The 72,089-nt window shown below is 38.3% G+C and overlaps 3 protein-coding genes across 17 annotated transcripts; 1 reads left to right on the forward strand and 2 right to left on the reverse strand.

Moving 5' to 3' along the window:
* The first annotated feature begins 14,145 nt into the window (after nucleotides 1–14,145).
* LOC112785386 (uncharacterized) lies at nucleotides 14,146–15,465 on the forward strand. The gene is made up of 2 exons (XM_025828859.1): nucleotides 14,146–14,876; nucleotides 14,991–15,465. The coding sequence occupies exons 1-2, from the start codon at nucleotides 14,146–14,148 to the stop codon at nucleotides 15,463–15,465; spliced, it is 1,206 nt and encodes a 401-aa protein (XP_025684644.1).
* Nucleotides 15,466–16,115: 650 nt separating this feature from the next.
* LOC112784397 (protein MAIN-LIKE 2-like) lies at nucleotides 16,116–21,106 on the reverse strand. 2 transcript variants are annotated; one of them, XR_011879149.1, is made up of 4 exons: nucleotides 20,971–21,106; nucleotides 17,733–18,475; nucleotides 17,563–17,650; nucleotides 16,116–17,461 (listed from the first exon to the last, which is right to left on the reverse strand). XR_011879149.1 is itself a non-coding variant. In XM_072230622.1 (4 exons), exons 1-2 carry the CDS (start codon nucleotides 19,125–19,127, stop codon nucleotides 18,146–18,148), a joined length of 399 nt encoding a protein of 132 aa, XP_072086723.1. In that variant the 5' UTR covers nucleotides 19,128–19,258; the 3' UTR covers nucleotides 16,116–17,461; nucleotides 17,563–17,650; nucleotides 17,733–18,145. The 2 variants fall into 2 exon arrangements, 1 of the variants encoding a protein (XP_072086723.1); XM_072230622.1 differs by lacking the exon at nucleotides 20,971–21,106 and adding an exon at nucleotides 19,059–19,258.
* LOC112784240 (uncharacterized) lies at nucleotides 20,971–55,654 on the reverse strand. 14 transcript variants are annotated; one of them, XR_011879145.1, is made up of 7 exons: nucleotides 55,515–55,654; nucleotides 55,214–55,362; nucleotides 54,306–54,364; nucleotides 54,025–54,134; nucleotides 28,193–28,457; nucleotides 24,687–27,513; nucleotides 20,971–24,294 (listed from the first exon to the last, which is right to left on the reverse strand). XR_011879145.1 is itself a non-coding variant. In XM_072230620.1 (6 exons), the coding sequence occupies exons 1-5, from the start codon at nucleotides 55,520–55,522 to the stop codon at nucleotides 49,258–49,260; spliced, it is 441 nt and encodes a 146-aa protein (XP_072086721.1). In that variant the 5' UTR covers nucleotides 55,523–55,654; the 3' UTR covers nucleotides 28,325–28,457; nucleotides 49,240–49,257. The 14 variants fall into 14 exon arrangements, 5 of the variants coding, with proteins under 5 accessions (XP_072086721.1, XP_072086719.1, XP_072086718.1 ...); XR_011879146.1 differs by having other exon boundaries at nucleotides 24,687–24,802; nucleotides 25,708–28,457; XR_011879142.1 differs by lacking the exons at nucleotides 20,971–24,294; nucleotides 24,687–27,513 and adding exons at nucleotides 49,090–49,143; nucleotides 49,240–49,372 and having other exon boundaries at nucleotides 28,323–28,457.
* Nucleotides 55,655–72,089: the final 16,435 nt, after the last annotated feature.

The following is a 72,089-nucleotide window of genomic DNA, read 5'->3' on the forward strand; positions in this document are numbered from 1 at the left end:
GATGAAGCGATGGCGGCGGTTTTAGTGCGAGAAGAAGGGAAGATCCAACAACCAATTTACTTTGTGAGCAAAGCATTTCAAGGAGCAGAATTGAGGTACAACAAATTAGAGAAGTTGGCACTCGCATTCCTGACCTCTTCCCGTAGATTGCGACAGTACTTCCAAGGTCATCAAGTGGTCGTAAGGACAGACCAGGGAATCCACCAGGTACTCCAGAAACTCGACTTAGCGGGAAGAATGATGACTTGGGCTATCGAGCTATCCCAGTACGACCTGCAGTATGAACCCAGGCATGCGATTAAGGTGCAAGCCATGGCCGATTTCTTGGTAGAAGTAACAGGGGACCCAACTGAGACAACGAGCATACAGTGGAAGCTCGACGTAGACGGGGCCTCCAACCAAACGTTTGGAGGTGCCGGGATCATCCTGGAAAGCCCAGCCGGGGTCATATACGAACAGTCGATCAAGTTTGAGTTCCCAGTGTCAAGCAATCAAGCGGAGTACGAGGCCCTTCTGGGCGGCTTAATCCTGGCTAGGGAAGTCGGAGCCACAAGGCTAGAAGTGTGCAGTGACTCGCAGGTCGTTACTTCTCAGGTCATGGGACCTACCAAGCCAGAGACTCACTGTTACAGAAGTATCTAGAGAGGGTCAAAGAGTTGAGCAAACAATTCGAGGAGGTCACGATCCAACACGTTCCGAGAGAAAGGAACGCACGGGCAGACCTCCTGTCCATGCTAGCGAGCACAAAATCAAGGGCCGAAAACTGGTCTCTCATTTAGGGTTTGATAAAAGAACCAGCAGTCACTCTCCAATTGACAGAGGTAGATCTCTCTTGGATGGACCCAATCACTAACTTCTTGGAAAGCGGCAAGCTCCCTGATGACGAGAAGTCGACCAAAGCGTTGAGAAGGGAGGCAGCCAAATACGCGATCATACAAGGTCAGTTGTTTAAGAAGGGACTCAGCCAACCCTTGTTGAAATGCCTGCATCCCGACCAAATGGACTATGTGCTCAGAGAAGTCCATGAGGGGTGCTGCGGTCATCACATCGGGGGAAAAGCCCTAGCAAGAAAGCTCATCAGAGCTGGTTATTACTGGCCATCGATAATGAAGGACTCCAAAGAATTCGTAAGGAAATGCGTCAAGTGCCAGGAGAACGCCAATTTTCACAGGGCGCCGGCAACCGAGCTAAGTCTATTGACGTCTTCCCGACCTTTCTCACATTGGGGAGTCGACCTCCTGGGACCCTTCCCGGTCGGCCCAGGACAAGTCAAGTACCTTATAATCGCTATCGACTACTACACCAAGTGGATAGAGGCTGAGCCACTGGCCAACATATCCTCATCTAATTGTCGAAAGTTTATGTGGAGACAAGTGGTAACTCGATTCGGCATCCCTGAGGTCGTTATCTCTGATAACGGGACGCAGTTCACGAATAAGAAGTTCGTAGAGTTCCTCTTCGGTTTGCGTATAAAGCAAAAGTTCTCATCCGTGGAACACCCACAGACAAACGGCCAAGTTGAGGCCGCAAATAAGGTCATCTTGCTAGGCCTTAAAAAGCGGCTTGATAAGAAAAGGGAGCATGGGCTGACGAACTCACCTCAGTCCTCTGGTCCTACCGCACAACCTAGCAATCGTCCACGGGAGAAACCCCATTCCGCCTGACATACGGTGTGGATGCTATGATACCTGTAGAGGTCGGCAAGCCGAGCCCACGGTTACTTCTGGGAGGAGTGGAGGAAGCCGTAGAAAAAGACCTAATAGACGAGGCTAGAAAAATGGCCCATTTGACAGAAGCAGCGCTGAAGCAAAGAATGGCCCTGCGCTACAATGCCAAAGTAATCAGGAGAGAATTCGAACAAAATGACATGGTCCTGTGGCACAACGACATCGGGCTGCCGACTCAGGGGGAAGGTAAGCTGAAGGCTAACTGGGAAGGTCCTTACATGGTCAAAGAGGTGATTGGTAAGGGTGCCTACAGTTTAGAAAGACTTGACGGAAAGGAAGTCCCGAGAACATGGAATGCGGGTAACTTAAGAAGATTTTATTCTTAGTCCGAGCATGCTGAATAGGCGACCTGACCACCTCAGTAAGACCCGGTTTTCGCTTTATCATTAAATAATTTACTTCTGTCAAATACTCATCACTGCCATAGATTTGTTCAACTGCCGATTAATGTTCACTTGTGTTTAAATTTACTTTTTCCCTTTTATACATCCCATGACAACGAATTTCTTGCGACACATGCTAAACGAGGCAACGATACGGTATCCCGGGACTGATCACCCTGGAAACCAACCAAATTAACACCATAACAAACAGTTATAGCGTCAAATTACCAACGCAACGGTAAACAAAGACAAGCTACAAGCCAATACCAACAAAACGGTAATAAAATAGAACGAAAATGCACTAACGAGTAAGTGGGGAAGAAAAGTAATTATAAGTTGACCAAGCGACTACTAAAGAAGTTTAAAGTTACAAGATCCAACATGCACAACAATAAAGTTCATCAAATTACGCGACAAGGTCCACAAAACAAAAAACTACAGAGATCACTTCTTCGGCATATCGACAATCTTGCCATCCTTGATGGTTTTAAAGACCCCGATTGTCGACGTGTCGAAGTCAGGGACCACGATCTTCACCTGGGTTTTAAGGGCCTCTTCAGTCATCAGTATGGCGCTCTTCCTCTGTTTCACGGTCTCTTTGTACTTCTTCTTATACTCTTCAGCTTTGGTTTGAGCAGTCTTAGCCGACGAGGCGGCCTCGTCGCGTTCTTTCTCCAAAGCAGCTACCCGACCCTGAGCAGCATTAAGCTGCCTCTCCAAAGTCAGCTCCCGCTCGGTTAGCCAGGAAACGGCCACGTCAGAAATCCCTAATTTCTCCTCAGCGACAGTGGCCTTCTCCTCGGCAGCTTTGAGTTTCTCATCAGCGTTGGACAGCCACTCCCGAAGTGTTTCCACTTCGACCTTGAATTTATTATTAGCTTGAATAGAAGCCTCGAGTTTCCTCTACACTGACTGCATTTCCAACAGGGCAAACTCGACCTTCCTTGCTATGGCGGCACCGTGAAGGAGAGAACGGTACATCCACCTCACCTGCCCAGGGAGGTCGAAGCCATGGAAATATTCCTCCGTGCCAGGAAGCAATTGGGAGTCTATAAAGTTCCCGGCATCGAAGTTCCTCTCCATTATAGTGAGGGCTCCTTCAGGGCTGGAGGACGACCTCTTCCTCTTCGGGTTGCTTATGACCTTTACATCATCCTCCTCAAATTGTGGACTGGAGGTCGAGTCCCCGCCAGTGCCGACCGCCTCGTCTCGGACGAGAGAGATACGCGCCCCGTCAGCGTTTTGGGCCGACACCTCGGCGGCATTTGGGGGAGGCACCACCGGACTCTCGTTGTTTTCAGGTGGAGCTTCCTGGTTCTCGTTGGCCTGCTACTTGTCGATGTCACCAGCAAGGAAGGTATTGAATAAATTTTCAAGGCCGGTCACTTCGGCGGACATCCCCACTGCAACAAAATAGTGAAACACGTTAGTCGTGAAATCAGCATAACAGATCAAAGCAACAATAACGCAAGAAATGCAAGATTAAAGCTACTCACAAATATAATTCCTAGCGACCTCCCGATCACCAATAAGGAGGTGGGAATTCACATGGTTTTTCCTAAGCACAGCCAACAACACGTTGGCAATTCTTTTGTCCATGGAGGACGTCCCTTTGTATGTTACCTTAGTGAAGGCATTGGATCCCGCCCCGAAATGACAACCAGAATGGATGACGACCTTTGGCTGGGCGTACCTTGAAGTACTTGTCCTTGAACCCATGGTAGGAGTCCTCAAACAAGCCAAAAATCCTCCGACCCTGGCCAGATCGGAAGGACATAAACCCATTTCTCGCCTTCCCTTCTTTAGAAGGATTCGTAAGGGTAAAGAGGTAAAGAAACACGTCGACGGACACCGGCAGCTCTAAATATTCTCACACCATCTCGAAGCAGCGGATGGAAGCCCAGCTGTTCGGATGCAACTGCGATGGCGCCACGGAACACCGGTTAAGGACCGCCATCTGGAAAGAAGAGAAAGGGAAGCGAACCCCCAATTGGGTAAACATTGCCTTGTAGAACCAGATCCAGTCGGAAATTCGGGGGGAGTGCAGGTTGAGTTCGTATATCCGTTCATGAGGGGCGGGGATGAAAACATCATAGTTAGATTCCTCGTCAGTTCCGCCGCACAAGTACTCGGCTTGACGGAACTCGGTCAGCTCCTCCACACCCATTTGGTTAGGAGAATCCTTTATGTCGGAAGTGACCCAAGCATACCGATCGTAAGCCGCGCTTGAGGCGGAAGCCCGTGCAACATGACGGGGGGCCATACCTACAGTGGGAGCACCACTCAGTTAGTCTAAGTGACCGGGAGATCGGAGCTAGCCCAGAAACTACACCTCGCCTACTCTATGACTACAATCAAACAAGGAACGCATCTATGGCTAAAACAACTCCTAAAAGGCATCAAAATGGAATGGTAACCTCCCTAGCACGCCTACCTAACACTAGCAAGTTCGACATGGAAAACAACATGCATACAAATACGAAGCAACAAAACTAATGGCATAAGCAGTAAAGCAAATCAATGAAAATTGGAACTGGTAAATCAAACTCACCGAAGGTTTCTTGTTGATCTGGGAAGACAGAAAAGGCAAACGTAAGCAACTAGAAATTCGCAAACAGGAAGTGGGAGAGTGGAGAAAACAGATGCAGAGAAAGTGGGGAATGAAGGCGAAACTGAATGGAAAATGTAGAAACCAACTCAAGAAGCGCGAAAGACAGGGGCATAGCAGTCTTTTCACACGGGGTTTTGAATTACGCATAATGAGCATTAAATGCTTAGTACGAGAAACGAGGCGAGAAGCAACACACCCCTGCAACGAAGGAACCCACGCGCCCAAGAGATGCGTCACTGTCACGACAAACCAACCAACCAGCACCTCATATAACGAGAAGAAAAACGCGCCACCTACGACGCTCGTGGCCCCAGCTGGCGTGTTGGGGGCACTGTTGCGGCCCAGCCCAGTTGGGCTAATAACCGACCCGGCCGGTACGCACCTGTACCGGGTCTAGACGACCACCCCGCGGAGCACCACGCTCCCGGTCACTGACCCGAGCACTTTTCCTCCTGGGTGCCAGCTCACCTAGCAACAGCTAGCAAAGGAAGCTTCGCAGAAGATGGGTCTGCCCATGCGGGGCCCACCTCTGACACAGTATATATGGGGAGGGTTCTACCTCTCCCCCCAGGTACGTCACCCTTCTCCAAATTCTCACATCACCTATACACTCTATTGACTTGGGCGTCTGAGTGTCATTGCAGGTGACACCCCCTCACTTCGTCAAGAGCTCGTCAGATCGACATCCCACGAGAACCGTTTCCAGCACCTAGACCGAGAAAGAGACCCATCTTCACACACATCCTACCACCCGAATCGTCCGGTAACCCGAGGTACCGATTTCTTAATAATGAGAAATACACAATGTAAATAAAAAAAATACAGTGAAATAAAATCCAATATAAATAAAATAGAAAAATTAAAAGTGTACATGAATGATGTGAAGCGTATTTAATTATTGAAGTAAAATAAAAATTAAAAAGGATGAAGTAAAAAAAAGGATGAAAAATAAACATATATTATGTCATGTTGTTTCCTTTATCTACCTTTTAAGTTAAATTCGTAAAAAAATACAACAATATAATTAAAAATATTATCAAAATTAAAAAATAACATAGCTTGAAATGATTTAATGAAGTATTTTTTGAATGAATTATTTAGGCTTTTTAAAAATAATGCTAAATATTTTTTATACAATTTTTTATATATAAATTAATAAAATAAATATTGTGTTATCAATATGTTTAATTTAAGAAGTATTTATATTTTTTTTAGAATTTTACATATTTTATTTATAGTTCAAATGAAATAAGTATACACAAAATTTGAATTATTAATTTTATTCCTACAAAAGATGGGTGGTTAGTTAGAAAAAAATGATTAATTAAAAATTTTAAAATTATAAAAATTTATATTTAAATTGAATTTTTATGAGTACAATTAAATGGGCAAGCATTGTTGCTGCTATCTATATGATAGTAGTTAGAGGAAAGGTTAATTACAATTGTGAACCTATGGTTTAGATGAAAAATGTTTTTGATCTCCAATTTTTTGTTGCATATAAAATCGTATCTGACGTTGAACATAGTTTTATAATGGAAAATGTTATGTGTCTTTTAAAATTCGGCCTTTTAATTCAAATAATATTATTTAATTAAATTTTAATTAAAACATATTTCTAATTTGTAGTTAAACATGTTGGTAATTAAAATTAATTTAAATTTTAAATATTAGAATTTATTTAACTTCCTACCCACTCCATAAAGTAGTTACTTTATCATTTTTTCATTCTCTTTGTAAGTTCCTATCTCCCTCTCTCGTACCTTCTTGTCTTTCTCTCTCTCACGTTCTTCACAATAATTTTCATAGAAGAGTGCTACTCCTCTGCAGTAAAAGATACCAAAACCAATTAGATATTTAACGTCAATTCCTTAACTTTGTGATATATGAAACAATTTTAGAGTTTATTATAGCAGTGGCCGTAATTTTTTTTCAATTGTAACACATCTAAAATTATGAAGTTATACAAAAAAATATTTTTGAAACACATTCAAAATCATAAATCAGAAATTTAAATTTAAATATTTAAAAACAATTGTAACACATCTAAAATTATGAAGTGATACACAAAATATTTCTAAAACACATCCAAAATTATAAATCAGAAATTTAAACCATTGCAGTGACCGTAATTGCAGATATCACAGTGTTGATAATTTGAGGATTGTGATTCTTTAAGTTGTTCTTCTACCTAAACCATTCTCCAATGTAAATTAGGATGTACATGGCATGCAAAATCAATGTGATTGAATAACTAAACAGATATATACAGTTTACTATGAATCGCTTTCTCTTAAACACATCCAAAATACCTGAGGTCTACTTCCGACGCAGAAAGATAGGATTGGCGAAGCTGAGGAGAAAGGCGGCGGCAAGGAGGAAGGAAGCATGGACGAAGAATCATACGGACGGCGTGCAGCTCTCTGAGGATGACGCGGCAGTTCCGAGAAGTGGCGACGAGGAGGAGGAAGGCGACGGGGACAAAGAATTCCACGTATGGCGTGCAGCTCTCTGAGGATGACGGCTGGATTGGGAGTTTTATGATCTCTTTTAGGGGTTTTATGCAGTGTGAATTAATTAAAATCCTTAAAATTTACTTTTTGAATTTTAAAATTAAAATCTTTAATTTTATTGAATTTATATTTCTGAATGTGTATTTAAATGATAATCTGTTAATAATTAAAAATGGTAAAACTGAAACAAAAATTTTAAATTTTAAATTTTATATTTTATATTTCAGTTTTATTTAGTTTGTATTTTGGATGTGTATTTAATTTTGAAAAGACACTAAATCTATTTAGATGTATTTGTTTACATTTTTTTAAGTTATTGTAATAAAAGGCTGAATAAAGGATCACTTTTAAAGGATACCTAGTCGTACTATTTTATAATCATGTTTTGGACAATTATACCATCACTCAAATATTATTATCTCCGTCACCGTCGCCCTCGGCCGCGCCTCGCAGCACGTCGCACTCGCGACGGATTGCGCCGTAGCCTTGTCGCGAGTCGCCGTCTTCTCGCAGCGGTCGACGCGCCAGGCCTATTGAACTCGGGTTCATGGTCGTTGTTGGTGGGGGGTGGTGGTGGTGGTCGTGTTCCTCGCGTCCTTTAGCAATGTCTCTTTCTCGGACAATATATTCAAAACAAACCACGAGATAGTAGCATAACCTTCCAAGAACGTCAACTATAAACAAAAATTGGAAAAAACTGCATGTTTGTTTCTTCCTCTTGACTCGTGTGCGAAATCTGCAATAAGGGTTTTTAGAGGGATCAAAACCTTCAGCTCAATCGAAGGGCAGTCACAAGCAATTCATCTAAGTTTTGTTCAATGTTCTTAGTAATTAGGATTACGAATTTTTGGTCTCTTGCAATTGAAGAAGAATTTGGGAATTATTGGTTATTGTAATTGGATATGAGTTTTGCTAACGGAAGAAGAAGAATTTTACTGCTAAGCTATGCTGATGGTTCTGAATTTTGACAATGATGATGATTTTTTTATTTTTTGTTAGGGACAATGGTTTTGGTGATGAATTGTTGTTTTATTGTTGATCTGTGTGTAACTGTTTATGTAGGTTGAATTTTTTTGTCTGATATGAGAACAGATGGTGATGAGGTGAATAGGTGATAGTCGATGGGATGATGCAGATGGTCATGGAATGAGGTGGGGTGGTGGGGTTTAGGTGAGAAGAAAGAGAGGGGCATTTTTGTCACTTAAGGTATTAATCTTTTGAAAAAGGACGATTTTAAAACTACCTTGAATCTTAGGGACAATTTTGTATGTGAAAAAAAGGTTGGAGTTGAAAAATAATAAAAGTTGACATAAACATTATATAAGAGATTAATATCAAATATAATAAAAATTGGGGATGAAAAATAATAAAAGTTGGTATTAAAATAATATCAAACATATTATATCTTCTTAAAAGATTAATATTATATAGATACTACTATTTTAGTTACTATAAACATAAACTATTAACTTATAAAAAAGTTGACATTGTTAAGTAACTCTTCTACTTTTTAACACTACTTGTAATAATTCTTAATCTTTCTTTGGATCAACATATGAACTTCTATTTTTTCAAATAATAAAATTTTTATGAGTTTTTAAAGTTTCGATTAATTTTTTATGGATTTAGGATTTAGAATTTTTTTAACATCTTTAAGAAATTAATTTGTTTATTTTTAAGCTATAAATTTGAGTTTAAAAATTTAAAATAATTAAATTTAAACTAATTTAAGTATAATACTAAAATTATTACGTTATTATTATATATAACAATTATGGTAAAAATTTATAAATATTTGTAATTTTATTTATTTTTTAATTTTATTTAATTTGAAACAAATATAAAAATTTATATTTGAAATAATTTTTTGTCGCATAATTTTAATGGCTAAAATTTTTTTTATTATTTTCTACTCCAAAACAAATAACATTTTTCTGTCTTTGGACAATTAATTCCAATTTTTTACAATTAAAAAGTCCATAAATATTCGATCCAAACAAAATATCCACCTAGCCATACTATCTTAACGAATAGTAATAACACTAATTGACTCTACAAGCTAATGCTCTTACTAAATCGAGTGAGGTGCTCCTTTAAAAAGACAGTTATACACGTGTCATTTTAAAATAAATTAAAAAAAATATCTATATAGATTTACATCTTTATTATAGAGCGACCCAAGATTTTATGGTGCCAACAAAAAGCTAAGTGAACCAACTCTTCTAAGATGCTTTATCAGAAATGGTGAAGCTCTAGTTGCAGTAGCAAGCTTGTCCTTCGTTAAACTAATGTACTGGACTTAGTTGATGAGATTTGTATGTATTATTGATTCATATACCAGCCTCATTTTTGTCCAAATAGCAACAACAAAAACAATTTCTTTTTATTGGACTGCTCAAATTAATATAGGCCTACACTATAAACACTCACATCAAACAATTCTTTCGAAATCTCAATCTAACTAAATATATGTTTGTAATCACCAAAATAAACTTTATATTGTTTTTTAAACCCAACATTTATGTTCAGTTTTAATTTTGTCCATAAAATTTGATTTAATTTTATTGTAATCGTTTTAATAAAATTTGACAAATATATCATTTTAGTTCAAACAATCACATCACTCGTACATAAATTTATAAAAGTGATCAATTCTTATTAATATTAGCTAACAATTTTAGTCAACACATTTCTACTAGTATATTTGAGCCCTTTTTTTTGTTTTAATCAATAAAAATAAGCTAATAGCTAAATGTTCTGAAAAAAAAAAAAGATTGTACTAAGTTCGTAATATGAAAGATGTTAAAAAATTAATAAAATTTATTATTTTTAGTTAAAAATTATTAATTAATAATATATAAAAATATATATTAAAAATATATTATTAAATTATTAAATTAAAATATTAAATTAATAATTAAAAATAATAAATTCTAGTACTCTTCAAAGTTCAAAGCAATAATGCTGATGTTTAATTTTGATTCTGAACCATTGCTTTGATGTCTCCAAAGTCGTCTTAGTAGGGAAACGTAAGGATCAAATGTAGGTAAAGTTAGGCACAACAATCAAGAAATCAAACATTCAAATAAATCTCATTCTAACAACACTCAAGAACATGAATAATCCAATTTAAGCATCTACATTCTACACATATGAACCCATGGTTTACAAATACCCCCTCAAAAAAGAAGTATATATAGCTCATCGTCATTAGAATCCTTCTGCCAATGCCGGAAATTATTTTTAATATGAAAATAAAAATAATATTTTATTTAAATATTAATATTTAAAATATATTATAGTATTGTAAATATATAAAAAAAAGTATTTAATATATATTTTATGTGTTATCTAAAATATTAATACGTATCTAACATATATTTTATATTATCAAAATAATAACATGTGTCCAACATATATTTTACATGTTACAACACACATTCATATATTTTGCATATTAATTTTTTATCTACAAAATTCATCCATAATTATATTAAATAATTTTATTTTTTAACAAAAATATCAATATTTTTTTCATATAAAAGAAATTAGCCTGTCAATGACTTGAAATAATTTCTAACCACGATGATATCGAAACCATGCTTTAAATATATTTCAATTATACTTTATATAAGAGTTAATATTGTTAACAAAAATTACTAATATAAGTATATATCACAATACAAGATGACATGGTAATAACATATGAAAATTTAAACTGACGTGATAGTGACACGTGAACTTATAATTGTCATGTCACAAGATATTAATAATAATCAAGGGATATATTCGATAAATATTAAAATATTAGGAATGAATTTAAAAATCAAATAGTAGTATAAAAATAAAACTGAAACTAAATATAAATATTGAGAATAAAATACATTATTATTATTTAGAAAGTTTTTGTAAATAAAAATATATTAAAAATACTTTTAAAACAACCTTTTTTCTATTAAGATTTATTAATAAAATAACATTTTTATTAAAAATAATAGAAGATTTTGGTAAACATCACGTATTATATATATAAAAATATCTCATCCCATATCTTTAAAAAAAATTATTTAATTTAATTACTAAAAAAATGTTTGATATATATAAGTCTAGTGTATCAATAAGAAAATATTCTCCTTAAATTAGATTTGAGTTATTAGGTGATGAATATATTTATTAAGTCACTAGTATTGAAAGATATTATAGATGTTTTTGGAGAATATTGCTGGAATAATGGTTTTCAACTTTGAGATGAATATAATGTTGGATTGATAGTCCATAATATGAAAAATGTCAAGTTAACACACAGTAGATTGAAAAATGTCAAGTCTTTTATTTTAATGAGAAATATTAGAAAATCATCAAAATTTATTATTTTTATTTATCATTACTTAATCATTAATTCAATTCTTTTAATCTAAAAATTTAATAACATATTTTATTCCATACTTTTAAATATTAAAGACTAACTAATGACCAAAACAAAAATTTCTAATAGCCTTTTTAGTATTCCTCTATTTTAAGTTTTATTATAAATTGTCGACGGTGTCTAAGATCTAAATTAGTTAATCTCTTTTCTAATCTTTAAGAATTTTTTATAAACACCGTTATACCACAAAAAATACAAAATATACTTAATTAAACTAATAATTTCAACACATTCTTAATTACTTTGATTTAGGCTTCATCTTACGTAGTTCATCCATTAAAACCTCCAAACAATGCATAAAAGTGAGATATCTTGGTTGCTACCAACCTCAAGCCCCTATTCCTTCAATTTGTAACGATTCTTCAAAATCTGGACATACTTCAAAACAAAATGCTATTAGTTTATTTGTATTTCTTTTGTCTTCTTAGATCTCATCCATATTATTGGACTTTTAAAATTTTGTAATTCTTTCTTGTTATATTGGATGGATTTGTTTCCTTCCAAAATCTCATCAGTTAGAGTGGAATAAATTCGTTTGTTTTGATATTTAAGTTGATAATTCATCAATAATATTTTTCGCAAAGTCTATTCTTTATGTTGGAGGGGTCGGAGATAAAAAAAAATCAATAATTACCCAAATCAATTCTCAAGAATTTTAAAATGGAATATTTTAGTTTTCAAGAAAAATTAATACACAGATCAATTCCCAAAGTTTTATTCTGGAAGACAAATCAGTTTTCAGTTCATTTTTCGACAAAATAATTATCCAAATCAGTTCCCAAAGATTTTTAAAATAAACATTTTAGTCCCAAAAAAAAATTAACGTACAAATCAATCCCTAACGTTTCTCTCTATTAGACATAACAGTCCTCCATCCAAAAATAAAATAAAATAAAATAATTATTATTATTATTAATTGTACAATAATACTGTACTATATTTTTTGTATTTTTTGGACAAAAAGAATGATAAATTTATTCATTATATATATATATATAGTCATTCAATAATAATAATAATAACAATAATAATAATAAAATTATTAGAGATTATTCTACAAAAAATTTAAGGTTAAAATCATTTGATATTTTTGTATTTAATATAATTAAAAGATGTGCTATGTAAAAAAAATATGTTTATATTAAAAAGTATGTATTAAAAGAAAATATTTTAATTTAGATTTATATTAAATACATGTTTTTTAATACAAACATATTTTTTAAAATAGTACATCTTTTTATTATATTAAATACAAAAATATCAAATAGTTTTAACCTTAAATTTCTTGTAAAATAATCTCTATTATTATTATTATTATTATTATTATTATTATTATTATTATTATTATTATTATTATTATTATTATTAGTAGGACAATTCACCTAAATAAATTGTTTGACTCTCAAAATTACCCAAATGCATTGTTTCCAAAACGAAGATGCAAATGCATTGTTTCACCTATCTATGGAAACCGCTACTGGCAGTAGCGGTTTAAAGAAACACAGAATCCGCTGATGCTAGCCGCAGATTACGTTGAATTATGGTAGCATGGAAACCGTTGTTATCTGCCGCGGTTTATGCATGATTTTGGTTGGTCATAAACCGCTATTGCCAGTAGTGGTTTATGTGCATTGGGCCTCGTGAGTAAACCGCTAGAGGCTATAACGGTTTACGTTCAGAATGTGTGTGAAAAGGGCTGCCTATATAAACCGTGGAGGGGCCAAATATGGAGGAAGAGTGTTATTCACAAATGGAGGGGGAGAAAAATTTTGTGGCTCTGGTCCACTGCTCTGGAAAAATTCAAAAGAGCAAAAGGCATGGTGTGAAATTCACGGATAGAGAACCGCTTAGTATTTTTATCCGATCTTCGAGTACGTTGGTAGAGATTAAGCTCAGCATATTACGGAAGCTCGGTGCGTGTGGGACGAAGTGGGTAAAAAAGTTGTTTTACAAGATTTCCATTGCCATTGTATCAGCTGGTGTGAGATATAAGACCTTTGTGATAGGGTCGGATAAAGACCTGCAGGTCTTGTTTCACTGCAGGTGTAGTTTTCCGAAGGTGAGGATACCTGAGCTGCTTGCGAAGTTGGAAGATGGTGTCGACAGCTCTGGGGCATCGACACCGAATCCTCAGTCGACGACGGTCGGTGGTGCCTCAACATCGATGCCTGTGGTAGCAACGGCAGTTCTGGTTCCTGAGCCCGAACGTGCTGGGGCTGTTCATGCTAGTGTGCCTCCTGTTGTGCCTAATTTTGAATTTGAGGCCGGACCGGATCGAGTTGAGAATCCGATGCGTGACGATGATTCGGATGAGGAGCCGGTCGATATTGGTGGGGACAGTGATGATGATATTCCAAGGGGTACACCAACATCCCATGGAGGTTCCGGTTCTAGAACACAACAGTACCCTCCGCACCTGTCATCGTTGAACTTGGAAGCCATTGGCCAACACTAGAATGTAGAGGCAACCTTCGTGGGGAAGGGTATGCATGATGCGAATCCTTTGACGAAATTCCAGATTGGCCAATCGTTCCAGAGTAAGGAGGAAGTTGTGCTGAGTGTAAAAGATTACAGTATTCGGCGTGGAGTTGAGTATAGAGTAATACAGTCCGACAATCTGAAATACCAAGGGATATGTAAGGAGTTAGGTAACGGGTGCACGTGGTTGATTTGTATAGTCATGCGAAAAAGGAAGAGCACATGGAAAGTTAGGCGGTACAACGGGCCACACACGTGTATGGCCACATCGATATTAAGCGACCACAGGCAGCTTGATTATCATGTCATATGTGCGACAATCTTTCCATTAGTTAGAGCTTATGCGTCGGTGTCGATTAAGGTGCTGCAAGAGGCAACGGAGGCGACATATGGTTTCAGGCCTAGTTATAGGAAGATGTGGATGGCGAAGCAGAAGGCAGTAGCACAGATCTTTGGCGACTGGGAGGAGTCATATGGTGATCTGCCCCGCTGGATCCTTGGGGTCACATCCACCATGGACGGATGCGTTGCTCTGCTGAAGACCTCCCCGGTTAGAGTGGGTGATCAGGTTGATGAAGATAGAGTCTACTTTCATCGCATGTTCTGGACATTCCCTCCATGTATTGAGGCATTTCAACACTATAAGCCGCTTGTCAGTATCGACGGAACACACCTGTATGGCAAGTATGGAGGGACGTTGTTGTTGGCGATTGCTCAAGATGGAAACTCGAATATACTGTCTGTTGCATTTGCACTCGTGGAGGGGGAAAATGCAGAGTCTTGGTCATACTTTCTATCCAACCTTAGAAGACATGTTACTCCACAGTAAGGTATTCTGGTGATTTCTGATAGACACAACAGCATCAAGGCTGCACTAGAGGCACCAGATAGTGGTTGGCGACCTCACCATGCTTATCGGGCATTCTGTATTTGGCATGTTGCTGCAAATTTTGCCCTTACTTTCAAGGGGCAGGATGCAAGGAGGTGGCTTGTAAATGCCACTTGTGCAAAGACGGAAGCAAAATTTGACTATTGGTTTGATATAATGAGGACAGAGAACCCGGCCATGTGTGATTGGGCAAACAGGATAGAGTATGAGAGGTGGACACAGCATAAAAATGGGGGGAGACGATATGGTCACATGACGACCATCATTTCCGAGTGCGTGAACTCTGTTTTGAAGGGCACAAGAAATCTACCGGTCACATCCTTGGTGAAGTCAACCTATCTTCGGCTGGCTGAGTTGTTTGTTATCCGGGGTCAGACGGTAGAGGCACAGTTAGGTTCCGGGCATCGGTATTCCCAGCCACTTGTTAAGGCCATTTAGCGGAACTTGAGGGATTCGAGGTGCTTCACCGTGACCGTGTTCGACAGGCATCAACTTGACTATACAGAGACTACCCCCACAGGCAAATTCTCGTTGGGTAGCTACCGGGTTTCCCTAAGGGATCGCACCTGCGATTGTGGATACTTCCAGGCGCTGCACTACCCCTGTTGCCATGCCATCGCATGCTGTGTGCAGTCACGACTAGATTGGGCCACTTACGTCGATGAAGTCTATAGCATGTCTGAGGTATTCAGGTTACACCCGAAGGGGTTGCCCTCAGCGAGGTTCTACCAACGTCATATAGGTTTATCATGGTTTAGTGACTTTGTATTAGGGTATGTGTCAGTTTACTAGTTATAAGTTTATTGTTTGTCCTTATGACTTTGCTACTTTGTGTTAAGATTGTCCTTTATCATGGTTTAGTGACTTTGTATTAGGGTATGTGTCAGTTTACTAGTTATAAGTTTATTGTTTGTCCTTATGACTTTGCTACTTTGTGTTAAGATTGTCCTATAATTGTTATCAGATTATTAGTTACCTTTAACTGAATTTGTTGATTATCACTTTGCTACTTTGTATTAACATACTCGAAACTAAATCAATTCGACAAAATCAATGAAAAGTCGACTTCCTTTATACAAATGAGCATATAGTCATGAATATAAATATATCATAAGCCATATAGTAGTAAATGAATATCCCAAATAACAGTCGTCCATAATAACTAAACATAAAGTCACTAACAAAGGTCTAAATCACATACCCAAAATAAAAATACAACACAACAGACTAATCATCGCGATCATCCTGGGCGGCAGCATCAAAAGGCCCAAGCAGATGAGATCCTGTCCCACAGTGAGTGGGACGCCTGACTCTAGCTGGGCGGGCCGCCTCCTGTGCAGTGTCATCAACCGGAGGGTCTAACCCAAACGCAGACTGGGGGTCCCTCCCATGGTGAACCAAGTATCCAACGGGCTACCTGCAGGCTCGTTAAGATCCACCACATACTGTCCCTGGTAGTCAGGTGCATAGGACTGCATCTCTGTCTTATATGGGTGGTAAGCTGTGGTATCGAACTGCACATCCGGCATCTGCAGGTGGTAAGGTGGGGCATCGAACTGACCATGGGACGGGCCAGCATCATCCCCAATCATCGCAGCAAACTCTGCATAAAACTATGAGCAACCCATCTGATCATCTAAATCCACAGTCATCGTCGCCGTACCGAGATCAGCAAACATCTGCTAACTCGGCTCAGGCATCGGAGAGTAGGATCTACCGATGTGTGTCCCGCCTCCAGCCTGAGTCGCTGTGTCCCCACTAACTCCATCGCGGAACTGGGTGCCACCTCCAGTGCCCCTATGTCTGGACCTCACCTGACGAACACGGTGATTGCCCCCAACTCTGGCATCCCTGCCTGCATCATCCTCCTGCATCATATCATCTAACCATCGCCACTCTCGACCGGTGTCCCGGGTACCAGCACAGCGGCGTCTCTCAATACGCCGATTGTCCGGCATATCAGGTAGCTGTGATCTGCATGGGACCTGAGATGATCCTCTCTGAAAGGCCTCTGGCGGTATCTCGGTGCCCCTAGGATCTGTAAATGCTGCCCCTGGGCTAAGGAACCTATGTGCCGCTCGGTACCACCAATCTAAATAATCAGAGGAGGGACCAGGATCTGCCACTCAATCGATCAAAATGACTGCATCAAGTCTGTTCCCCCAGTGTAAATGCCAGGCCTGATAGTAATGGGGGAACCACCTATCTCCTCCCCTCCCGTCCTTAGCATGCAGCCAGTCTATGTTCAAAGCCCCCTCGGGGATATGCTACACTCCACCAAGCTATGGGACAACCTGTCAACCTGATGCCACTCGATGACCGCAAAGTATATCAAAGTAGTGACCGCTCGCCATATGCGACAATGCTCCTCCATAAGTATCTCCAGATGGACCACAATAAGTACATCAAGCGCGGAGTAGGGCTCCCATACAATCTGAAAATGTAAAACCCATCAAACATTACCACATCAAGTATATATTTAGTCACGACCTGAAAGCATAACACAAATGAAAACCTAACAATTATCATACTTACATCGCGAACGGTCAACCGATCCAACGCAAGACGATAATTTATGACCCTCTATTCCTTGCCATCGTTCGGAGGTAAGTAAGCAGACCACCTTAAAGGAAAAACATATGAGACACAAACTTATAATACCACGCCACATGACATTTTTAAACTTTCAAAAACATAACCAATACCTGGATGCCAGCGGAAAGGAGAAAACCTCAAACCCAGGCGGCCTAAGCGACGGAAACCGCCAGAATATCCAACTCTGTAGCAAATAGAGAGGACCCGCAAGGTTGGTCACGTTTCTGTTCGCAACCCGACACATGCATCGGTACAACCACGCCAAAGCGGCCGACCCCCAGCTACACCTCCCCATATCATCAAGGTTCGCCACAAATGACAACTACCATATATATACCTGGTTCGCACTCTTGTCCCCAAATAACTGAGTGGATAACAGCATTATGATGTAGGTACGTGCGTAAATGCGGACAGTGTCCTCGGTCGCATCTACTGATAACACCCTAAACCTCTCGTGGAACCATATAAAGTGGACCGTCATCTGCTTGACCTTATTCGGTGGTGGTAGCTCACTGAATAGATCCTAAAACCACTCCCAAGATGGTCGGCCACCCTCCATGAATTTCTCAAACTCCCCAAGGCAACCACTCACGGCCCACCCATCGACAGGCAACCCTAGCTGAAACGCCACATCTTGCAATGTCACTGTGCACTCTCCGAAAGGCATGTGAAATGTGTGCGTCTCAGGATGCCACCTCTCAACGAACACACTGACCAAGAGTTCATCCAACCAGAACCAGTGGCTGTTTAGCCTAGCCAAATGATACAATCCAGCCCTCTCTAAATACAGGATGATCCTTTCATGCATGGGCATATTTTGTTGCCGTCTCACACTGTATATACACCTAGTTGGCTGCACACAACATGAAAGATATACAGGAAATAATTAAATTCTACTATCCACAACAAATCCCCCTATTTGATGATAACAAATATCTTAAAAACATAATACAATAGTAAATATAACATAACACTATAGAATAAATAACAGCCACAATATAAAAATAGAATAATAGCGAATACAACACTTCATATCATAAAAACATAATAACCCAAAATAAAATAAATAACAAGCACAACTATAAAACTTTGTCAAGTTAAAACAGAAAAATGTTCCACAAAATAATTGTAAAAAATAAAAAACGGACAAATCATAAAAAAAAAGCACTCATATGACCCTAAACAATAAGAATTCCATAAAATAAACCAACAACACATATGATATTATTCATTGGTGGAAACTAAATTCATTTAATTAATCATATTTGGAAATTAACAAAAAATTAAAACGCTAGCCAAATCGACTAAACTAACATCCTAACATGAAAAGCCAAATTTCAAACTATAGGGATTAATCTATAAATTCTAGTTCCTCTACCTTACATACCATTTTTCTAATTAACAAATGCTAACACTAAAAAAAACATAAAACTTACCTCGTCACCAACGGCACCGGCAATATGCGCAACACCGTTTAGTCGGTACAAGCTCCTTTCGTCTCCCATGGTATCCCACCGGAGGTCGGCACTCAGATACCTCGGACCCGCTCTCAAGTTGCTCTGACCTCTCTCTAGAATTTCCCCTCTCTAACCAACCTAAAAAACACTCCAAATGAGTAATCCGTGGCTGCCTTCCATGGTTTATATAGGCAACCACTATGAACGTAAATCGCTATAGCCTCTAGCGGTTTACTCACGAGGCCTAATGCACATAAACTGCTGACCAACCAAAATCATGCATAAACCACAGCAGGTAACAGTGGTTTCCATCCTGCCACAACTTAACGTAATCCGCGGCTGGCAGCAGCGGATTCTGTGTTTCTGTAAACCGCTACTGCCAGTAGCGATTTTCATAGATAAGTGAAACAATGTATTTGCGTCTTCGTTTTGGAAACAATGCATTTGGGTAATTTTGAGGGAGAAACAATTTATTTAGGTGAATTGCCCCTATTATTATTGAGTGATTATATATTGATGGTTTTTAGTGGCTAAGAGAAGGGGGAGGGGTTGAATCTTAGCCCCTTTTTTACTTAATAACACTTGCTGGTCTTTGAAACAACTTCTGGAGACTTTTTGATTTTTGTCTCGTACCCAGCCACGAGACTTTTTCTTTTGTCTCGTACCCGACATGAGATATTTTTCAGTTTTATCTCTTGGGCAGCAGAAACAGAAATGGAGTAGAGTAGAGAGAAAATTACACCAAGATATATCCTGGTTCAGCTGCTAAGTGCAAGGCAGCCTACATCCAGTCTCCATCACAACCATGATGGAATTTCACTATAATCATTCTTGATTACAAACACCAATTCTTCCTAGGAACTACCATTCTTATTCGGGACAAGTCCAGAATCTAATCCCCAATCCTGAACTTGACTTGGTCACTGCCAAGCTTTCAACTACAAAGTGCTAACCCAATTTGCAAGGGAATTCCCACAGAATTATGAAACACAACACAGATGTACAAAGGACCTCTAAGGACATCTATGGCTTTCCTTTTAATTTTGTGCACTCTGCCTTTTTTCGCTCTATGGCTTTTTCATACAAACCTCACTGTTTGCCTTTTTCCATGAGACTCAAGACAGACAAAATTAAACAGAAAAATTACAAAATAAAGAATATTAAAGGAGAAGAACTTCTGTTAGCTTAGATAGCTATGAGAACTCTGTGCCTTGCACTCTCACTCCTTGCCTCAAGCCCTGGCTGTTCTCCCTTATATATAGGGGGAAGCCTCCACGGTTGAAACCAAATAAACCAAGCTAAACTTTTTCTTCTTCATGTAATCCGGTTCGGCCAGAGTGAGAGGAGAGATAACCAAATGCAAAATCTAACATGCAATTACCTCTAGTCCTTCATTGGTCACCAATCTTCATCAATCCGAGCCCTCCATCTTGCCTTGTTCTCCAAGACGGATTCCTATCCCTTGATGAGTTATGATGATGATAGCTTCTTCTGCTCCAAGTTCTGCCTCCTCCATCACGTAGCCACTGTAGCTACCTCCTGTGGTGGTTGAGCAGAATCAGAGACAAGCCATCCCTCCAAGGATCTTCTTCTACTGATTGAAATCTTCTTCATCCATTTTTGGTATGGAGAAGCTGAAATCTCTTCACCAAATCTTACCTTTCTTGGTTGAAGATCTTAGCCACAACATACTTTATTTTATTTTCTTTTTCTTGCCATCATTGTGATGGTCTTGTAGCTTGCTTCTCCTTCTTTTCGATGGCTAGGCTTAGTTTCCATTTTTTTTCTATGAGGTGACCGAAAATGGAGAAGAGAGATGAGAGAGAAAAGAGATTTGAAAGAAAGCAATTAAATGAAATTGAACAAATTAAAATGAATTACTTTTACTTACCCCTTTGCTGAGTAGCCTGTAGCATTAAGCCCATCAATCAAATCAATGACAATTTCTCTCTCATTGTTCTAAGGTCTACATTAACTCTCCTTAATAAAATTTTGAATTCCATCACATGATAAACAAAGTAGATCCGTTGGAAGTATGAAGCAAAATATTTGCTTTCTCTCAATATTGGTTTCGGACCAACTTTAATGGTCTTGGAGCAAGAATTTCAATTGAGCTTGTATCACAAATTCTGGCCCAAATAACATAACACCAATTCAGCCACAAAGATAAAAATAATTTTGTATCACTGCTGAATGTATTTTTAATACAATTGGGCTTGCAGTATTTTTTCTTTTCTGTTCAGCCCAATAGCAAAATCTGCACCAACAAAATTATTAATTAAGCAAGTATGAATTGAGATTACATTAATAATTTTGCAATTAATCACATTAATAATATTCATTTATCACTAATTTAAAATAGAGTTTTCCAAACTCATCAATCTCCCCATTGATGACAAACATTATTAAAAATTGAAATGGAAAGAAATAAAAAAGTTAGAGTACTCCCTTTGTGAATACTTGGATTCCTTCCTTTTCAATTGTTGCATGGCTCCCCTTAAAGTATGCTATTTTACCAAGGGAAGCTTTATACCTGTAACTTTAGAAATCAAGCTTAAGGAAACTATGTTATTCAACATATTAATTTTTGAAATGTTGAATGCTTGATTTATGAGCAGAATTTGTTTGATAAGCAAAACTGATTTGTTTATCATAAATTGATTTTCTGCTCAAACACACACAATGCAATTGAGTACATATCAACCGAAAATATTTTTGGTGTTTCAAGAAATTGCTGTTCAAGCTATTCGAAGATATTTTCCTAAACAGTATATCAGAGCAAAATAATCAGAGCAAGGAAAATATTTCTAATCAAGCATGATTATCTCAAATCATAGCAACTATCAAAATTTATTTTCATACCACAGCTTAAAGGAACTGCCAAAAATAAAGTATTCAGCAAGCATATTTACCAAGGTAAATCAAATGTATATTCCTAATCCATAGCAACAAACATATTCACCAATGTAAATCAATTGCATCCTCAAAATAAATCAAATGCATATTTCTAATCCAAAACTCAGCAGGCATATCTATGAAACAAATGCATCACAAGCATCAAGCAGCAGCAAACATTTTTACCAAGATAAAACAGATGCATTAACATCAAGTAGATCACCACAACAAAAGATTAAAACAAGGGTGATCATGAATCCAAAACCACATAGGATTTCATCTCCTGTTTTCTTAGTTTTAATTTTTTTAGCCATTTCTCCCTCTTTTGGCATCAAGGGGCACCTGCAAAAAAAATGACATTGGAAGCAAAATATAATCAAAATACCAAGAGTTTATCACAATGTCATAGGTCTAAAGTATCCAAGCAGACTACTACAGTATCAAATTGAGCCTGAACAAGCCAATATCAAATATAAGAAGAAAACAGTGATCAATCATCTGATAAGTTGAACTCAGAGCCATCTGCCTCCTCTTCACTAGCAGCACCTATCTCCTCCTCAAAACTCTGCAACATTAGACCTACCCTATCTTTTCACCTCATCCACACCCTCTCATTTTCATAGGCTTGCTTGCGGGCTGCCTTATAGGATTGTACCATTAGCTCCGACATGTTGGAGAATTCAGTGAGGATTTCTTTGATCGATTCTGTTGTCTTGGAAGACTCAGGCCGACTCTCAAACTCACTGTTCGAGGGTACTGACTTCTTCCCTTTGGTTCCCTTCATAGCTCCTCCTCCTTTAATCATTGATACCTTATTTTCTACAGCTTCATTGGTTAAATCAACTTTAAAATATTCAAAAATACTGGTGAAAAATATGTCATAAGGCAGATTTACCTTTTTGGTACTCTTAACAGATTCCCACATGTGCCTTATCATAAGGTATCCAAATGAGATAGGAGTAGAAGTAACAAGAGCAAAAAGTACAAGAGAGTCAGAAATAGTTACTCTGTTATGTGAACCACTTTGAGGAGTCAGAATATAGGTGATGATTCGGTGCAGAAGAGAGTTTGTTGGTCTGAGGGCCTTATGAGTAGGAATGGTGCCATCCAATCCAGACAAGTTCTCACAGATTTGAAGGGATTGCTTGTATGTGACCCCGACCTGAGAGTCCCATTTTTCAGTCATGTACGCTCTTGGTCCCTCATCTGTTTAGCCTATGGCAGCGCTGATGGTCTCAGAATTCAGAGTCATGTATACCTTCTTTACGTAAGAGTGGATGGTACCATCGATCAGTCTCATATTAGTATAAAATTCTCGTACCAATCCAGGGTAAACATGTTTCTGAATATGGAGCAGAGAAGTCCATTTCATATTTTCAAACAGAGGAGAGACGTTAATTCCTTTTGCTGTGAGTGAGTCCAGATTCACTAGGTAGGTGGCACAGAGGTGGCGCTTCTCCAACACTTCCTTGTGGAATTCATAAGAAGCACACGAATTGAACCTGGCTGGGTCATAGTGTGAGTGAGGTTTGTTGAACTTATTTTTGAAGTCCAATGATTCCAAGTTTGCTGGTTCCCTGGTGTTGTGCAACACAAATCTGTTGGTTTTCTGTGAATTGCGTCCAGGGGTGGTCTTTTTCGGTGGTGATGGCGGAGGTGATGGAGGAGGTGAGGTGTGGGATTCTTCTTCTTCAGCCACGGGTACCTTCTCTTTCTTTTTCCTAGAAGAAGTCTTCGTTGCTATCACTTTTCTCCTTATGGTGTCCGTGTGCTTGGATGGTGGTGAGGGAGAAGATGAAGAGGTAGAATGAATGTGTATATGAGTGTGGGTTTGAGAAGTGGTAGGTTTTTGGGAGAGAAGGACTCGTTCACTTTTCCTTGGGGTAGTTTTCTTTTTCATGATAATGAAAATGGAGAAGTGGGAGGGGGAAGATGAAGAGAGAACCGAATTGAGTGGAGAGAAGAGAGAGGTTAAGGACGCATTAAATGTTGAGTGGAGAGAGAATTGGAGGGAGTTAATACTCATTAATGGGCGGTTATTAACCAATGGAGGTTTCCTTTTATTTGAAATTAAAACAAAAAAGTTGTTTCCTATAATCAAGGGATAAGAAGAGGGAAAAGATTTAATTTGACAATAACCTCTTCCAACAAGATTTGATGAGGAAACAAAAAGGAATTGTAATTTACACAAAGAGGAACTAACAAAATGGTCAGAGTGGGGTCAAAGAAGTTTGGTGGGGCCCAAAAGAATTAATGTCTGCGCAGTCTCTCCCTTGATCATAGCCCTTTCAACACATCCTGATTTTTATCTCCTGCTTTCCTACAAGACAAAACTGAACAGAATCAAGAATTTCACAAGTTATCAATAGAGCTTAAATCTATCATTCCCAAACTTTTTCTCAAAGTGCAGAATCTGTCTTAACAGAGGGATTTTGTAAAAATGTCAGCGAATTGGTCTTCAGATTTTACAAATTGAATATCAATAGTACCCTTTTGCACATGTTCTCTAATAAAATGATATTTGATTTCAATGTGCTTGGTTCTTAAGTGCAGAACTAGATTTTTTGAGATGTTTATAGCACTCATATTATCACAAAATAAGGGTATACTATTGATCTTTAATTTGTAATCTTCCAACTGCGTTTTTAACCAAATTAGTTGTGAACAACATGCAGATGTAGAAATATATTCAGCTTCAGTTGTGGATAGAACCACTATGGCTTATTTTTTGCTTGACCACATGTTGAGTGAGCTTCCAAGGAAACAACACATGCCGGATGTGCTCCTTCTATCCACCCTATCTCTCGCATAATCTGCATCACAAAACCCTACCGCACAAAAATCATCAGATTTTGGATACCACAAGCCATAATCACTAGTTCCCTTAATGTATCTAATGATGCGCTTAATGGCTGAAAGATGGGATTCTTTTGGGTGAGATTAAAATCTTGAACACACACCCACACTTTGAACAATATCCGGTCTAGAGGAGGTAAGGTACATGAGTGATCCTATCATTCCTCTATACCGGGTTTCATCCACATCTTTGCCATCATCATCTTTTTCAAGTTTAGTGTTTGGATGCATTGGTGTTCCCATTGGTTTGGAACTTTCTAAGCCAAATTTTTTGATAAGTTCCTTTGCATACTTTTCTTGGTGAATAAAGATATCACTAGGAGTTTGTTTAATTTGGAGGCTAAGAAAGAAAGTTAACTCTCCCATTAAACTCATTTCAAACTCACTAGTCATGAGTTTTCCAAACTCTTCACACAAGGACTCATTGGCCGATCCAAACACAATGTCATCCACATAAACTTGAACTAGGAGAATATCATCATTAGATGCTTTAATAAATAAAGTAGTATCGGTGGTTCCCCTTTGAAATTGATTTTTCAACAAGAAGGCACTAAGCCTTTCATACCAAGCTCTTGGAGCTTGTCTAAGGCCATAAAGAGCCTTAGAGAGTTTAAAAACATGGTTTGGAAATTCTTTATCTTCAAAACCAGGGGTTGTGCCACAAACACTTCTCTATCAATAAAGCCATTAAGAAAAGCACATTTTACATCCATTTGAAACATTTTAAAACCCTTATGGGCAGCATAGGCAAGAAGCAACCTAATTGCTTCCATTCTTGCTACCGGAAAAAAAGACTCATCAAAATCTATACCCTCTTCTTGATCGTAATCTTGGGCCACTAGTCTAGCCTTGTTACGAACAACTTTTCCATCCTCACCTAATTTATTTTTGAACACCCACTTAGTACCCGTAACTTTCTTATCATCTGGATGAGGTACTAGTATCCAAACCTCATTCTTGTCGAATTGAACAAGCTCTTCTTGCATGGCTTTGACCCATGATGGATCTTTAAGAGCTTGTTTTACATTGTTGGGCTCCATTTCTGACAAGAGAGCAAAATTGCTTGGTTCAGATTGCCTTTTGGTTGAGGATCATGTTGTTACACCTTGAGAGGGATCACCAATGATAAAGTCATGAGGATAACCCCTCATGGACTTCTATTCTCTTGGCTTCCGAAGTGATGTTGAGCTTTGATGAGCTTCAGTGGGTCTTACTGTTTCAGATTCTCTTGCTGGCTCAGGAGACAAAATAGAAATATCTCCTCCATTCTGACGAGACAAAACTGGATTGACAGATTCTTCATTTTGGATAGACTTGGGATTTTTTTCACTGGTTTCCTTGTTGACAATATCTTCAAAATCTGTATCATCTTCAATTACAGCACTGGAAATTGAATTAGAATCACAAAAAGAGACATGTATGGATTCCTCTATGGTCCTATGTTCTTTGAGATAAATTCTATAGGCCTTGCTAGTAGTAGAGTATCCAACAAACATCCCCTCATAGAATTTTGGATCAAATTTACCAAGATTTTCTTTATTATTAAGTATAAAGCATTTGCATCCAAAAACATGGAAATACTTAAGATTTGGAGGGGTTCCTTTCCATAGCTCATAAGGAGTTTTCTTCAACCCTTTTCTAATAATGGTCCTATTCAAAATGTAACAAGCTGTATTTACTGCTTCAGCCCATAGAAATTTTAGAATCTCATTCTCACAAAGCATGGCCCTAGTCATCTCTTGAAGGCTTCTATTCCTTCTCTCAACCACCCCATTTTGTTGAGGGGTTCTAGGGCATGAAAAGTTATGAGCAATTCCAAAATCATTATAGAATTTTTCAAAGTCTTGGTTTTCAAATTTTCTTCCGTGATCACTTCTCAAATGGGCAATTTTTAAATCTTTTTCATTCTGAATTTTTTTGCAAAGGGTTGAGAAAGCATGTAAAGCATCATTTTTATGAGCAAGAAAAAGTACCCAACCAAATCTAGAGTAATCATCCACCACCACTAGACCATAGTTTTACCTCCTAAACTTTGAGTTCTTGTTGGACCAAAAAGATCAATGTGTAACATCTCTAATGGCCTTTTGGTTGAAATTCCATCTTTTGGCTTAAAAGAGGATTTTACTTGTTTGCCCAATTGGCAAGCATCACAAGTAAGATCCTTATCAAATTTGATATTTGGAATTCCTCTAACCAAATTTTTCTTGACTAGCTTAGAAATTTGGTACATGCTAGCATGACCCAACTTTCTATGCCATAGCCATTTTTCAGATTCAAGAGAAGTGAAACATGTTACATTTTGTTCTTTCAAGTCCTCAAGAGTCAATCCATACACATTATTGCACCTTTTAACCTCAAACAAAATATCCCCAGTTTTTTCACAAACAACTAAGCACACAAACTTTCTAAAAATAACTTCATATCTTAAATCACACAATTGGCTTACACTAAGTAAATTATGTTTCAAACCATTTACAAGAAGAACATCATTTATACAAGATGAAAAGCTTTTACCAACTTTTTCAACAGCCACTATCTTTCCTTTACCATCATCACCAAAAATGACAAATCCTCCATCATACTCATCAAGCTTTATGAAGAGGGTTGTCTTTCCGGTCATATGCCTAGAACATCCACTGTCCATGTACCACATATTTTCCTTCCGTTTGGATGCTAGGCACACCTACAAAACAAGCTCAAGTGACCTTAGGTATCCAAATCTTCTTGGATCCTTTCACGTTAAACCATCTCTTATGTCCTAATCCATTATAATAAAAAACAACTTTGTAAACTTTATCACCAATCATCCTCTCACCAAAAAAACATTGAATGAAAAAGTGTCAATTTCGGTTACAAAGTCTACAAAATCTTGGAGTTACTATTTTGTTAAAGCTTGTTAGGTTTTGAAACCTTGTATCATTAGAAGATGAGGCAATGTTTTCAAAGTAAGGTTTCTCAACAGATTTAAAATAGCCCAAACCAGCTTTATCATACAAAGGTTTTTGACTAGCCAAGATTTGATTTATATTTTCAGAACTTTGAGTGAACTTGGCTAAGTCTTCTTTAAGCCTTTTGACCTCTTTAAGAAACTCTTCATTTTCTTTAAAACAATTTACATAAGCAACAATAGAATGATCACTTTCACAGCTCCTAAGTTGGGCTTTTAACTGCTTGTTTTCTTCAACAAGATCAACAGCAGTTTCGGCCTCTCTTAACTTATCTTTTAAAAAACCATTTTCTGCTTTAAGAATGGTGATTTTTTGTTCAAGATCTTGGTTATTAAGTATGAAGCATCTAATTTTTTCAGAAAGGTGGTCTATCATAAGATGAAGAGCTTCAGTGTCAGGGTTATGAGTGACTACCTGTTCAACGTGGTCTGCCATGAGGCATGGTTGAGACTTGATTTCGGATTCCTCATCATCTTCAGAATTATTTTCTAAGTCCTCCCAAGAAGCCATCAAACATTTCTTCTTTCCCTTCTTTGGCTTCTCTTCTTTCTTCAACTTAGGGCAATCTGATTTAAAATGCCCAGTTTTCTTGCAGTTGTAACATATCACCTTGCTGAGATCTTTTCTTTGTTTCCTAGAGCTGCTTCACTTGCTTCTCTCCTTGAACTTCACCATTTTCCTGAATTTTTTGGCAAACAACACAAATTCATTTTCAGAGGAATTATCACTGGATTCATCATCTAGGGGGTTAGTAACAGATGTAAAAGCAATTCCCTTTTTCTTTGAATCTTTTTTCAAATAAGTATTTTCAAAAGCAAGTAAGTTTCCTCTCAAGTCATCATATGTCATAGAATCTAGACCACTACTCTCAGATATGATTAATGCTTTTGTTTCCCACTCTTTTGTAAGACATCTTAAAACTCTCTTCACAAGCACAAAATCAGGATACGTAATTCCCATAGCATCCAAGCCAACAATGATGATGTTCAATCTTTCAAATATTTCATCTATTGATTCTCCTTCCTTCATTGAGAACATTTCATATTCTCTGTTCAACATGTCTATCCTTGTCTTCTTTACTATGGTGGTTCCTTCATGAGTGATTTGAAGTTTGTCCCAAATTTTCTTTGCCGTTGTGCATCGTGATACTCGTCGGTACTTCTCGAAACTGATAGCACAGTTGAGCAAGTTGATAGCCTTGGCATTGAGTTCTACCTTCTTTCTGTCTTCTTCGGTCCAGCTGGCTTCTAGTTTGAGTGAGATTACTCCTTCAGCACTTGTAGTGGTTGGAAACTGAGGACCCTCCAGGATAATTTCCAGAGTCTGTAATCCACTGCTTGCAAAAAGATCTTCATTCTCTCCTTCCAATAGGTGTAATTTTTCCATTTGAAAAGGGGAGGTCTGTTGCTTGACTGTCCTTCTGTCAGATTGTAGGACACCAGAGTTGAGTCACTGTTTTCTGCCATCTAGATCTTTTCTCCAAGCTGCAAAGCTTGATCTCTTTGAGACCAAGCTCTGATACCAATTGATGGTTTTCAGTGGCTAAGAGAAGGGGGGTTGAATCTTAGCCCCCTTTTCACTTAATAACACTTGCTGGTCTTTGAAACAACATCTGGAGACTTTTTGATTTTTGTCTCGTACCCAGCCTCGAGACTTTTTCTTTTGTCTCGTCACCTGGCACGAGATATTTTTCAGTTTTATCTCTTGGACAGCAGAAACAGAAATGGAGTAGAGTAGAGAAAAAATTACACCAAGATATATCCTGGTTCAGCTGCTAAGTGCAAGGCAGTCTACATCCAGTCTCCATCACAACCATGATGGAATTTCACTATAATCATTCTTGATTACAAACACCAATTCTCCCTAGGAACTACCCTTCCTATCCGGAACAAGTCCAGAATCTAATCCCCAATCTTGAACTTGACTTGGTCACTGCCAAGCTTTCAACTGCAAAGTGCTAACCCAACTTGCAAGGGAATTTCTACTGAATCATGAAACACAACACAGATGTACAAAGGACCTCTAAGAATATCTATGGATTTTCTTTTAATTTTGTGCACTCTGCCTTTTTTCGCTCTATGGCTTTTTCATACAAACCTTATTGTTTGCCTTTTTCCATGAGACTCAAGACAGACAAAATTAAACAGAAAAATTACAAAATGAAGAACATTGAAGGAGAAGAACTTCTGTTAGCTTAGGTAGCTATGAGAACTCTGTGCCTTGCACTCTCACTCCTTGCCTCAAGCCCTGGCTGTTTTCCCTTATATATAGGGGGAAGCCTCCACGGTTGAAACCAAATAAACTAAGCTAAACTTCTTCTTCTTCATGTAAACCGGTTCGGCCAGAGTGAGAGGAGAGATAACTAAATGCAAAATCCAACATGCAATTACCTCTAGTCCTTTCTTGGTCACCAATCTTCATCAATCTGAGCCCTCCATCTTGCCTTGTTCTCCAAGACGGATTCCTAGCCCTTGATGAATTATGATGATGACAGCTTCTTCTGCTCCAAGTTCTGCCTCCTCCATCACGTAGCCACTGTAGCTACCTCCTGTGGTGGTTGAGTAGAATTAAAGACAAACCATCCCTCTAAGGATCTTCCTCTACTGACCGAAATCTTCTTCATCCATTTTTGGTAAGGAGAAGCTGAGATCTCTTCACCAAATCTTACCTTTCTTGGTTGAAGATCTTAGCCACAACATACTTTATTTTGTTTTCTTTTTCTTGCCATCATTGTGATGGTCTTGTAGCTTGCTTCTCCTTCTTTTCGGTGGCTAGGCTTAGCTTCCATTTTTTTCTTTCTGTGAGGTGACCGAAAATGGAGAAGAGAGATGAGAGAGAAAAGAGATTTGAAAGAAAGCAATTAAATGAAATTGAACAAATTAAAATGAGTTGCTTTTACTTCCCCTTTTGCTGAGTAGCATGTAGCATTAAGCCCATCAATCAAATCAATGACAATTTCTCTCTCATTGTTCCAAGGTCTACATTAACTCTCCTTAATAAAATTTTGAATTCCATCACATGATAAACAAAGTAGATCCGTTGGAAGCATGAAGCAAAATATTTGCTTTCTTTCAATATTGGTTTCGGACCAACTTTAATGGTCTTGGAGCAAGAATTTCAATTGGGCTTGTATCACAAATTCTGGCCCAAATAACATAACACCAATTCAGCCACAAAGATAAAAATAATTTTGTATCACTGTTGAATGTATTTTTAATACAATTGGGCTTACAGTATTTTTTCTTTTCTGTTCGGCCCAATAGCAAAATCTACACCAACAAAATTATTAATTAAGCAAGTATGAATTGAGATTATATTAATAATGTTTGTTTATCACTAATTTAAAATAGAGTTTTCCAAACTCATCATATATATATATAAAATTTTGGTACAATATTATTATGTAATTAATAATAATAATAATAATAATAATAATAATAATAATAATAATAATAATAATAATAATAATAATCAATAAAATTATTAGAGATTATTTTATAAGAAATTCAAGGTTAAAACCATTTGATAATTTTGTATTTAATATAATTAAAAGATGTACCATTTTAAAAAATATATTTGTATTAAAAAAATATGTATTTAATATAAATCCAAACTAAAATATTTTTTTAATACATATTTTTTAATACAAACATATATATTTTTTTATATAGGACATCTTTTGATTATATTAAATACAAAAATATCATATAGTTTTAACTTTGAATTTCTTGTAAAATAATCTCTAATTATTATTATTATTATTATTATTATTATTATTATTATTATTATTATTATTATTATTATTATTATTATTGAGTGACTATATATATAAGAATTTAATGAATAAATTTATTATTATTTTTGTCCAAAAAATACAAAAAATATAGTACAATATTATTGTGCAATTAATAATAATAATTATTTTATTTTATTTTATTTTATTTTTGAACGGAGGACTATTATGTCTAACAGAGAGAAACGTTGGGGATCGATTTGTACATTAATTTTTCTTGGGGACTAAAATGTCCGTTTTTAAAATCTTTGGGGACTGATCTGAGTAATTACTCTGCCAAAAAATGAACTGAGAACTGATTTGTCTGCCGAAATAAAACCTTGAGAATTGATCTGTGTGTTAATTTTTCTTGAGGACTAGAATGTCGGATTCTAAAATCCTTGGGACTGATTTATGTAATTACTCAAAAAAAATTTGAATTCAAGGATCAGGTTTGTTATTACGTACAACCTGAATCACCCTGAGTTTTTCATTTCATCACCAATTTGAGGTTAGATACTCTACTAAAAATAGTTAGTTAGCAAAATCTTTTTTATAGAATGAAAAAGAAAAATGACAATGTACCAGAAATAAATTTACAAAATCGAAAAATCTAAAATTTAATGACAATAAACATACAAAAGTTGGACAAAAAGAGATTACAGATGAAATATATAAATTCTTAATGCCTCAAACTTGCTCTGCATTGCACATAAAAAATAAAATAATATTTTTTTGAAAATCTTATAAATTTTTTATAAATTATTGTAAAAATTCAAAATATTATAATTAAATTAAAATTAAAATAATAAACATAAATAAAAGTAATTTACCTTAATGTCATTGTAATTTGTGAATTATACAGTTTGTTGCGAATCTTATAAACTCTCAAACATAATAATAATATCCTTCATTGCAAATTTTATTTATTTCTGAATTCTTCATTTTATCTTTCCAATCTCTTAGATATTTTCGATAGCAATTAAATTCCGATTCAATTTCTATTAATAGAGCTTTTTTTTGTTCGTCATACTTTAAATGATTATTTAAGTATTTGTTTTCCGTAACAAAATAATACATTTTCTATTGATGATTCAAAAAATATGAATCACAAAATATCATTTTTCATGAAAATTTATACAAAATAATAATAATTATTTATAAAATATATACAAAATTTAAATAAAAATAATATATTAATTAAAAAAATAGATTAACTTACACTCTTAAAAACTTTAAGAACATTATAAGTTGATTTTGAGGTTGACCGAGGCTGTACAATAAAATATATAGATAAACCATCTCATGGAATACAATACCATCTTTGTCTATTGACTCAAAAAAATATTCTCTCTCTACTCCTTTAATTAATGCTCTGTCTTTACATATGACAAAATTGTATCTCTTGTTCTCATGTATTTTTCTATGACACTTGTTCTTCTTTTCATACAAAATTGAGAATTCTATCAAAAGTTATTTTAAATGAATCTTGACTTGGTTCCAAAGTCCTCGTAAAATAAATTTCGATGACAGTGTCAAGGAATTTTCGAAACATTTTTTCTGTTTTTCAAGTTATTCGGTCTAGATCTTTAAAATCTCCAATAATTTGACTCTTATGTCACTGGTCAATGTGATATTTTAAATTTTAGAGTAATATCCCAAATAGGTTCCCAAAAAATTCACGGTCAAACAGATTTATTCCCAACAAAATTTAACTAAAATTTTGACCCTGACGTTTTTAGTTATACACCAGATACGTCCCCATGGCAGTTTGACCCGGTCAGGACGTCCTACGTGGAGGTTAACAGGCTGATGTGTTAGGTTAACTGCCACATGTCACCTCCAGGACAATTTGGTCCCCATCCAAGCTGGACAAAACGACATCGTATTGGATCATGAGGCGAACGACGTTGTTTCGTGGAGGACAAATTCGTCTCCACCATGGAAGGCAGAGTTGCGAAACGGCAATGTTTTAAATGGGGAACCTATCTGCCTGATGATTATGCTTCTATAGGGACCTATTTCTCTGATAACCTAATGTTTGGGGACCTATCTGACTTATAATTGGTGACATTACTCTCAAATATATTCATTGCCCTTTTTTGGTTTCATTGAAAACACAAGCTGATGTATCTGGACCTGATAACTTGCAAAATTCTAATCCTCCCTCTCATGACACTCAAATTGAAGATTCTCCTTCACATGTCACAAAAAAATGTCTCAGGCAATCCCAAAGTATGCTAATTTTGAATGACTTAATGCGTATGTTGAACGATGGCTTAAAGGAGAGAGTGAAGCAGTTAGAGGATCTGTTGTTGAAAAAGAATGAGGATAGCCAAGTTGTGAAGAAGCATATTGTTTTTGCTTTGTTTAAGGGTATAATAATTGGGAGAATTGGTAGTTGTAGTTGTGTTTTGTATGTATGTGGTGGCTGTTTAGGTAAGTTTTAATTTGTGTTGATTATCAAATTATTAGATTGAAATGTCTCATTATATTTAGATGGATATGCATGAAATCAATTGTGGTAAAATAGTATAAAAGAAACACAATGTTTTTGGTTTGTTTCATCCATTTATCAAAATGGTTACATAACTGATAATCAAAATATTATAACCACACAAGTAGCAAAGTTCAGTAGCAACATAAACCTAATATCACAAAAGAAGATTTATTTCCTTCAATATAGACTAAACAAAACCAACCCAAATAACAAAAGGTCTATTTCCTCCAACGTACCAAAAAATGGTGTTGAAATCCTTAAAAGCATCATTTCTTTATAAATTGCTTCAATCCGGTGTTGGAATAAATTTGAACAATCTAGATGATGTGCCACTGGTTGCAGCTGCCATGGTTTCAGCACTAACACTCTTCTGAGCCTTGGGCCTGATTCCTGTTTGCTTTGGACGTCTAAAAGGTTGCTGAGCTTGGAATTAACAAAATTATTATGATAATGTTTCATACAGATTTCAACATACGCATTAAGTCATTCAAAATTAGCATACTTTGGGATTGCTTGAGACATTTTTTTCTGACATGTGCAGGAGAATCTTCAATTTGAGTGTCATGAGAGGGATGATTAGAATTTTGTAAGCTACCAGGTCCAGGTACATCAACCTCAACCTTTGTTTTCAATGAAACCAAAAAAGAGCAATGAATATATTTGAGGGTAATGTCACCAATTATAGGTCAGATAGGTCCCCAAACATTAGGTTATCAGACAAATAGGTCCCTATAGAAGCATAATCATCAGGCAGATAGGTCCCCTCGAACAGGCAGATAGGTCCCCCATTTAAAACGTTGCCATTTCGCAAATCTGCCTTCCATGATGGGGACAAATTTATCCTCCACGAAACGACGTCGTTCGCCTCATGATCCAATACGACGTCATTTTGTCCAGCTTGGATGGGGACTAAATTGTCTTGGAGGTGACACGTGGTAGTTAACCTGATATGTCAACCCATTAACCTCCACGTAGGACGTCCTGACCGGGTCAAACTGCCATGGGGACATATCTGGTATATAACTAAAAATTTCAGGGTCAAAATTTTAGTTAAATTAGGGACAAATCTATCCGACCGTGAATTTCTTGGGGACCTATTTGGGGTATTACTCATGATCAAAAAACTTCAAGAGTTCCCTAACATAACTCATCTTCTTCATATTCTTCTCTTTCTTCATTTATGGTGTCCTTTCCTTCTCTTCTTTCTCTCTCTCTTTGAAACCCTATTCATCTCCTCATTTTTATTTTTTTTCATTTGCAGAAGAAGTTCAATGGATAGACTCGAGCTTCACTCTCAATCTAATCCTAGTTCTTTTCCTCCCTCAAAAATGAGCCCTAATCTCACTCTCCACTGGTGCCACCTTTCGGATCACTCTTGCCACCTCTGCCATCGTTAGTCCGCTCTTTTTCTTGTTCTCTTTCTTTCATTCCTGTCCTATTCCCTTCTCTCTCTTTCTTTTGCAAACCTTCATTCCGATAGAGATCTCATTCTGATTTCACTTCTTTTTTCTTCTCTGAAATTTCAAATCATCTCCTGTAGTTGTGAACCATCAAACGCCCTCTAGGAATTATGATGGAGATCTGTGGAGTTGCAGAGAGGCACTGAGGAGGAACGATCGATCGTTGTGATGAGATCCAGTAATAGATTCTTTGGGAGGGAGCAGGAGCGCGCTTAGCATCTAGGTAGGCAAGATGAGAGGATCGATCGACAGTTCTTTCTCTCTCTAGAATCTGCATTATGGAGCAGGGGAAGACACCCGATTTTTTCAGAAGATCCTTTTCATTCTCTATTCCATCAGCTCCGGTTTCTTTGTGTCCACGCAATGGAGCGGTACAACCGATCCAGCGAGGGTTTCCGGTCTGATCCATCGCCGGAGTGGACCAAAACTGGCCTCAAAGGTATGATATTATATTATATTTGTGTGTATGTACAAGAATTTGCTGGTACGAATTAACAGAAGGATCAAGAACTCTCCTTTATATAGTTTGTCTTGTTATCTTATCTTTTCGGTTAGCTAAGATAAAGGGAATGTTTGAATTTGAATGTTGATTAGTGTAAATCCCGTAAAATTAGTGAATAATTAATCAATAAATTAATTTTTAATAAAAGAAATTAGAAATATAAATTTTATAGTTTAATAAGATAGAGCTAATTAAAATAAAAATTTTGACACTAATTTTAAAGAATTTGGCCCAAGATTGGGCCAAACAGACTAAACCGAACAAACCGAGTCCATATTGGGCCCAAGGCCCAACCCATCAGTCCAATACACTTAAAGAAGAATCATTCTTCCTCTCCCATTCAGCAAAAACTCTGAAGCAAGCTCAAGAACAAGGAAAAGGGAACAAAACCCTTGTTCCACTTCAAATCACCATATCTTGCTACTTCGAGCTCTGATTGCCACACCGTTTGCGGCCACGCGTCTGCGACGACAAGCTCTACAAAGTCCGGTGCATAATTTGGTAAGGAACCTTTATTTTCGCTCACATCCTCATTTTTCTATAATTTTCAAAAATTGAATAAAGTGGGTGTTGAGATTTTAATTCTTTTATATTATAGGATCCGATTAGCTTGAGGAAAACGATTAACCTTGCTTCATTGGTGCTTGAGTAAGGTGAGAATCCTAAGACCCTAATTAATTCATTGATTATGTGTGTTGGGTATTAAATTTTGGGTATACATATGTGGTAATGTGAATTAGGTGTGTAAATATGTAAAGTGGAGCTTATTTGTGAAAATTGGAAGCTTGGTTTGGATCTTGGTTGCTGAATTTTGGTGTTGAAGGCTTGCAATCTTGCCTAAGTGAGTTGTCTTGGGTTATACATAAAAATCGACCAAGGTATAGTTTTGGTTTCTCCTATTTAATATATAATGTCTTGTGAAAACTTAGGCTGAGTGACCATAGAATAGGTGTTAATGCATGAGTATGTTAATTGCTTAGTACCTTTGATGATAATTCTTGATATGGATTGAGTATCTGTTGGTGATTATTGTTTATGATGGAAATAGAATGATAGATGATGGTTTGATAATTATTGATAAGTTAATAATAATGAATATGTATAGATGATATGGATTGTCGATGATTTTGTTGGTATAGTTGTGAAGTTTATGTATGAGAATTATGTAAAAATTGAGGTATGGTGGGTGATGGAAGGGTGTAGTATTGTGTTGATGTGATATGGTATGTTGTGGTGCTGACTATATGTATAGAATGTTGAAGTTGAGTTTGATATTTTGTGAAAATAGAGGTTTGAGGTTTTGGTTGAAAACTTGATTTTAACAAACTTCGGCGGTCCATAACTGGAGCCTCAAATCTTGGATAGAAATGAAATTTATTTCAAATCAAAGATGGTTTTACAAGATTTAAAACGGTAAAAATTTTGTGAAAAATAAAATTTTGTAGAGAAAATTACGGACGTCGAAAATTTTGTGCAAAAAGCTAATTTTTCCAAGTTACAGCAAAATCAGAATTTCTGGTTTGTGCGCGCACACACACACACTGTTGTGCGCATGCTCTGAGCAGGGGCCATGTTTTCACTTGTGTGTGCGCACGCGCACGCACACCCTGTGATTTTTAAAAAATGTGCGTATGCACACTATGGTGCGCACGCACACCATGTGGTTTTTGGCAGATGTGCATACACACACCAGGGTGCGTACGCAAACGTGTATACATGCTTGCTGTTGGGAGCATTCGCACCTCCTAGTGCGTACACTCCTCTATGAACAATTGCACAAGTTTGCATACGCACACACACTCTGTTTCTCAACAACATGTATTTTTGTGATTTGAACATGGTTTACAGACTTCTACACCTCAATTTTTACTCTTTTGGCCCCTAGACCTTAGTGGTTTGCCTAGTAATGAGATAAAACTAGGAAAATGTGGTAACTTAAGGGTGAAGTAAGGTTGAAAATGATGAATTATGTATGAAAGTGCAAAGATATGAAGGATATATGTGACGCCATGGCCATAATGAATGATAGTGCAATGATTATGAATGTTTATGTGGCTTATGCACTCAATTTTATCTGAGATACGAGTTTTCTGAGTAAAGTACCGTGGCTTGCCACCATGTGTTCCAGGTTGAGACTCGATACTCTGTTGAGCCTACGTCGTAAGGGTGACCGGACACATAAATTCCCGGGAAGGATACCCCCAATGAGCAAATTTTATTTATGAGAAAAAGCTATGCATAGACTCTTGGGGATGCACGGCAGGGGACAGTCCAGGATTTAGCAGCCAGACTTGTCGGGTTGGCTTGATAACCGACAGATGAGACTCGTCAGCCATAGGACAGGTATGCATCATATGCATATTGTTTGAATTGCTTGTTTGTGCATTAATTGGGAATGCCTAAGTGAACTTATTATGTTAATTGTTATATTTGCTATCTGTAGTACTTGTATTCTACCTGTGTTTGTCATTGTCTGCTTGTTTGTTTGTGCAGTTTCACCGGTGTTGGAGGATTGGAGGAAAGGAGGAGGATTGAGGGTTTAGATTTAAAGTTTTGGTTAAGTTAGGGATCCTTAAAAAACCACCTTGATTTATGGTTTCTGCTTTAGTTCTTTAAGCTTTATAATCTGAGTGTCGGCATTTTAGGATTGCCTCTGGCTTTTTCGGGACCTTATATCGTATGTATGTGGCACCATTACCAGCCAGCCTTAGCTTCGTAGGCTAAGTTAGGAGCTTGTTATTTTGTACTCTTGACCCTCTACTCTCATTTTCTGTATACACATGTTATGAACCTTAGCTTTCTTCGTATGCAAGTAATCTTTATTCTTGAGCGTTGCGCTTTTACTTTTGCGATTTTGTTTTACTTATCCTTCAAGGCTCCTCGCATATTATATTCTTTCAAGTATTATACGTATATATGTTTTATTTTTAGAGATCGTAATACCACACCACCTCTGCTTTACATCTTAAGGGTAAAGCTTTGTGTGGTAGAGTGTTACAATTAGTGATTTTCGGTTATCTAGCTTGTTTGGACCGTAAGGATGATTTGGGCTTAGGATACAGGTCATTGTTAGGTCGTTGAGGTTCCGGATGCCAAGTTCAAAACAGTTACCCCCGAAGCATGAGAGCATGCTTGCTTAGTCTTGTCGCTGGTGTTGGTGAGTTTAGTTTTCCGTAGCTTGGGAGGCCGTGAGTTCGTGGTCAAAGTGCAGGATCATCCTTGCATCTGTTCGTTGCATTTCTCGATGATGGAATTTGTCCAATACGTTTTCCAATGCGTCATAATGACGCATAGTGGAAGAAAGAATGGTTTCATTTCTTTTTTTCCTTTTTTTCCCCTCATCTCTCCATATTTCCATTTGAAACATTAGGGGGTTTTATTTTTCCTTCTTTGCAACTGCCTTTCTCATTTCTTCTTTATTTTCATAACTGTCTCTTCACCTTTTCTTGTTCAGTGTATGGTTACTTGGACTCTTTCCTATCAATTGTTCGTTGCTGCTGTTGAGGTTTTGGGTGTTGCATTGTCTTTCGCCCGTGTTGTTTGCTACTCTCCTGTAGTGCTCTCTTTCCCATTCTTTCGACAACCAGTTTGGTACCTCTTGTTTCCATGTTTCCACTCGTTCAGTGCTTGCCTTCTGTTTGTTATTCGTATTTTGCTTGTCGCATTTCTTTTCATGTTGCGACAGTAGGTGGCGGGTGCCACTGTTTTAGAATTTGGTAGATTTTGGCATAGGATTTTTTGTGTTCTATGTGCTTTTGGAGAGTGAGTTGATGGTGGTGTCCTCTTTGGTTATAGGTATGGTTCGGTGGAGGGCAGTTCACTAAAACTCGAGTCCGATTTTCCCAGCTAGGGATGTGTCGAACGTTACCATTGGGTGACTTCTAATGTGTCGGGTACGCCTTCTAGATTAGGTGAGAGTGATCTTTAAAAACTTCGAGATGAGGGGGTTGTATGCGGCAGAGGCAAAGCGAAGCGTCAGTATGAGCTTGTGCCCACCGATGAGAATGAGAGGGTGTGCTACCTTAACCTGAATTCCCCCCGAGTTCTCGATTGGATGTGGGTTCATGAACCAATGTTCACCGAGTTGAGGATTCGGCTGCCCTTCTCTGATTTTGTCATGGCCCATCTGAATAGGGTTTCCGAGATGCTGTCCTAGTTACATTCGAACAATTGGGCAGCCATCCAAAGGTTTGAGTTGGTGTGTGATTTCTTGGAGGTTTCGGCTCAGGTTGAGGTCTTTTTATTTCTCTTTTTCGGTACTATTCCGCATAAGGAGGGAAAGCATCAGAATGGCTATATCTCTTTCCAGACTCAGCCAAATTTTCGGATATTTGATTTTTTCAAGGATTCATTTCATGGGTTTAAGGCGGAGTATTTCAAGGTTCGCCCTTCTCAGGGATCATCACCCATTTTGGTTGACCCTGGAGGGAAAGCACCGAATTGCTGCTTATTGGAATTTCGGGGCGGGGGCCTCCTATTTGACGAGATCACTTATGAGGGTTTATCACTCGAGAACAAAGATATCACTGACGCTTTGTTGGCAATTTTGGGGGATAAGTCGTTGAATTCTCGTGACATTATGGGGGATCCCGAGGTGGATAGATCTTATGTAAGTAGGTTCCCTTGTCTTAAGTTTAGCTAGTTTGTGATTTGTCACATTTTATTTCATGTTTATAACTTGTGATCTTTGCTTTATTTTTGTTGTAAAGATGGTAGGTGAGTAGATAACTCTAGCGAGGTTGAAGGCTGCTTTCCTCTGCTACTTAAAAAGTGGGGGTGATGGGGTTTCACTGTCAACTCCTTCGGTTGCTTCTCAGCCAGGCTCACAAATGGTGTCTCTGAAAGTGGCTGCTACCGGGGAAACTGTTGCCGATGCTGAGGTCGTGGAGATTCTTGTTCCCGAGTCTGGTAAAAAGCGGAAGAGGCCGATTGAAGGGAGTAGCGGGGAGAATCTTGAAGAGGAGGTGAATGTTCCTTCCGTGATGGATCGTAATTTTGATGCTCTAGCCTTCATTAACCAACACCTTCTGTCGGGTACCGAGGAGTTCTTCTGAGATTACAACCTTGCGGACCAGGGCAAGTCCGTGTATTGGGCTCTGCTTTGTTCTACCGCTATGTTCAAAAGGTAGAACTGACGCTGTCCTAAGTGCTCCTTCTAGATGGCAGGTTCCGTCATTTCCAGGCAGAGGTAGGCAAGTTGAAGAAACAGCTAGAGGATACTGAGATTGCTTGGCTGAAAGCGGCAAAGGATGCTGAGGAGGCCGATTCGGAGATCTTGCATCTCTCAGAACAAGAGATCGAGCTTACCTCTCAGCTTGCCCAAGCACAAAAGAGAGTTGTCGATGCTAAGTCGAAGGCTGCTTTTGTTCGTGCCAAAGTGGAGTCTTTGAAGGTTGAGGTTGTTCAGCTAAAAAGGGACAAGGAAGGCTTGCTCGTCAACGCTAAGGATGCTATTTCAGCAACTGAAGAAGCTTTAAAGGTTCAAGTCTAGGTGCTATTTCCCGATGTGGATGTGTCCGTCATGGGGAACTTTTGAACCATGAAAAATGGAAAGATTGTTGATTTGGAGTAGTATTTACTTTTTTTTGTTTTGGTAAAAAAATTTCCTAAGTTTGTAAGTCATCTGTTTGGCATGTATACACTGTTTTGATGGCTTTTTTTGGGTCACTTGTTGTGAACTTGAATGGACCTCTTGGGGGGCTAATTTTAATGCTTATTTGTTTTTGGATATCCGTTTTATTGGCCTCAGGGGTATTCAGTCTCTAAGGTGACGTTTTGTTCGTACTATTTTGCTTTGGTTAAAACGTAAAAATAAGAAAAATCTTTTCTTTCAAATGAATAACTTATGTATTAAAATTTGAAAAAGGTTGGGCCTCATTAAAACCTCCCATTATCTTTTGGTAGAAAAGAGTGTTCGAAAAGACAAATTAAAATGAACATGAGAGTGAAAAATAAAAGAAATATGAGGTTTGTAACTAAACCTTAAAAATTGCTGAAGTTATCAACTCGGTAGAATTCGCCTATGGGAGTAGCATCGTATGTTTGCAAAATTCCATGACCTTAGGAGCTTAGTGCCATTAAGCCGTTCCAGTTTGTATGCTCCTCTTCTGATCACAATTTTGACTCGGTAGGTCCCGTCCTATTAGGGGTTAGTTTTCCTTCCTCGGGGGTGCGCTGATGTCATTTTTCCGTAAGACCTGATCTCCCTATTTGAATTCCTGTTTCACGATGTTTTGGTTATATCTCAAACTTCCCCTTTGTTTTAAGGCAAGTAGCCGTTCCATTTTGTATGCTCCTCTTCCGATCACAATTTTGACTCGGTAGGTCCCGTCCCATTAGGGGTTAATTTTCCTTCCTCGGGGGTGGGCTGATGTCATTTTGCCTTAAGACCTGATCTCCCTATTTGAATTCCCGTTAAACGATGTTTTGGTTATATCTCAAACTTACCCTTTGTTTTAAGGCAAGTAGCCGTTCCAGTTTATATGCTCCTCTTCCGATCACAATTTTGACTCGGTAGGTCCCGTCCCATTAGGGGTTAGTTTTCCTTCCTCGGGGGTGGGCTGATGTCATTTTTCCGTAAGACCTGATCTCCCTATTTGAATTTCCGTTTCACGATGTTTTGGTTATATCTCAAACTTACCCTTTGTATTAAGGCAAGTTATCGTAGGTGGGCTGTGCTTCTAACCTTACCCACGAGATCCCATTCTGTAGCTTTGTTGTGCCCTTTGACAGTTCTACGAGGGCTAGATTCTCTGATCTTAATAAGAATGACTACTTCTAGGACGTATGTTAGCTTAAAAGGGGACTCCTCGGTCGAGCTTTGGGGTGATGTTCGGTACGACCAGAGTACGGAAGCAAGTTCATCAGCCCAAATGCCTTTGGCTTCGTCTAGCCTCTTCTTGAGCCCGTTTAGGATAACCTTGTTAACCGCCTCTACTTGGTTATTGGTTTATGGGTTCTCCACTGTGATGAAATTCTATGAGATGTCAAGTCCTTTCAAGAACTCCCCAGAAGCGCTTATCTGCAAATTGATCCCATTATCTAAGATCGCGATCTCTGGGATCCTGAACTGGGTTATGATTTGTTTCTAGAAGAATTTTTGGCATTGAGTGGCCATGATTGTGGCCAGCGCTTCGGTCTCAATCCACTTGTAGTAGTTGATAGCCACTATGAGAAATTTGGGTTGTCTGGGAGCCGTGAAAAAAGGGCCCATGAGGTCGATTCCCCAAGTCTCAAAAGGGCGTTCTGCCGTTATCGTGCTGAGCTGGTGTGAGACCGCTTGGCGAAGGTCAACATGCACCTGGCATTACTTGCAACTCTTGACTAGTTAGAGGGAGTCTTTGTTGATCGTCGGCCAGAAATACCTAGCTCGGATGACCTTCTGGGCTAGAGGTTTACCTCTGACATGATGGTCACAACATCCCTCATAACTTTCTCACAAAATGTAATCTATTTGACTGGGCTCTATGCACTTGAGGAGGGCTTGAGAGAGTCTTCTTTTATATAATTGTCCTATTATTATGGTTTACTTTGTGACTTCCAGTTTCAGATATTTTTCCTCCTTCAGGTCCTCAGGTAGGTCCGCGGTAGTGAGGTATCTAAGGATCGAGGAGATCCATGAGTGCTGACTAAACGGGGGTAGGTTTGTCATGCATGTAACCATGACCAAAGGTGTTCTTATGACTTCTTGGATTACTGAATGGTATCTCGAAAATGATTTGGTGCTGGCTAGCTTTGAGAGTAGGTTAGCCCTTGAGTTTCTTTCCCTGAGAATGTTCCGGATAGTCACCACGTCGAATTTGGCAGCCAGTTCCTTAACTTTAGGCAAGTATTGTTGTAGTAGGGGGTCTCGTGTTTAGTATTCCCCATTTATTTGGGAACTAACTATCTGAAAGTCACGGAAAACTTTCAAGGTCTTTGTGTCGACTTCTTTAGCTAGCGTTAAGCTGACTAAGAGAGCTTCGTACTCAACTTGGTTGTTGGAGATTGGAAATTTGTATCGAATTGCCTGTTCGATAGTAATCTCGCTTTCATTTTCCAATATTACTCCTACTCTACCAGAGCTGTTATTCGACAAACCGTCGACGTGGAGTTTCCACAACTCGGGAGCTTCGCTTCCTAGGGTCAACTTAGTGGCGAATTCCGCCATGGCTTGAGCCTTGATATCATTTCTGGGATCAAACCGGATTTTATACTTAGTTAGTTCCACCGACCAAGAGAGCATCCGTCATGCCAGGTTTGGCTTTCTGAAGTACTTGCTTAACGGCTTGGTCTATTTGGACCGTGATAAGGTGGCTCTAGAAGCATTGTCGGAGACAATGGGACGCCGTGAATAAGGGGTAGGCAAGATTTTCAAGCCAGGAGTAACGCATTTTCAGTATTCTGGAAACTTTGCTTATAAAGTATATTGGTCATTGTGTTTTCTATTCATCTTCTCACATCAACGATGTTGCTAACGTCTCTTCCGTTATGGAGAAGTAAAGGTATAATGCTTCTCTCATTTTATGCTTTGAGATTAAGTGAGGTTTTATTAATACCTTTTTCAAGTGTTGGAAGGCCTCTTTGCATTCGGGTTTCCATTAGAAATTTATACCTTTTTTCATAAGTTTGAAGAAGGGAAGCGCCTTCTAAGCTGAGGCGCCGAGGAAGCAGGAGAAGGTGGCTAGTCGTCTGGTCAACCTTTGGATGGTCCTGACATTCGCTGGGCTGTTCTTTTTTAGGATAGCCCGACATTTTTCTATGTTGGACTCCACTCCTCATTGTGTGATCATGAAGCCCAATAATTTCTCCGCCTCCATCCCGAATGTGCACTTTGCCGGGTTGAGCCGCATCTGATGTTTCTCCAGAGTTCCAAGTTTGAGTCTAAGGTCATCAATAAGCTCTTCACCCGTTTCTATTTTGGCTAGCATGTCGTCTATGTAGACCTCCGTCTTTGTTCCTAAAAGGTTTTTGAAGATATTTGTGTCTAGTCTTTGGTACGTGGCACCCACGTTCTTTAGTCCGGACGGCATAACTGTATAACAGTATGTTCCCTCGGGGGTTATGAATGTCATTTTTTTCTCATCTGGCTTGTGCATGGGTATCTGGTTGTACTCTAAGTATGCATCCATTAAATTGAGGCTCTGGTGTTCGGAGGCGGCATCCACCAGGCCATCGATGTTGGGTTGGGGAAAGGCGTCTTTTGGACAAGCTTTGTTCAAGTTTGTGTAATCAATGCACATTTGCAACTTTCCGTTTGCTTTTCTTAGCATCACGACATTTGCCAGCCATGTCACATAGGATAGTTCCCGGATAAAGCTAGCTTCGAGTAGGCTCTTGACTTATTTTTTTTATTTCGTTTGCTCGGTCTGAGGAGATTTTCCTTCTTCTCTGGGCTACTGGCTTAGTTTTGGGGTCTATGGCTAGTTTATGAGACATCAGGTCTGGATTTATTCCTAGCATATCAGTAGGAGTAAAGGCGAACAAATCTCTATGCTCCTTTAGTAATTCCATAAGTTCCCCTATTAGGTCGTAGGGAAGATTCTTGTTTATGAAGGTGAACTCATCCTTGGTTGTCCTATTTGTAGTTTATCCATGTCTCTTTCTGGCTTTGGTCAGGTTTGGTCGTCTTATCAAGCGTCTAGGTCAGCTAGGAAAATTCATGCCGCGTCACAAGCTCATTTCTAGATATCTAGGCTTGTGTTGTTGCACTCTACCGCGACCTCCCTGTCGCCAAGTATGATTTCTACGATGTCATCATCTTCTTGGAACTTGATGATAAAGAATTTGGTGAATATGGTGGCAGAGTGATCGTTGATTGTCTTCCTCCCCATAATGATATTATAAGTCGTGGAGTCCTTTAGAACCACAAACTCGGAGACCCTACTCGACTATCTGGTGGTAGATTTCGATGACCAGGGCCGGCAGAGGGTATAGTTCGTGAATTTTCCCACTCTAGGTGGCGGACTGGGGGCGGTGGTTTCAAGATGTTCTTTTGGGGCTTCTTTGGGCATCGACTTATTCCGTGAGGCCGTGTGCCGACTTATTCCGTGAGGTCGTGTGCCTGTGGTGCCGTTTATTGGCTGCCACGACTTGGCTCACTTCTTCGTTGTTTATGTATTCCCTTGCTACATTTTGAATCTCCTACATAGTCTAATCCAATTTGGTTGTGAGGTGCTTCCGAAAATCTTCGTTCATCAGCCCGTTAGTCAGGCACAAATCGGCCACTGAGTTTGTTAGCCCATCAACTTCCAAGAACTCATTGTTGAACCTATCAAGGTATTTTCTTGTGGGTTTGTCCGGTAGTTAGGTGATTCTGAGCTGGTTGATTGGGTGTTTTACCTTTGTGATCTATGTGGTAAACTGCGCCATAAATTTTTTAGAGATATCGTCAAAACAGGATATCGAGCTATTCGAAAGGGCGTTAAATCACTTGATGGTTGGGCCAGCCAGTGTCACCGAAAAGGCTTTACACCGAACTGCATGGGCTATTCCCTCTAAGTTCATCCTTGCCTCGAAGGCCATTAAGTGCTCTTGAAGATCTTTAGTGCTATCGTACTTTATGTCAATTGGTTTGTCAAAACCTTTTAGTAGCTTGACCTTTAGGACTCTTTTCACTGAATGGAGTAGCCCCTATTATCACGTGTTCACTTCTTTGGTGTCTCCTTTCATCATCATCACAGTGGCGTTCGATTTATGATATCTGCTGCAGTTACGGCGCCTACTGTGATGTCGGTTTAGCGACCTCTCGTTCCTTTGCTCTCGTCGCAACATGGTCCGGGAGACCGCTTCGCTCGTGTGCTCCTATTGATACTATTCTTTAGAGGTGACCCAGTCTTCTAGGGTCTGCATCTGATGATGGAGCTCCTGAATTATCTGGTTCGCATGTTCTCCCAAGCCATCGATTATTATGCCTTTGCCAGATCGGCGATCATCTCCTCACAGCTGTTGCCTGCTGTGGGTTGGCTGGGCATGGACGACACTGGTTACCTTCCCATGAGTTGAGGGATAGTCGTCCTTCTGTGGTTCATGCGCTGGGGGTGGGAGAGTTGGTAGGTTTGGTTCGTGGTGGTGATTTGAAAGTCGCTCTTCATGTTCATCCTTCATGCTACCAAGGTTTTGCAAGTCTCCACGGACAACGCCAATGTATAAGACTTCGCCGGTACGGGTTGATAAAAGGATCAGGGACTCGCTAGTCTTGGTAATGATGCGATCGGACCTTTGGAGCGACGGGAGTGGTACTTGCAAAGATACTTCACACTCAAGTTAAAATGGGTCTAAGAGGTAAGGGATTAGATGTGTGTTTGTGTGTGTGTGTGACGTACCTAGGGGAGCTCTAGCCTTCCCTTTATATTTTATCTTATTATCTTGTCTTTTTCAGTTAGCTAAGATAAGAAGAATGCTCCCACACTCTTGGAATATAGTGCCCGCCACACTCTTGGAATATAGTGTTCGACACACTCGTGGGATATATTGCCTAGCACGCTTTACAACAGAGAAAAAATGATGCAACAAAACAAAGCAGAACATACATTCACACTTCACATTCATAATCATTGTCTTCATAATCACTTTCAATCATTCTTCTTCCTCATTTCGTACCCAGAGCAAGTGGACAACGCCACTGCATCTTCCCCAATCTCATATATCTCAATCAATCTCATCATATCTCATTCAAAGTTCATAATTAACTCAGTTTTCTTTATTCTTCTTTCTCATAGCCAATCTCATCATCAAACACCTCTCAACTCAACCACATTTCATTATTATTATCATTATCTTCATTATTTACTTCTTATTCAACATTACCAATGCCTTATTAATTTAGATAACACTTCGCGAAACCCTCCCAAGTATCTCCTCAAATTATTTAACAGACTCATTACGATTCTAATACTTAAAGACTCACTAACGGACTTTAAACAAATGTAAAAGAGGTTTCGAAAGATAGAGGACTAACGAAACATTCAAAACCTCATTTTTGGCTTAAACAACGGGGGCTTGCGTCGTATGTGTACTCTCGCATACACGAGTTTTCAAAATTGGCCGCGTACACAGGCCTTGCCCCGCGTACGCGAGATTACAAAACAATGAGCATAGCTTGCGTCGTGCGTGCAAGTCGCGTACGCGACACTCCATTTTGCTCCAAAAACTGTTAAATCATTAAAATTAGTTTTATACACTTAACTTCCAACGTTCATAACTTTCTCTACAAAACTCCGGTTTTCACAAACTTTAAATTGTTTTGAAGCTCTTGAGATTATCTTTAATTTGAAACAAATTTCATTCAAATCCAAAACTTGGGAGTCATGTTATGATCCACCGAAATTCGTTAAAAATCCATTTTTACCAAAAGAGTTCAAAACCTCTATTTTCCAAACTCTCATTTTTAAAACCAAAGTTCACACCTTAAAACAACTTCAAATACACTTAAAGGAATTACCTAACCATTTTATTCCTTCTACAATCTCTCAATACTCAATTTTATCAATTTTTTTCCACAATTAATAGCTAACAACAACATAATTCATTAATAATTCATAGCACCACATCTCCAAATTCATTGCTCAAACTCATAATTCTCATCATCAAACACATTCTGCATCACAACCTCACCAACCATCATCAAGACTCATATCACATCATTATTATCAACTTTTTTCGTATATATATATATATATATATATATATATATATATATATATATATATATATATATACACATTAACTCCATCATACATATCATGCATCAACTTTATATATACACTTCACCCACACAACTCATCACACTCATAGGTACATATAATCCATCAAGTTCAACAACTCAACACATTCAAGCTTATTCTATGGTAATCTAACCTAAGTTTTCACGCAACATTATATATTAACTACGAGAAACCGAAACCATACCATGGTCGATTCCTCCCCAATGTCAAAGCACCTAACATCAAGCTTCCAAGACTCCAAATCAATTCCAACAAGCTCTAATTTGCCAATTCAACACCGAATTCAACACAATTCAATCTATTTTCATGAAATTCACCAAATTAACTAGGGTTCACATAATTGAATAACCGCAAGGGTTTAGAGTTTCCTTACCTTACCCGCAGATTAATTAGACAAACCCTTATACTTATCCACCACTAGAGTACCCTTAAACCATCAAAATTACAAAATCTCTCAATACCAAGAATTCAAATCACGAAACTGAAAAGGAAAGAAATGGACACAAAATCAGAATTTCTTTACCAAATTGTTGAGTGTGTTTTATAGAGAATTCCGAGACGAACACGTGACTGTTGACGGCTCCTCAATTGGAGGGCTATAAGGATGATTTGGACTTGGAAACTGGGTGATCGTTAGATTGTTGAGGCTCCAAATACTAGATCCAGAACAATATATATCCTAACCAAATAAGCACATATCTAAAGTATTATGAAAATAGAGATACATCTAAGTTTTTAATGTGATTATTGGTCTTCTCTTTCATTTGTTTTAAATAAAAAAATTATATTTCTCCTCTAAATAAATCAAAACAGAATACTCACACATTTAAATAGAAAAAAATATGAAAAAATATGCGAAAAGTTGTAATGGGGTTATTCTTTTCTTTTCATTTTTTTTTTTTTTTGATGTGGTAGCTGAAGAAATTCACGAATAAACGGAAATAAAAATTTAAAAAAATGTGAAGACAAACATGTGACAAGGAAAAAATGTGAAGATGATGAAAAAGGAAAAAAAAAATTAAAACGATGACGAATAAGTGAAAAAAAAGAACAGAGAATGAAATACAATATAATGATGAAGGTTGGGAGTTAGAAGAAAGTTCAAATTGTTGACATGAAAAAGAAACATAAAAAACAAATACAATTTGATTAGCATATGCTTCCATTTTAGGCACTTTTAGGCCTGTACAGTGTACTTGACTGAAAGTCAACTTGATTAAAAACTGAACAGTCATGAATTTTTGTCCTTATACTCACATCTCTGCCAATGACTCAAAGTAATTGACTTTGCTACATACTGTGTGGGTCCACACTCACAAAATTCACCAATGCATGTCCATTAAACATTCTTAACAATGCTCCTCAAATGATGTTTATTCCTAGAATTTGTTTGATCATAGTCATATCCCTTTCCATTGTAACCATATTTCATTTGTAGATAATAATACTGGGTTCTTGGAGGTTGAAACTGGAATTGTGAAAGGCTTTCAAGGACTCCATTTCCCTTGACCCAAATGAAACACTTGCAGATTGGATTGAAATCCACCCTCATTGCAACTGATCTAGCATTCAATGTGACCCTTCTTCAAGCCTTCATGTTCTTGATACTTTAAATTCATTTACTGGTCATATTTCTTATCAGTTAAGTCATTGCACTCAACTCACTCAGCTTAGTCTCTTTGAGAATTCTCTCTCAAGTCCAATCCCTCCAGAGTTAGAAAACTTGAAAAGATTGCAGTGTTTGGATTAGGAACTAACTTCTTGAATGGAACCCTTCCTGAGAGCATATTCAACATCATTTGAGTTGTATGAAAATCACTTGACTGGAAGTATTTTCCTTGAATCAGGTGAAATTCTTCCAGACACATTGATGTGCTTCATAATTTGAAATTTCTAATCTTGAACTACAACCATTACATGGATCCATCCCTCCTAGCATTATCAATTGTATTATTCCTTAGGGCTTTTTTAGGATGGCTAATCTTACTTTTAAACCTGGCATTCAAAACAATATCAGTTGAGATAACGGATTCTATGTCATATCCTGATATGTTTTTATACTTGGACCTCCATGATAACAAGCTTCATGGTTCATTCCAAGAAGCATTGGGAAGCTTAATAAGCTTGTGATGTTGGATCTCTCTCACAACCACCTCAGAGGATCAATTCCTAGTGATGTCATTCATTGCACACTTCAAACACAAGCAGATGTATCTCAACCTTTCTTACAACAACTTTGCTGGAAGTGTTTCAAAGAAGTTGGGCATGTTGGAAATGGTACAGGCCATTGATATTTCAAACAATTATCTTTGAGGTGTCAATCCCAAGAGAATTGCCAAGTGCAGAAATCTGTTCAATCTTGATTTTTCCAGAAACAAGATTTCAGGTTTGATTTCGGTAGGTTTTAGTCACATGGACTTGCTTGAAAACTTGAACCTTTTAAGAAACCATATAGATGGCCAAATCCCTGAAACACAATTCCTTATAAGGTTTTAGTCTTGGCACAACTTGAGCATCTCACATCCATAAATCTTTCTTAGAATAACTTGAAGGGAACACAATTTCCTCATAGCTTTGCCAATCTCTCCAAGCAAATGTAACTTGAAGGCCCTAAGGCTGAGCCAACGAATGGAACATTTTCACATATCAATGCATCTAATATGAAGAGAAATCAAAATCTTTGTGGAGCAAAATTATTAAGGCCATGCAGAGAAGGTAATAATCATGTTCTATCCAAGAAGAGCACAGCTACTAGTGCTTGTGACTTTGATTCTCAATCGAGACAACAAACTTTGCAATTATAAGCAAAAGGAGAGTAGTGAGAATCAAGAACCAGATTGCATGTCAGTATTGGCTCTCAAAAGATTCAGTCACTAGCTTATTTAGAACGGACATCATCATTGGCAATAGTAGTTTGAGGACAGTTTACAAGGGCCAACTTGAACAAGGCCAGATTGTAGCTATCAAAAGATTGGATTTGCATCAATTCTATGCAAACACTAATAAGATCTTCAAAACAAAAGCCAACACCTTGAGCCAGCTGATAACAATATTATCTTGCTAATTCAAAATGAAGGCTACCTTTGTATTTGTTTATTCAGATGATGGAAAATGCTTCATCATTGTTTCATTTTATAAGTATCTGCATTGGTTTGCTAATATATTTTCTTATGGGAGGAGCTAAATGGACGAGATTCTTTGAGTCTCAAAAGTTCTATTTCCAACAGATCTGGAAACTTTAGTTTTGTACATGGTTTCTTGGCACCAACAAGGGGATGTACAAAAACACCTCAACTAGTCAAGCTTTTAATCATCAGTAGTCTATACAATTTTGCTTACCCAACTTAACCATTTTAGAATATAATATTTATTCCCGATTTCCATGTATGTTAGTATGTAACTTGTGTGCATTAGGAGTATAGAATGAGCACACTTAATACTGACTCTTCTCAAATAGCATTGAAGAGACATTTTCTCAATTTGCAACCATCCAAAAATGAAGCAAGCAAGACAATAGTCTATTATTTTCATGATTGGCCTTTTATTATGTTAGCATATTTTCCGTCTCATACTCATGACTTCTCTTTCAGTGTCTTCCACTTAATAATTAAATACACATCACTCTCTAAAGATTGTCTACACCAAAACCAATTCCTCCTACTCTTCTATACTACTCTTCTATACTGAAAACTGCAGTATTCCATTCCAACCATATATTTGCATAAAAAACAATCCCAAAACCGTGATTGTGACACCCTAATATGCTTTTCATGTTCACTCCCCATAAATTTTGGATCAAGTATGTCATGCCACCTTTTCAATTCATAAAAGTAATGTATACAATTCTTTACTTCAAATTGGGTCAAAAATGTAATTTCAAAATTTTCATATCATAAAAGCTATCTTTAAGATCAAATTGGGTCAAGTACATCTTATCACCTTCTTATATCATAAAAGCAACCTATACCATCCTTATTTTAAATTGGGTCTAAGTATTATATATCAATCTTTAACTATGATTACCATCATTAATCCTTCTCTTTTATCCTTCTCTTTTTCAAGGAGTAAAACGTTTTTATTTAATATGTTCAGCAGATGAACAATGCGAAAAATCATGACCAAAGCATATTAGTCAAACCATATTTTTCTACAGTCAAGCTGTTAAAAAAATCATGGGTCAAAATCAAACACTGCACCAACTTCAAGATACCTTTAGTATTGGGTCTTCAAGAAGCTAAATTGGATAGACAACATGCATCAATCTCTAAAGATTGTTTACACCACAGGAATTCCTGAGTCCTCTATACTGCAGTTTGCAGTATTCCATTCACAATCATAGATTTGCATAAAAAATAGCCCTTAAATCCCGTGTCATTGTAACACCCTAACATGCTTGCCATATTCAAGCCCACGTAATCTGTTCCCAGTGCCAGCATAAATTCAGTATATCATATCATAACATTATAAACTTTAGGGTCAAGTATAGATATCACCATCCTCTCAAACAAAAAAAGTTAATACCATTTATTTTAGGGTCAAGTATAGATATCACCATCCTCTCGAACAAAAGAAGCTAACACCACTTATTTCAGATTCTAAGGTCAACATATTTCCATCTTTTCCGATTATAAAAGCCACACATGTCATCCAACGGACAATTTCAATTTTTGGGCCAAGTAGATCATGTCCCCTTTTTTCTCATATCATCCTTTATTTTAAATTGGGTCCAAGTATATCTTATCTCGATCTTTTCAAGATCATAAAAGCCATGTTTACCATCATTCGTCATAAAAGCAAACGTATATCACTCTTTTTTCAAATTGGGTCCAATTATATCGTATCTCGATCTTTTCAAGATCATAAAAGCCACGTTGTACCATCATTCATCCTCCTCTTTTATCCGGGCTTGGAACGGGCTTGGAACCGGCTATGTAAAAATTTTTGCAACAAAGTTTTACATAGGCAGAGTTATGAATGCCTTGCATACCAGGTTTCATAACATTCCAAACATTTGGGTGTATTAACATTTCTTTTAACATGTTCAAAAGAGTCATGCATATAATCGCAGAGTTCTACCATGCCATCAGATCAACTAATTTGTTTATCCCACGAATGACTTTAGTCACATTAATATCCAACATTTTTTTTAATAGTTACATGCTCACCCCACAATTCTTTTCAAATTCAAATGTTAAAACATTTTTTTTTTCGAATGAAAAATACAAGAACTTTTTAAAAGATATGCAGAGGAATTATTTATGTAGTTAGAAGATATGCTCATGAAGTGATCATCAAAAGAATAGCTTACCCATAATTCTTAGCGAAGACTGAAATCACACTTGCTGAAAGCTGTGCTTTGATCACCAACCTTAAAACACAAATGCCAAGAAGTAACATGTTGCAGTAGTAGTGATAAAGCTATACCAAATATGATTAAAACAGTGGTTAGCCCAACATATATAAACAAGTTCAACAAATGATGCACAATAATATTTCCATTTTGCAAAGCCCTAATTATAAATCAGTAAATTCACATCGCAACTACAGCATTTTAAAAATATAAACAGATCCTTTGGCAATCAATAATACCAAAAATACTTTTTGCGTTGTTTGCCTAATGGCACAAGAGTAGTAGATTCCACTTCCACCTGTTCATGGATAGCATGTCAGACAAAAAAGATGAAACAAAATTAGCATCTTGACAATCAGTAATCCACTTAATACTTAGTGCAATGAAAAACATGTCAATAACACAACTAACGAACTACTAAAATTGAGGATAGTGACTCTACTAAAATTGACAATGTAGGTGTAAGGCTTGACCACCCCAAGGCCCCAACTTCCATTCAGTACACAAGAGTTCTTTAACCCGGAGACCTCCTATTTTTTTTTTCTTTTGTATCTAAATTTTAAAACATTTATAATAATACTATTGCTTAATTTCAAAACACCAAAGCTTCAACTTGTCTTGTAACAATAAAAAAGCAAAATCGAAGAAACTCTAAAATAGAAACTTCTTGATTCTTGAAGAATTGCCATTAACTAACTAATAATGCAGCGGAAAAGTTTCGTTTTTTTTTTTTTCAAAAAAAATTTCCATTATTACTTGCAAGAAAAAGAACAAAAGAAAGATACCCTCTTCATCCTCCTTCTCGTTGATGATAAGGCTTGCCTTCTTCAAAGATGAGAAGGCTTGTAGGTAAAAATATAACTATCAACGCATCGATGGGGACTCATCAACAGCACTATTCTACTTATGAAAACACACCAACATTTTTCTTTCCAAAACAGTTATGAACTTGTACAATTGTGAAAGGAAACAAAATAGAAAAGGGAGAGAAATATAGAGAGATGAATGAAGAATAATTCGCCTTGAAATCCTTAATTCTTGAGGCATTGCCATTAACTAACTAATAATGTAGCGAAAAAGTTTTTTTTTTTTTCAAGAAAATCCATTATAACGTGCAAGGAAAAGAAAAAGAACAAAAGAAAGATACCCTCTTCATGATACTTCATCCTCCTTCTCGTTGATGATAAGACTTGGATTCTTCGAAAAATGAGAGGCTTGTAGGTAAAAATATAACCGTCGACGCATCGAAGGGGATCCATCAACAGCAGCAGCTTCTTTCCCACCATTATTCTGCTTCTGAAAACACACCAACATCTTTTGTTTCCAAAACAGTTACGAACTGTTACAATTGTGAAAGTAAAACAAGACAGAAAAGGGAAAGGAAGATAGAGTGATGAATGAAGAATAAAGAATAATTCGCCTCGAAATCCTTGAGGAAGCGAGAGAACCTATGCATCGCGAAAGACCAAGAACCAATGGCATCACGAAATGTAAAGAGAGAAAAAAGAACCCTAATGGCAATGCTCTTGTTCCTTCACTTGCAATATAAAGCAATATTTCACTTTTTTTTTTTTTTTATCAGAGTGAGAGATTAGGGATTTTGTAACATCATACATAGAGAGCACTTTCAGTATCAGAGTGTGGCTCAAGAACCCTAACCCTAAAGCAATATTTCACTGTGATTTATCTAGCATTGACGCTAACCCAAGTCGGTGGCTAACTTGTAATTAAAACTACTTCAGGACCATCAAAAATAAACTTCTTCGGCCCAACATGACCCATTCTACAAACCAAAACAAAAAGCTAAAAGTGTGTTTGGTTTTCTTTTTTATTTTTATTTTTTTATTTTTAATATTTTTTATTTTTTAAATTTTATTTAAAAAAGTGAAAATAAAAGGTAAGAAAGGAAAATAAAATTTTATTATTTTTATTTTTTTATAAAATTTTTAAAATATAAAATATTAAAAATAAAAACAGAAAATATGAAAATGCAAATCAAATACATCCTAAGCTAATTGACCACGACAATAATAAATTAATAATGTCTTTTATTTTTGAGTTGTCAATTTTAGTTTTAGATTTGATCTTTAGAATTTAATTTTTGATATCGTATAAAATAGTTTTATACGTGCATCCAATTATATAATGTCATATTAATAAAAATAAATTTCTTTTTATATTGATTACGTAAATAGTCATATAAAAAAACAGATACAATTATTTTATACTGTCAGTATAATTAAAATTAAATTTTTTATTCTTATACATAAAAAATTTTGATTTAGGTACAAATATATTTCAATAGGCATATATTTTTAAGTTGTTCCCTTATTTTGTTTGGTTTTTGGTCCATAAAAAGTTATTATCTTTGTTTTAAGTTTTTATAGAAATTTGTAAAGGTATTGTATTGGTCTCATTTAAAAGTTTTATATCACAGGGGATTATATTTATCTTTTTCAATTAAAAAATTTGATTAAGAGAACTCACTTCATCAATGATATAGCAAAAAAAAAAAATTTTCGTTGGTTTTTTTTTTTTAAATAAATATCTTTCTAAATATTTTCTTATGCGTTTTTTTGAAAAGTGTTCGGTAAGTCGGGTACCGGACGGTTCGGGTTAGGACCCTGAGGTCAATGCTTCGGATGGTGGAGAAGCTCGTCTGGCCGTGGTTTCCAGGTTCCGGGTGAGCGAGGTCCCGAGCACTTCTGATGGAGAAGGGGGGGTGCCACCTGCAAAGACACTCCGACGCCCTTGTCAGAATATGTGCAGGCGGAGAGGGAATGATGTGTGAAATGTGACGTACCTCCCCCTTATATACATGTCAGTGGTGGGCCCTTCGAATAGGCAGGCCCATGTCCCCAAAGGGGTTATCCCACGGCTGTGAGCGAGCCGTACGGGACGCGTGTCCGGGTCGGGTGGAGGACGCACCATTGGGCCGGCGAGAACTCGGGTCGAGTTGACCCGCGTGAGTTTGGGCCAGGCCGTAACAGTGCCCCCGACGCGTCAGCAATGGCTCTGGGGGCCATTGATGGCGTGTGATGTTTACACTCGTGCGTTGTCGTTGGGTCGGCTGATCGTGGGGGGGACGCGTCTCTTGTGCGCGTGTCTCTTGATCTGCTGTGGCATCTGTTTGCCGTTTCGTTCTCCGCGCTGGGCATTTAATGCTCATAATGATTTGAAAAAACCCGCGCGCAAAGACTATTTTGCCCTCGCTTCCTTTCGCGCTTTTGGGGGTGGTTTTTAAACAGTTTTCTCCCTATCTACTCCCCACTCTTATCATTTCCAACTTCTTCTCTCCCTAACATCCAAAGTTTCCTGCGCGAACTCCTTCCTGCTTCAACTTCCAGCCCAGATTTCTTTCATCGTTCCAGGTAATCTTCTTATTTCTCCCTTCTGGTGTCTGTGTTATGCTCTGTTATTGTGTGATTTGTCGTTTGCATCTACTGCATGGCTGGTTTTATTTTTGATAAGAGGTTTTTCCAGTGTTGGGATAGGTGGGTTAGGAAAGGGGTACCATTCCAGGATAGGCTTTTTGGGTGGTTTGTGAGGTAGGTGCAGTTTTTAGCCGTATCTGGTTATGATTGAGTTGGAAAGACGTAGTTTCTGAGTTTTTTCGAGCTCCCGACCTCATAGACTAACGGAGTGGTACCCCGCTGTAGGTATGCCTCGTGTTGTCTCCCGGTCTTCCGGATCCGCTGCGGCTTACGACCCGTATGCTTGGGTGACTGATGATATAAGGAGTTCACCCAACCAGATGGACTTGGAGGAATTGACGGAGTTCCGGCAAGCCGGTTACCTATGTGGGGGGACTGACGAGGAGGCCAACTACGAGGCCATTGTCCCGCTTCCTCGTGAGCGTATTTATGAGCTCAATTTCCATTCTCCTCGCGTTTCCGATTGGATTTGGTTTTACAAGTCCATGTTCACACAAGTCGGTGTTCGGATACCGTTCTCCGATTTTCAAATGGCGCTGCTGAACCGGATATCCGTCTGTCCGTCTCAACTTCATCCGAACAGCTGGGCTTCGATCCGTTGCTTCGAGATGGTCTGCGAGTACTTGGAGCTACCGGCTTCGGTGGACGTTTTTCTCTATTATTTCAAACTTACCAACCCCTCCAAGCAGGGGAAAGCAAGAAAGGGGTTTCTTTCTTTCCGTGCTGCCCAGGGTAGGAAGATTTTTAGCCTTTTTGAGGATTCCTACCATGGTTTCAAAGATAAATATTTCAAGGTTCACCCCGTCAAGGGTCGCCATCCCTTCTGGTTGTCGTTAGAGGGGGAGCGCCTTATCCAGAATTACTGGAGCTTTGGCGCGGGGTCGAATCCTTTTGTGAAAGTGTCGTACAAGAGGTTGTCGGCTGTAGATAGACAGATAGCGGACGTTCTTCTTGCTATCTTTGAAAAGAATCCCGTGAACCCCCACCTTCTCATGGGTGAACGGGAGGCCGGCCGGAGCTATATTCGTGAGTTCCTTTTCTTGTTTGCATATGTTTCTTGCTTTATATGTTTGTCGGTTTGACGGCTAACGTTCTTGTTGTTTATTGCAGTGGAAATGTCTGCTACCGTGACTGGTCTTGAGAACCTGATGAAGACCTTTTTTGATGCTAGTGATGATGAGAATGCCGAAGGGAAAGACGCCGGCAAGTCGGAGGGTCCATCAGGGGAAAAAACGGGCCAAGCTTCCCCTGCTCAGGATACCGAAGCGTCGGGAAAGCAGGGCTTGGGGGATCAGGCTTCCCCTCTTCATGAGGAGGGACCTGCTGACGAGCAGGCGACTCACACCCCTCAACCGGACAGCGATGTGGAGCTTATCCATACTCCTAAGAAGCGAAAGATGTCTTCTAGCCCGGAAGGGGTCCTTACCGTAATGGAGAGGAATTTTGATGCTTCTAAGTTCATTGATTCCCAACTGATACCGGGGACAGAAGAGCATTTTCATGCAACCGAGCTGTCGGGGCAGGCGAGGTGGATGTATCGTACCTTGCTTCGTGGGGCCGTGATAGCTCGGAAGGCCGAGTTTGAGTTATCCGGTATGGAGGCGCTTCGGAGGAAGCTTGAGTCTTCTGTTAAGGCGAATAATGATTTTAAGGCTCAAGTCGAACTCCTCCAGGGTCAGCTGTCCGAGATGGGGGGGAAGCTTAATGCTGCTGAGGAGAAGTCCTCGTTTGTTGCGGAGAGGTTGAAGGCGTCCGACGAGACCGTGGCCCGGCTTCTCGAGCGTGAGATGACATTGGAGGGTCAACTGAACGCCGCTCAGGGTCGGGTTGTCGCGTTGGAGAGGGAACGGGAGCAGGCTATCTCGGAGGCGAAGGCCGCTAAGGCAGAGGCCGTTGAGCTTAAGAAGAAGCTTAAGGTGGCCAAGGAACAAGGGAAGAATGCCATCTTGATGACCGAGGACGCCCTAAAAGCTCAGCTGAAGATCGCTGCTCCTGATTTCGAGACGTCGTCGATTGGTGTTTTCAAAACTATCCAAGACGGGAAAATTATTGATATGCCGAGGAAATGAAGTCTCGTAACTTAGGATATTTTGTAGCGCATTTGTTGAACGCCCTGTTGATATTTTGTCGTTTCATTTGTCTTGAACAATTTACTTGTCCCGTTCCGTATGTTGACGCTTTATGAGTTATCGTCGTTTGATTGTTATGATTTTTGCTAGTCACATTATTTTGTCGTGTTGCCGTTACCGTGTTACCGTTTACTCTGGCCGGGCTTATTTCTTGTGCCCGTCTCGCCGTTTTCGGATTTGGCAGTAATTCGGGCCGATTCGGTCGCGTAGTCGTCGAGTTGATTAAGGCGTATGAGCCGTCTGGCTCCCGGGGTGATCAGTCCCGGGGTGCCGTTTTAAGTTTTGGTCGTGAGAAACAGACGTGGAGTAAAAGAGTTTTAACAATTAAGAAATTTGAACAAGTGAAAACTATTCGTCAGTTAGGCAAGTATTTGACAAAGTAAGCAAACAAGATGAATTAACTATGTGGACAGGGCAAATATTAACTATTTGGCTAGACTCCCTGGTCGGTGAGCCGGTGGATCAGGAGTAGAACCTCTTTAGGTTACCTGCGTTCCATGTTCTGGGTACTTCCTTGCCGTCAAGTTTTTCGAGTTTGTAAGCGCCCTTACCGAGTACCTCCCTAACCCTGTAGGGACCTTCCCAGTTTGCCGCCAGCTTGCCCTCCCCTGGGGTCGGGACGCCGATATCGTTGCGTCGCAGGACGAGGTCCCTTTCTTCGAAGTCTCGTTTGAGGACTCTTGCGTTGTAACGCAGGGCTATTCTCTGTTTCAGCGCCGTTTCTGTTAGGTGAGCGATCTCCCTTGTTTCTTCGATAAGGTCTTTCTCGACCCCTTCGCTCATGCCCGCGATTAGTAGTCGGGGGCTTGGTTCGCCGATTTCAACCGGTATTACCGCGTCGACCCCGTATGTTAGGCGAAAGGGGGTTTCCCCCGTGGCGCTTTGCTCGGTTGTCCTGTAGGACCATAAGACGGAGGGGAGTTCGTCGGCCCAGTTTCCCTTCTTACCATCTAGGCGCTTCTTTAGACCAAGAAGGATGACTTTTTTTGCGGCCTCTACCTGCCCGTTTGTTTGGGGGTGTTCTACTGAGGAGAACTTTTGCTTTATCCCCAGGCCAGAGAGGAATTCCATGAACTTCTTGTCGGTGAACTGAGTCCCATTGTCCGAGATAACGACCTCTGGGATGCCGAAACGGGTTATCACCTGCCTCCACATGAACTTCCGGCAGTTGGAGGACGATATGGTGGCTAGTGGCTCAGCCTCTACCCATTTGGTGTAGTAGTCAATGGCTACAATGAGGTATTTGACTTGTCCTGGGCCGACCGGGAAGGGTCCCAGGAGGTCGACTCCCCATTGTGAAAAAGGACGTGTAGTCGTTAGCGAGCTTAGCTCGGAGGCTGGTGCCTTGTGGAAGTTGGCGTTTTGTTGACACTTTGTGCACTTTGTGACAAATTCCTTCGAGTCCTTCATCATTGTTGGCCAGTAGTATCCTGCTCGGATGAGCTTCCTTGCTAGGGCTTTGCCCCCGATGTGATGTCTGCAACACCCTTCGTGGACTTCTCTAAGCACGTAGTCCATTTGATCGGGGTGCAAACACTTCAATAGGGGCTGGCTGAGTCCCTTTTTGAATAGTTGTCCCTGTATGATTGCGTATCTGGCCGCCTCCCTTCTTAAGGCTTTGGCCGCCTTCTCATCTTCAGGTAACTTGCCGAGTTCCAGGAAGTTGGTAATGGGATCCAGCCATGAGGGGCTCGCCTCCGTCAGGTGGAGGGCGACCGTTGGTTCCTTCACCATGCCCTGGATGAGCGACCGGTTACCCAATCCTGGCTTTGTGCTCGCTAGCTTTGACAAAAGGTCTGCTCGTGTGTTCTTTTCTCTTGGAACGTGTCGGATAATGACCTCCTGGAACTGGCTTGTCACTTTCTTAACCTTTTCCAAGTACTTTTGGAGGAGGGGGTCTCGGGCTTGGTAGCTCCCGTTCACCTGCGAGGTGACGACTTGGGAGTCGCTGCATACTTCGACCCTCGTCGCCCCGACTTCTCGAGCCAGCATTAGTCCGCCTAGGAGAGCCTCATATTCTGCTTGGTTGTTCGATACTGGGAACTCGAACTTGGTCGATTGCTCATAGATGACCCCTGCTGGGCTTTCCAAGATGACCCCTGCTCCTTCGGACGTTTGGTTGGAGGCTCCGTCCACATGAAGCCTCCACCGTGTGCCCGTTTCCTCGGGAGGATCGCCCGTTACCTCCACCAAGAAGTCAGCCATTGCCTGGGCCTTGATTGCGTGTCGAGGCTCATACTGTAGGTCATATTGCGAGAGCTCGATGGCCCAGGTCATCATCCTTCCAGCCAAATCAGGTTTTTGTAGTATTTGCCGAATCGCCTGATCTGTCCTCACAACTATACGGTGACTCTGGAAGTATTGTCTTAACCTTCGGGAGGATACTAGGAGCGCCAGCGCCAGTCTTTCCAGTTTGCTGTACCTCAGCTCTGGTCCCTGGAGTGCCCTGCTCACGAAGTAGATGGGCTGTTGTGTCCTCGCTTCCTCTGTAACGAGGACCGCGGCCAGCGCTTCCTCGGTTACTGATAGATAGAGGTAGAGCGGTTCTCCGGCTCTGGGTTTCCCGAGGACTGGTGGTGCCGCCAGGATTTGCTTGAAGTGGTTGAATGCTTCTTCGCACGCTGGTGTCCATTCGAACGTCATTCCCTTTCTCATTAAGTTGAAGAAAGGTATGGCCTTTGCCGCCGATGCGCCGAGGAAACGGGACAAAGCTGTCAATCTCCCAGCGAGTCTTTGGACGTCTTTGATGCAACCCGGACTCTTCATTTGAAGGACAGCTTGGCATTTTTCGGGATTGGCTTCCACTCCTCTTTGAGTGATCATGAAGCCTAGGAACTTTCCGGCCTCCATGGCGAACGCGCATTTGAGTGGATTAAGCCTCATGCCGTGTTGTCGTAGGGACGAGAAAACATCGTTAAGGTCACTCAGGAGATCGTCAGGTCGGGCGGTTTTTGCGAGTATGTCATCTATGTAAACTTCCACTGTTTTGCCCAGGAGTTCGCTGAATATCTTATTCATCAACCTTTGGTATGTGGCTCCTGCGTTTTTTAGGCCAAATGGCATGACCTTGTAACAATAGATGCCTCCTGGCGTTATGAACGCCGTTTTTTCCTCGTCAGGTCGGTGCATCGGTATCTGGTTGTACCCTGAATAGGCGTCCATGAAACTCAGATATCTGTACCCTGCCGCTGCGTCAACGAGCGTATCAATATTAGGTAAGGGGTAGCAGTCCTTGGGACAAGCCTTGTTGAGGTCAGAATAGTCTACGCACATTCTCCACCTCCCGTTGTGTTTTTTAACCAGAACCACATTCGACAACCAAGTCGAGTAATCCAATTCCCGGATGAATCCCGCTTCTAAGAGGCTGGCCGTTTGCTTGGCTACCTCGTCTGCCCTTTCCTGCGACATTTTCCTCCTTCTCTGTGCCACTGGTTTGGCTCCTGCCTTTACGGCCAGGTGGTGTGACATGAGCTGGGGGTCTATTCCTGGCATGTCGGCAGGCGTCCAGGCAAAGAGGTCGGCGTTAGCCCTGATCATCTCCATCAAAGGCTCCTTTATTTCATGCGGGAGGTTCCTGTTTATGAATGTGAACTTATCGTGCTCCTCGCCGACTCTGAACTTCTCCAAGTCTCCTTCCGGCTCTGGTCTGGGTTTGTCGTCTACCCTGGCGTCCAGGTCGGCCAGGAAAACTCCTGACGCCTCCTTTGATTTTTTTCTGAGAGAAAGGCTGGCATGGTCGCAAGCGACTGCCGTTTCCAAGTCGCCCCGGAGGGATCCCACGGATCCGTCATCGGTGATGAACTTCATCACCAGTAGTTTCGTACTGATAGCTGCCCCCTGAACTTCATCGGTAAGTCGGGTACCGGACGGTTCGGGTTAGGACCCTGAGGTCAATGCTTCGGATGGTGGAGAAGCTCGTCTGGCCGTGGTTTCCAGGTTCCGGGTGAGCGAGGTCCCGAGCACTTCTGATGGAGAAGGGGGGGTGCCACCTGCAAAGACACTCCGACGCCCTTGTCAGAATATGTGCAGGCGGAGAGGGAATGATGTGTGAAATGTGACGTACCTTGGGGGGAGAGCCAGTCTCCCCCTTATATACATGTCAGTGGTGGGCCCTTCGAATAGGCAGGCCCATGTCCCCAAAGGGGTTATCCCACGGCTGTGAGCGAGCCGTACGGGACGCGTGTCCGGGTCGGGTGGAGGACGCACCATTGGGCCGGCGAGAACTCGGGTCGAGTTGACCCGCGTGAGTTTGGGACAGGCCGTAACAAAAAGGAAAAGAAATTTCCAACTTTTTTTTTCTAAATTTCCAAAAACTCTGAATGGGCTGTATATTGGACTGGGACCTCACATTAGTGTTTGGTGTTTGGGCCTGACCTCGATATTTGGGTGAGAGAAATTTTTTTTTTATCTTCTAATGAAAATGTGATATAATGTTCATCCGTGATCCCGCCGCCGTCCTCTGATTCCCTCGCCGGCGTCATCTGCTTCTGTCGCCACCGTCGTCTGCAACACCAAGCGGTATTTTAAGTTCTGTTAAATTTCAATGTTAAATTGATAAATTCCGTTGCTAATTGTTGCAAAATTCTGTTGACTTGTTAAGCGTTAAATTGTATTTTCCCTCACCGTGTTGAGTTTCTTTGAGTTTCAGGGAATGGAGCTCGTTAATACAATAGTTGAAAGCGCAAGGAAAGCTTCGAATAACAACACACGGTGACTGAGAAAGCAAATCTTGTAAAATCGAACAAGGATATTAAAAAGACGCTTTGGAATTGGAAGCAGCAGCTTTACGCTGAAGCCACCAACGAAGACGCTATCGTCCCATTGCACAAGCTCAAGGCCATCTACCGTCAAATCCCGCATTCTACACTCGGTAATTTACTTCATAGTTCCTACCCCTAATTTTGAAGAGTTTAATTTTGATATATTAGTGTAAATTTACAAAGTTATGCAATTACATCCATTATTTTGGACAACCATTTAATGTGAAATAAGTTATTTTTGGTGTTACCTAATTTGGATGCATGCGAAGAACTGTTTGCATAAAAATTAAATTCATTTTTGAAAGCAATTAGATTTGGAATTAGTTTGTATACTCACGTTATAGAAATGTTTTAACTAAAGCAAACATCCAATCATGTATGGATATGATTAGCTTGAATAGTGATTTGATTTACACTCTGTATCTATTTATACTTTGATGAAGTTAAACAAAGAAGTACATATCCCATTGACACTTGGGTAAGCAACTATCAGCATAAAAGCCTCATAGACTTTGGAATTTTGTTAGCTCTGTTGATGTTTAGAATTCAATCAACCTGTCAAAGATGTCAATCCAAATTTTCAATTCAATCTGGTTAAAGATGAGAAAAGACAATAAAGAAATAAGAATTCCAAAGATAAGAAAAGGAGAAAGGAGAGAAGAAAGAAGACTAGGATGAATGGAAGAGAAAAGACATAGAGAAGGGAGAAAAAAAGGAAGATAAGAAGGAGAAGGAGGAAGAGATGATAGAAGATGATAGAAAAAGTGAAAAACAAAGGACATGAGATGATTTTTATTACATTTCTCTCTCTCTTTTTTTTTTTTGACATTATCATGAAATTTACCCATTATTTGTAGAAGTACATCTACCATGCATGTCTGCGATTTCTTTTTGTTCATCCTCTCCATGCCTTATTCGTCAAGACATGTACAAATGATGATCATTTAATGTCTCTTGTCATTTTTTTATACTTTTCTTTTTCTTATCCTTCAATTGTTCAATTTGTCTAGCATTTTCAGCAAGTTGAGCCAAGTCATGATATTGTTGATTTACAAGATTCTTTCTAATCCATTTGTAGCCATTTTGACTTCAGAATCTGGAATTGGAGTAAAGCATCTATTTCTCGTGCAAGTGAATCAAAATTAAACTCATTTGATTTTCATAATGTCAGTGTTGTGGTAGCTTGCTGAATAGGTTCTTACAATTGTTATCTTGTTTTTTTATGTGATTTTTTGTGGTGTTATGAATTCTGTGACATGGGAGCCACTGTTATACATATATCGTTTTTTCTACTATAGATTTAAAAATTTCCGAGAGGGAAAAATGGCTTATTTCACAAAGCAATTGTGTTGGTATGCCCGATAATAATAAGTTTCTTACTTTTGCTATTTGATTATGAGGCAGTTGAGTGAATGTTAGTTGTTTTTTTATGTTATTTTGATAAGAAATTGATTTGTTCTAAGAACTTATTATCGGTTTCTGGTTATCTCATCAACTACTCCCGTGATAGAAATTTCCAGTCAGATAGAAACAATGATATGGTATAGATAGATGGAGAATGATAGGCAACAACATTAGTGCAGTGAACTGTTAAAAGTTAAAATTGTAAAAAAAATAAGGAGAAATATTGATACACAAATTTCACTCATTAATGATTTAAATTTCAAATCAGAATATGTTCATCTCTAAAATACTTCATATTTTAATTTGGTTCTCCCACTAACAATATTATTGCCAGTTTCAAGGCTTATAATTCTGGTTTGATGCCTAAAATATTATAAAGGATTGCAAAAGCTTGATGTTGGTCATCCAAGTTTGGATTTATAGTGTGAAAGCCAGATTTTCTTTCTGTAATGCGAATTTGGCTACATCATAATTTTTTATTCTTCTTCTACTACTTTATGGTTTCTCCCGGAGATGCTGTGAATGAAGATGCAAATTCATCTAGTCTCAGCAAGTTTATTGTCCGAAATCAGCAAAATTGTTAGCAACTGTGAAAGTTTTGACACTGAAACTCCAGAAGAGTGTTAGTAAAATAATTTCTGACGGAACAAAAACATATGATTCTGTGATACTGTGTTATTTTAGTTGGCATGCAAATTTAGAACCTGGAGGAAATTAAAAGTGGTGAAACCTTCATCAATGGAAGGACAAAATCACATTTTTGTTATGGTTATATACTTATATGTTTGATCTATGTAACAATGGGGTAGGCTTATAAAAGCAGAAAGATTTTTTTTTTGTGACTTTACATTGGTTTTTGGTGACTTAAAAAAAAAGCAGAAAGATTTCATGTTGCACAATGGGTGATAAAAATCGTTGCTCAACATCATCTATTTTTCGCTGTCTTAATTCCTTTCCCTTGTTTATTGCTTATTCCAAATCGAAGTGATTGACTCTATTGTGTATACTGTATACTCTATTGTCTATTATATAAAATGAATATTTCAAAGAGTTAGAAGGTTAATTATATCATTTAGAATAATCAAATAAACACCATTAAACAACAAAATTGCAAATTATTAGTTTATTACCAATAAAAAAAGTTTCTTTTAAACTAGTTTGAAAACATTTACAAATAAAAAATATTTACATATTCAACATTTTATTGCCGACAAATAATCTAAATCCTATAATTATATTATATGTGGACAACCTAACTTATTCTAGGTATTAATAGATTGAATAATAATATCCTTATACATAAACCATAATACAACATTAAAATTGTTCTAATAAAATAACAAAATTAAATGAAAAAATCACTAATCTCAGTATAATATTTTAATAATGTGTCATCTCTTATTCAATTTGTTGATATCCACTAAACACACCGTAAAAGAGTTCTATTTCATAGAAAAATCTTAAAAAAAAATTCCAAATTTTCTCAAACTTAAGCATTTTTTTTTCTTTTTTCGGTTTTAATCTAGTTTGCAGTTTATATATAAAGGCATTTTTTGGTCTAGTTTGGATAAACAACTTAATTAAGTTCATTTTAAAAAAATAGTTTAAACAATAAATACTTATATTAAAAGTAGTTTATAAATAAGTTATTTTGTGTTTAGTTTTTTAATTTCAAAAATGTTTATTTTAAAAAAAAATATGATAAAAAAATTTTATTATGAGAGAAGTCTTTTTTTTTACTTTTTCATAAGTACTTAAATAGTTTCTTATAAAATTACAATTTATTTTTAAAAATTTCACTAGATATTAATACTAATATTTTTCATAAATTAAAATTTCAAAAAAAAAAAGTAACTTTTAAAACTTTTTAAACGAGTCCAAATATATCTCATTGATACTTACGACGAGGAAAAAACTAAATTTTAATTTTATTTATAAATAAAATATATTTAAAATTTTCAACACACATCTCTTTAAAAAATTCTGATGGAGATTTCATTCTGATTTCACTTATTTTTTTTCTTTGGAATTTCAAACCATCTCCTGTAGTTGCGAATCATCAAATGCCCTCTAGGGATTATGATGGAGATCTGTGGAGTTGCAGAGAGGCGCTGAGGAAGAACGATTGATCGTTGTGATGAGATCCAGCAACAGATTCTTCCGGAGAAAGCAGGAGAGCGCTTAGCATCTGGGTAAGTAAGATGAGAGGATCAATCGGCAGTTCTTTCTCTCTCTAGAATCTGCACTATGGAGTAGGGGAAGACACCCGATTTCTTCGGAAGAACCTTTTCATTCTATATTCCATCAGCTCCAGTTTTCTTATGTCCGCACAATGGAGTGGTAAGGCCGATCCAGCGAGGGTTCCCAGTCTAATCCATCGCCAGAGTGGACCGGAACTGGCTTCAAAGGTATGATATTATATTATATTTGATATAATATCCCAACCGCTCTGTTCTTTTCATTTTTGTTCATAAAATAAAATATGAAAATCATTTCCCTTTTTGCCTAATGTTTGTGGCTTTCTGCGATTGTGATTTGTCTTATAGGAGAATGTGGGGTGTTGTGAAGTGTGTCTGATTCTGATTTTGAAAAATACAAAGTCGGGGTGGCAAATGGCATTGGGTGCTGCAAAGGAATCTTATCCCCAAAGGCCTGGTGAGGCTGATTGTATCTACTATTTGAGGACTGGATTTTGTGGCTATGGTTCCTGCTACCGTTTCAACCATTTTCGTGATCGGACCGAAGTAAAATTTATAGTTCATTTGAATTTTAAGTTTGTGGAGGGTTTTTTGTTGTGTTATTTTTGTGCTTGATGTGATCATCAGTTTTTCTTAGTGTAGTTTAATTTGATATTGGCTATCATCAGTGTGATAGTGTTGAGTTTATTGAATCAAAAATTTTTTCTTTGAGGGGTTTTTCTTTAATCACTATTTGTTTTTAATCAATTGAACTATGAGATTCATATATTTACAGTGATCTAATGATTTGGAGATATGTGAATGTTTTAGGTTGTTGGTGTTGTTGCTAGGACTGGAGGAGGGGAGTACTCGGAGCGAATTGGCCAGCCTTTGTGCCAGGTGCTTAATATGGTTCTTCTTATACTGTTGATATGCATTGATATTCCCTTTGACAATTGACTCCTGTGATTCGTTGTTTTATATGAAATGATGTGTTCTGTGGTAATCTATAATTCTATTATATGTTGTGGATAGAATAATCTTGAATTTCTATTTTGACTCATTTTTGTAGTTTGGGTTTTCTTTTGTGTATTGATTATATCTGATGATGCTTAAAAATGCAGTATTACATGAAGATAGGGTCATGTAAATTTGGTTCTTCCTTCAAGTACAACCATCCTAGGCAGGTTGGAGACTCTGCTACCCCTGTGTCACTAAATTATAAACATGGAGGAGATGAGTCTTATATCTCCGTATAATTATGGTGAATCATTTTAGTTGCTGTATTATTATAAAGAGGGGCGGAGCTTAGTTGAGACAATGAGGTCATGGCCCCCAAACTTTTTATAAAAAAATTAGTAGTACTTCTTTAAAAAAAATAAAAAATAGTTTAGTTGGCTCAAATACTTTACTATGATTAGTCACCAAAAAATACTTTACTATGATTTAAGCACCCAGATTCAATCTTCATCTCTTACTTTTATTGCACAATAATTTTTAGTTTTAAATATTAAAAACATGTTGGATTTGGATTGAACCGGGTGGGCCTTTGTTGGCTTTATCAATACATCAAAATTAAAATAAAAAATCAAATCAAATAAAAAACGTTATCTAACAAAAAAAGATAAGAATAAAAAAAGATCATCTAACAAAATAAAAGATAAAAATCATCATTATAAAAATACACTGCTTTACTAGCAGCTTCTCTATTCGCATTTTGCAGTTTTCTATTCAACAAGCAACACTTCCTCTACCTTTGAGTTCAAATATAAAAAATTAGATATTTTTTATTTATTCAATTTAATATTATTTTATATTTTACTGTTTATTTAATTTAATTTTTTATATAATAAAAAATATTAGAATATTCAATAAGTATTGATATTATTGTATTTGTATAAATTGGTAAAAAAATTTCAATAAATATTATAAATTGCTAAAAAATTTAGTTCTGATTCAATTATTGAAGATTTTAAGTCACTAAAGACTCGAAGAGAACCTTTATAAATTATTTTATATTTTTTATCTGTAGAATTATTTATTTATTATCTTATTTATAACAAATTTGAAGAATAATTATATTTATAAATTTTATTTTAATATAAATATTATTATTAAATTTTTATGTTAAATTTTTTGTCCCTTCAAAATTTTGTTTCAAATTCCGCCACTGTATTGAAGGTACTGTTCACTAATCGTCCAATTTTTTCACTTTTCTTTTTCTCATTTTCGATCGCGAAACACTATATAGTCATATTTCTATTTATTTAATAGATTCATTTTATGTTCTTGCGTTAAAATACATATTACTGTTCTCATTATACTGTTCTTTTGGTGATAACTGTGTTAGACCAGTGTAAAAATATTGTGTAATTTTTCTCGTATAGTTTAACCTATATTTGTATGTGTTTGAGAAATTTAAATGTGTTTTGTGCATGTTTGAGTGTTTGCATGTTTTGAATTGTGTTCGTGTGTAGTAATCAGTAACAACTTTTAATATATTTCATGTGAATTGAGGGTGTACTTAATGATATGGTCCTCTTTTTATTGTAGCTAAACTAGGCAACAAAATCTTGTTGTAGTACTTCTGGTGTCATTTTGTATATATTTGATTGAGTTGCATGTGTTTTTGAACTGACATTATTTTATGCAATCAAGAGATAATAGTGGTATATTTGGTTTATATTCTGGCGTATTTTATGTGAATTGGGGTGTATTTGGTGTTGTTGTCACTTATTAACCTAATTTTTTATTCCTTACGACCAACCTTGGCCCAGCTACATGAAGATCCACGCTGAGACCAGGCAGCGCTGGTTTGAGAAATGGGCGGTAATTATTTTTATTGTTTCTGTTTTAATTCTTTTTAACTAGTTTATATAATCTATATTGTCTAAATGAATTTAAAGCTTAGTTGTTGCAGTTGCACTTCATTTGGGATGCTGAGTACGACCTGGCCATCCGGAAGATATTCGACTATAGGATGGGTCGGCGGCTCCAACAGATGCTGGACGATGTTTGCCACAGTCGAGACCAACGGACGCGCTAGCTCCGACCGGAGGTAAAGAAGGGCTTGTTCACTCATTAGGAGAACGATGCGGGGTTCAAGCATCGGTGTCTTACCAACTGAGCTATTAACAGGACATCGGAGTGGTCGTCAAAGTATATCGATGACTCGGTGATCTTCATGAAAACGAAGGCCAGGCTGGTATGTAGTTCCTTTAATATTGTTAATAATTTCGTTATGTTATCTATTTTGCATATCATTACTAAGCATTCTAATAATTTTGTATTTCAATGCAACTTGTGTAGTCGAAGCCATTGGGCCGCGAGGCCACATTGGCGGAGACCTTCAAGTACACCCACACGCTGAAGAAGAACAAAGCGAGATTTGTTGATCAGCGGCCTCAGGACCATTATGTTAGTAAACATACGTCTGATTATCTTCTGCTATTAAATTATTAGATATTAACTGTATATCTATCTTAGCTTACTAATCACACAGTAACTTGTGTTAATTGCACAAGAGTTCTATACATAGAGACTGAAGGCCCTAACTCAGTAAAGTGGGTAGGACGCCGCCGATGGATCTGCGGCCTCAGTCGTCGACCCCGATGCAGTTTGGCGCGAGACTGTCTCAACCCCATACAAGAACCGCATATATGGAATGGGGTTGTTCTTCGCCAGCAGCCTCCGCACCTCGACGTTGAGGACGTCGTCAGGCTCCGCCACCAATCGAGACGTCCAGCTCGAGGAAGGCGTAGATTTGAGGCTCCAGGTGCAGGAGCTCCAACACAGCCTTCACCAACAGGCTTAGGAGCTTAATGATTATCGGGAGAGGTATTAGGAGATCCTCAGTCACGTGACGTCTATGGATGAGTTCAGGTTGGAATTTAGGGAGTCACTAGAGCGGATGCAGCATATGGAGGCTCAGATGGAGGTGTACCAGGCCCAAATGCGTGCCACTAACATCAACCCTGCTAGTGGCAGTACCACTGCTGATGGCAGTGGTAGCGCTGGTGGCACACAGACATCATCACTGCTGACTCAGGACCACGGGACTGACGACGACGATGACTACCTGAATCTGTAGATATTAGGTTTTAGTTTATTGTTTCATAC

Source organism: Arachis hypogaea, chromosome 20 (genome assembly GCF_003086295.3).
Source record: "Arachis hypogaea cultivar Tifrunner chromosome 20, arahy.Tifrunner.gnm2.J5K5, whole genome shotgun sequence".
In the NCBI taxonomy this organism is placed as follows: domain Eukaryota; kingdom Viridiplantae; phylum Streptophyta; class Magnoliopsida; order Fabales; family Fabaceae; genus Arachis; species Arachis hypogaea.

Excerpts from the sequence above, each read along its gene's own strand:
- LOC112785386 (XM_025828859.1), top strand. The coding sequence starts at position 14,146 with ATGCATGATGCGAATCCTTTGACGAAATTCCAGATTGGCCAATCGTTC. Across the intron at positions 14,877-14,990 it reads GATGGAAACTCGAATATACT|ACACAACAGCATCAAGGCTG; the intron begins GTCTGTTGCATT and ends GATTTCTGATAG.
- LOC112784397 (XM_072230622.1), bottom strand. The coding sequence starts at position 19,127 with ATGGGAGACGAAAGGAGCTTGTACCGACTAAACGGTGTTGCGCATATT. Across the intron at positions 18,476-19,058 it reads CCGGTGCCGTTGGTGACGAG|CCAACTAGGTGTATATACAG; the intron begins GTAAGTTTTATG and ends TGTTGTGTGCAG.
- LOC112784240 (XM_072230620.1), bottom strand. Across the intron at positions 54,135-54,305 it reads CAACGCAAAAAGTATTTTTG|CTTTATCACTACTACTGCAA; the intron begins GTATTATTGATT and ends TATTTGGTATAG. Across the intron at positions 49,373-54,024 it reads GTCTTCGCTAAGAATTATGG|TATTTGGAGCCTCAACAATC; the intron begins GTAAGCTATTCT and ends TTCTGGATCTAG.